Genomic DNA, 55,950 nt, shown 5'->3' on the forward strand with positions numbered 1-55,950 from the left:
ATAATGGTACTAGACTGAAAATTATAACAGTTTATAGTCTTGTTGATGTGAAATGCATTCTGGGATTCTTGGTTGTCCCAAACGGTCCAGCCGCTGGATCCTCCGAATACAGGAGAATAAGGACGGTTGCATTTGAAGCAGGGCAGACCCAGACATTGCAATCATTTTGGGCTTAAGGGGGTCAGGGGAATGCCCCCCCAGAGAGATTTACAGCAGCTATATGCATTATTTTTCAAGACATATGAAATAATAGAATGTCTAAAAATATCTACATCATTTGGGAATAAAGTGATAGTTTAGAAAAGAATCATCCTGTGGAGCATACATCCAATTTTCTATGTGTAATTGTTCTCCAACTGCTTTCATCATTCTTTCATTTTGAAACAAATGATGAGGATGACACATTTTCACTCCAGCTACATAAAAAGAGGCAAAAAATGGTCTGATATTACAAGTTTTAACTTCCTAAAAGAAGACAGGGTAAGACTAGTGTAGCATAAACAGCATTACTAATCTTGAAACCTATTTTTGTTGTACTATGCAGGAGTCGAGTTGACAGAATGAATGTTTAGCTGACAAACATTCCTGTCACATTTGAATCCATGCCACCATAATCTGGGCTGCTCTAAATACAAATCAAGGATCTCCAACCATGCCAAGCACAGCAGCCACAAAGTATCTGCTACCACATCTAAATGAGTTGCATGCATATTTTCAAATTGTCTGCTAAATATCTGCAGAACGCCTCGACAGTATTAGAAATGTGTCTCCTGAGGAACAGATGCAAGGCTTGTGAAACCTTTCTGACGTTGGAAATGAGATGTGATGGAGCAGTGGTGCAACTGTATCCACTGTATCCAGAAGACATGCATTTTCAATCTTAGACCTGTAGGTTTGTTGCCCTTCTTTAGTGTTTGCAATAAACTAAGCTAAACATGGCGTGAACTTACGATGAATCCAATGCACAGAGATGAAATTTACATCAGTTTTATTACCTGGCTCAGTGTTAGGCCGTATAAGTCAGACTAGTAGTTTATATTTGACAATTTTGAAGCCAAAAGCTTTGTTTGAAGTTGATATCGTCGTCTAAACAGACTCTCTCCTTTTTTTAGGTCATGTACTCTGAAACATTTCAACATTACAACATGTATTAAATCACCAGCCAGTAATACTAATAATAACGTGACATGCTACAGTACTGTATAAACATTAGTTTAGATTCAGCTTCTCATAGACAGGACAGATATTGATTATTTCTATAGTAAATAAACAGTGAGATCAATGCAACTACAACTAGTGACCTACACTGACCCACTGACAGTGGAAACATTATACATATTATGAATGGTGAATGACCGTTTGCTAATGTAAATGTTAGTTTCTCTCTCTCTCTCCAAACACACACACACACAAACGCACTCAGTGACCTATATGGCTTCATTAACACATTCATAACACTTCAAAGGATCTTTTCACCTTTTTCTGAGATGAAATGTTCAAAAAAGATTTTACACCTTCGCTTCAGTTTACTGATGCAGCATCCTTTCTTTTCCAACTAAACAGTGTGTGTGTGTGTTTGTGTGTGTGTGTGTGTGTGTGTGTGTGTGTGTGTGTGTGTGTGGTGGGATAATAGCACATCACAGGATGCTAACAGGAAGTCTGTATAGGTGATTGCCTCAGTATCCCACAGCTGGGAGAAACAGACAATTAGTACATCATTTACTGACATTTATCAATCTGTTGAGGACAGATTATAATTACAGATACAAATTACAACCCCCCCACAGCCCCCTAGTAGTGAAAACTGGGCACAGCAAGTGAACAGAAGGGATACCCGGGGAAAGACGGTAACACTGACCCAGATAGACGGTTATATAGACAGATAAACAGACGGCATGTCACACTACGATTTACCAACTCTCCAAGTTAGTGTGGTTGTGAATAAGCTCGTCTGTCTTTGCCAATGCACTCTAAACACACACATATAAACACACACACACACACACTCACACACACACAAATATACTCATGCCCAAAGACAGAGAACAGCAGGAGCAATATCCAGCATCGTCTGTCTGTGTCCAAGCAAGGAAATGTTTGTCTAATCTGGTACCTGCTGAAGTTATGTGGAAAAACACGAGATTGGAAGCACGGGATCCAAAAATATCCACGGTATGATGTTTCCAGAGAGACTGTTTCCCTGCTGGATAACAAAATTGAATACAGTGTTGTACTAGATACTCAATGCCACAATATCCCCGACATTATCCGAGCACGAAATAAAGCCTGTGTATTGTTACGGCTGAACATAATATTGGACCCAACACCAGGAGGAGTTTAATGCATGCGAGTTAATTGAAGCAAATAAATGAATAAATGGAGACCAGATAGTTGAACAAAATCAGCACAGGTGCCAGCAATCAGGTGATCAACATAGAGCAGTGGACTCCAACCCTGCTACTGGAGAGCTACCCTGCATGTTTTAGTGTATCTCCCCACTCTAACACACCTTTTCTAATTATAAGCTCGTTATCAAGCAGCTGAAGCTCGTCAACAGGCTTGATAACAAGTTAATTATTAGAATCAGTTGCTTTAGAGTGGGAGATACCTAAAACATGCAGGGCAGTAGCTCTCCAGGAGCAGGGTGGGAGACCATTGTCATAGAGGGATCACAACAGGAACTACCAAAATAAAACAGGATGTAACAGTATCTGTGATGAATGAATGTATGCCCTAATTAAATAAGAGTCTACAGACCTGTTAGTAGCTCTGTGAAGCTGCACACCATAAACTGTATATAAGAAATGGATGTAACATCCGTGACGTCACACATTGGTTTGTGGACTGCTGCTCGGAGGTCAATAGTATCGGATCTGAGCAGCGCCATCTTGAAAATTTCAGGTGCATGCCGGGAAAAATAAAAACATGGATTCTACTTATATGGGCATCAGGAGGAGCATGAGGCGCCCTCCTGAACCTGTGAACCAATCAACCTGTCAATCACGACGTAGCCACGCCCTAATGCATACCCTGCTTTATCGTCAAATATAAAATCAGGGAGGCCGAAATTTCCCAAATGAACATCATACTGCATTGAAGAAGGCTTTAAACTAGAGATTGAGACCATAAACACATTTTGAAAACGTTTACTGAGGTTAGAAATCAAGTGAGAAGTTGGTGAATTCTCCATTGACTTGTATAGAGAAGGAAGTCCTTTTGACACCAAAACGGTCGCCCTCTGGTGGCCTTTTGATAGAATGCAGTTTTAAGTTACTTCCACATTGGCATCATTTCAGAGGACAGGAACTCCCCGCCTGCTGCACACACACAGCAGGCTTTGATTTAAATGTTCACATTAGCACACTATCCTGCATGTTTACCATCTTAGTTTAACATGTTAGCTCACAAACATTTGCTAATTTGCATTTAACCATGAACCTAGTATTGGACAAAATAAAATGTTGATCTAATTATGACAGTAAATGAAAGGTCATGGGATCAAATTACTCTGATTCGTCCTCTAGGGATCATGGATGGCTGTACCAAACTTCTATACCACAACAATCCATCCAATATTTGTCATAATATTTTGATAAAAACAAAAAAACTTCCTGGTGGTGGCAGACTGTATCCTCTTGGAAACATGAAAATTCTTGGAACACTTATTTGGTGATAGTTGAGATATTTCACTCTGGACCAAAGCGTTGGACTGACCAACAGACCAACACTGCCCCCCCTGTCAGAGCTGCTATCATGTCTAAAAATAAACACAGAAATTAGGCTCTGTTGAAGCTTGAGAGTTAAATTTAGAAATAGATTACACTATCAGCACATACTCTGACATTACATAAGTGCCAAGATCATCCATCATTATGTCTGTCAAAGGCTCGCCGCTATATAATTAAAAGGAATATTCAGTTGTCAGATCATATTGCAATTTATAGCCGTATGCCTTTGAAGGTGGGACAGAGGTTGTTTATTTTGGGGGATGGAACTGGAAAATTATTTAGTCAACTTCCACTTTTGAAAATTAAAACAGAAAAAAAAACAATCTCAAAAATACACTACAGAAAATGAAATGTTATATTAGTAATTGCCTGTTGCCTGCTAACATCTGTCCCACTGTCTCCATCAAAAGTATATGTGTCCCAGCTGTCATTTAGAAAATGACAGTCATCTTCTTGAACCCCCGCCTCCTCTGAAAGCAGACGATACCAACAATGCCAACACCTGGACAACGGGCGCACATCTCTGCCAAACCACATGTAACAATACATACACACGTCAATTATCTCATTCTTTTGCAAAATGCAGTATCACAGAAACAAACTAATAAAACAGCCTGGCTATGTTATGTCTGTCCAACATGGTTGTTAGGTCTCCAAAATTAATCTGGGGGATGAGGAGGGTAACATAAAATCAACCAGGGGAAAGGAAATTAAGAATTTATTAACAACTTAAAGAACATATACAAAAAAAACCCACAAAAAACTACTTAAAACTACTTTCTCTACTAGTAAAAGCAGTAATAAGGCCGTATTTTAACTAAACTAAGATTAAACACAACACAAAAAAAAAGGGAGCCAAAGTTAACGACCCTGGCAAACCACAGCTCGAGTTCAGCAGGAAGCAATAACCAACACGTGGCCTGAAAGCTGCCAACTGGCCCACTGACACTGTCTCCAAGCCCTGATGAACAAGTGAGCGCAGCTGTACTCGCTTATACAATCACTGCTGCAGTAAGGAGGGGGGAAGGGAGGGAGGGAGGAGTCTGGGGAGAGACACAGGTGAGCACAAGGAAAGAAAAACACTACAACACTACGTATGTAACCATGAACATCAGCCAACATGCTCCTTAAGTTCTAATTATGAGAGTTAATGAACTGGAACTTTTTATTCTCCTGTTTATATACGTCTTACTCTATTTAAGCTTAATTTTATTTCCAATTTAACACTTTTAATTGTGTTTAAATGTCCTTTTTTATTTGCCATGTGCTGCTTTTACATTCTGTCCTGTTGCTTTTTGTGGTTTACGTAAAGCACTTTGAACTGCCTTGTTGTTTAAATGTGCTATACAAATAAATGTGCCTTGCCTTAACTCTCAGATCTCACAGTATCCCATCATAGTTAGACTCTATACATCATTTCAGAACCACAAATCATCAATATCCATCTCGTCAGTCATTCATAAATTGGTGATGAATCCTTAATGAAGTTTTCAGAGAGCAGAGAGAGTTAAATCTTTTAGTTTTTATGCTTTTTATTGAATGGTGGTTTCTGAATTCCTGAATAAATATGAGTCAAACGCTTAACAAAATGTGTATCAGTTGCACTAAAACAGTTTTAGAAAGTTGAAATATTTCCTTTTTTGTATATTCTAAGTCACATAATATGATAAGTCATTACATTTCTGGCTAAAAGACAAGGTTTTAAGGTGTTTTTTCTTCTTTCAAATGTAAATAATGGGTCAAATTAGACCCTGAACTGTATGTAATGGTTAAGTTATTAAAACAGAAAGTTACATTTTGGTTCACTCAATGTCAGAGCAGGACTTAGAGCTATGGGAATAAGCAAATAGGTAAATAATATAGTTAGGTAGTTTGCAGATATTTGCCAGCAGGCTTGATATAAAAGAGCTCCCTGCTTAAATCCACTGGCTAGGTGGTTTTAAAAAAAGTACTCACTGCTACTGTAAGGACAATATATCACCAATAAAAGTGCTATGATATACTATTGCTTTATTTTTCTACACATACTCAACACAGTGTGCTATAATGAGTGGGTGTTATGAAAAAAAGCGCTCTAGTAACACAATACAGCACAGAGATTATATATTTGATGAAAATGTACTTAGCGTATAGTGTTTTGTAAGCATAGTTTCATAACATAAGACGTCAATAAAGTGCCAGCGAGTCTGGGTTCCAGTGACTTTCCAGAGTCTCACACACAGGTTAATCCATCAAAGGGAAGGTGTATTATACTTAAACATGTGAAACGACATATCCCACATGTAGTCTACAATCCACAACAACAGTAAAACATGTTATGTTCCCATCGACCGGCTCAGGTTGCCAGACATATAATTAGCAGGTGGAGAACATATTTGAACAATGAGAATAACAGGCTACAGGTGTTGTGAGGCTTATAGGTTACAGGCTGCACCTCCAACACCTCACGTAGAAGCTCACAGTTATGAAATGTAAAAAAAATAAGGAGGCATATGTGTTTCCGTGTGGTATACTCAGCAGATTTTGGCAGTGCACACAGTAAAACATGGATAGTTTCCAGCTGTCATGTTTACATTTTTAGTGGGTTTTGCTGACACCAATAAATAAAGTGACTTACAGTAAGTGCAACTGTAAGCTTTATATCCTAGATGGGAATACAATGATATGGAGTTAATACTGCAGGTCTGAGGTTGCAGCACTTTGGCAGACTGTTAAACAAAATCTAACACCTCTCCAGCGACTGTCATAGACAAAATAGGCTGAGCAATGAATGCACAGAGGAATTTTTAGCAGGAATTAATTCGTATAACTCAACCTGACAAAGCAGGTGCCCATCGTGTGATATTTCCTTGTTTTGCCATGGATTTAGCAGATGAAAAAAAAAAGTCTTTACACTAAATTGTTGAGTCAATATTGCAGCGCTGCTTCCCATGGACTCTGATTAGATCACCTCTCCTCTATCAGACTCAGCACTGTTTGGGTTTTGGTTGAAATCCTTTATGTTGGCTGCTTACACTGTCAACAGTTTTGGTGTTTAGTGACAGAGTGTAAGTCTGTTGACATGTAAGCCTTATTACAACCACAGCGGCGGCAGCTTTGCATGCCGTCACATTTGGTTAAATAGACTTTTTTTTGGTTCATTCATTCATTATTTTGAGCAAACATCGGCACAAAATGTTACTTTTATGATTGAAAAGAAGAAGGGACAAGAAAACCAGCAGAGCGTCTTATGAAACATACAAATAAAACATGTTTTTGTGTTTTATAACAACATATGTCATTAAATACCCATGTGTACAGTAAGGGACGCTGTGTTGATACGGGTCTACGTACAAGCATGTGATGTTTTCATTTACAAAACAGTGCTTACAAGGTTGAGTAACATTTAATATTTCAAGTTCATATTTCAAGATAGTTTTCCAAACTGTAAATATGACTCAAGTGTTTTAAAACCAACAAAAGCTTTTTAAAGTGGTATTAGTCATAGTAATAGTTGTTTTAAGATGTATTTCTATTGTTTTAATAGATCTGAATTTGTATTTATATTTACTTTTAAATGTCGCTTTTGGACGATGGAAAGCACTTTAAATTACTTTTGTGTATGAATTGGTTTGAACTACACTTTGTTCATCTGTTTTTGTAAAATCTGAGTTTTCAAATTGCATTTTTGTGCATTTTTCATTTTGTAGAAATCACTAAAATACTACAAAAAGATCTGAGCATGTGTTTGTTGTTAATCTGTGTTTGCAAATGACACAGTGCATCTGTCAGCGTGAGCTAAGGTGCTTGTATCTATTTCCATCTGTGTGGGGTTGCATACCTTTGTGCATTGATGTCTGTGTGTGTGTGTGTGTGTGTTTGTCTGTGTGTGTGTGTGTGTGTGTCCGTGTGTCCGTGTGTGTGTGTGTATCCAGTCTGGCCGGCACCCAGCGGAAGCATGTGGCAAAGGCTCGTTCCAGGAAGCCCACTGTAAGGAGCGGGCTTAGTTTTATACACTTTGAGATCCTAGTTCAGGAATTACAGTCATGCTCTAACAGCAGTTTACAGCTCCATCACCATCACAGCCAATAAACAAATTCCTCATTGGAAACTCAGACGCTCGAGCGGGACAGGAGGGGTGAGAGTGAGAGTGAGGACTATCTGTTCATTGTAAGGTTATAAAAGGGATCTTTCGTAACTATCTGGGGAGAAAGAAAGAAAGAAAGAAAGAAAGAAAGAAAGAAAGAAAGAAAGAAAGAAAGAAAGCTCAATTTTCTTTTGCCATTGTTGTTTTGCTGAGTAGGATTTTATCTGGGAAGGTGTGACTTTATTCATGTATAAGCAGAACGAATATGCTGACACACTGTCTGTGCCCACAGCCCCCAATCTGATAAAAAATTCTTAAAAGGGTGCAATGAGTTTAAAGAGGACGGTTAAAACCACATTAGGCTCTGAATATCCACCTGTCTCATCAAGATAAACCATCACAGAGGAATTCTCCATCTGTGGATTTAAATTATTTGCCCCTAAATGAAATTCTGATGTAAAGTATGATCAGTTTTCAATTATCATAGTATGACAAAGGTACTTTATCCATTTCATCCTTTTTATGTCCTACAGTATACTTAAAGCATCACAGACTTTCCTGTTTCTATCTAGTTTGGATTCACCAAACAACAAAGTTTTACAAGTCTCATGTTTCTGTGGTTTACTGTGTTTACACATAAAACAGGAAGTCGTGCAGAGGCATGTGAACCCTTAGAGGGACTTGAATTGAAGATTTGAATGACTGAGGAAGAGGTGACTGGAATGAATCACCATAAAACTTTAAAGCATACTCTCATTTAATGGATTTTTTTTATTGTAATTGCACCGCTTGAGAGCAAAAATTAAATCAGCAAAAGCATCGTGTCGCCTAACAGGAAGAGAATATGGTGCTTTGATATAAAAATACAAGAAAATACTTTTTTTTTTTAAACTTATATTTATTATGTAAAGATACACCAAAGGCCACAACATAAAGGAAATGCTTTTATGCAAATGTCTATACAGTAATCCCAAAGTCTGCAAATGCTTAATTTGATTTTCAGTATGTACCATGATGAATCAGCATCTCTAGGGATAAACTATATTCCATGCAATGCCTTGCTCAGTGAGATTTTTGTTTTTGTTTATTCAGTGTTTTTATTGTCTACATCATGATGCATTTCAAGGAGCTTTATGAGGAATAACACCTGCTCTGCCTGTGATGCTGAACTTGCATCAAACTTATGGGGCTCCTCTTCAGCTGAGCTCTTGACTTATTTTGTTTTGTAACATTTTACTCATGGCCGTCTTCTCTATTCTCTCCTTGTCCTTATTCCTCTATGTCTTTTCAAAGTAGTACAGGCATCTAAAGATCCTTCAGCTGCTTTTTCTCTGTGTTAAAAAGCGCGATAAAAATAAAGCTTTATTATTACTCAGTACACTGGGCACTTAACAGCTACGCCGATGCGGTCTGGGATTTCATGTCTGGTTCAAGGACATCTCAACAATAGACGCTGACTGCAGGAAGGAAGTGTTGCTCCTGTCTGACCTTCGTTTTCACCGCGGCGGACCCTCGCAGCCGTATAATCACTTCCCCCACACTCTAGCCTACAGTTATTTACTGATAACACAAAGATTTTCTATCATGTATACTAGGCGAGTTTGTACTAACGGAGCAACAAGACGTCTTAGCAAACATTGCTGCAGGTCCAGTATGTGAGTATATTATCGGGGGCGTTGGCCTCCTGGGAACAAGGCCAAAATAAACCCCACACATAAAGCAGGAGGTGACTGGTGGCCGTAAAGAGCAACGAAGGGGATCCTAAAATGGTGTGAATGCAACTACTATGACTGTTTGCTCACCTCTTGACCCTCAGCTTCCTCCACACCTACTATCTGCACCCCTGCATGCACACGAGCATGCACGTACGCATACCAGCGCGCAGATAAATGCACCCTCACACACACACACATGCAAAGTGCTGTGTGATCCCCCCCTGTGTGATCTTTACACTTGACATCTTTTTCATGGCAGCAGCATTCTTCATGTGTCAGGCCTCTTATGGACTCAACCTTCAACTGTTTATCAACCTTGAATGACCAGCATACCAGTTGGCTGGCTAACTGGTATGCTGGCCTCTTGCCTGGGAGGGGTGATTATGTCGCTGGTTGACTGGTTTTCTGGTTGGTAAACTGGCTGGGAGGGACAATCGGTGACTAGACAGGTGCTTAGTTGGCTCTCTGCTTGGCTGGGTGACATCTGGCTGGATTTAATGTTAGTTAGCGTGCTGTCTACCTTCCTGGCCTGCTACACAGTAACCAAAGCAGTGCCTGAATACTTGGCACTGAACTGGCTGATGACTACCTGTATCTAACTGGCTCTTTTGCTGATAAGCAGGGGAGGCAGATGGTTGGCAGGAAGCTGATTATATTACTTTTAAATTTCTCTACTCATGGAATAATCTGCAATGTCACCTAGAAATCAACACTCTCATACCTTTCTGTATCTTTAAAACCATTCTCAATAAGTGTCTCCTGTCTGCCTGATTGCTTTTACTGAGCCTGCACTCTATCTTGTTTATTGTCAGTTTTTTTTTTTTGTTATTGAGTCTGTTCTTGTTATTCTTTTTCTATTATACTTCTAAACTGCTAAGCGGACGTTTCTGGAGAAGCACTGTCTGCTCAGACAACCTTTCCTGTATAAAGGTTTAATGGAAATAAATAAAAAGAGGGCTGTAACTGTCCCCCAGACGTTAACCTTTTTGGTCGAGAGGACTCAGTGGGTTTGACAAATTAAGGCAAGGTTTGGCCACATATTCAGGTACCTTCCAGCTTGACATATTTTGCCTATGTCAACAAGAAACGACAGGAAACACATTGCCCATTACTGCACCCTCTTCGACTGAACAGCACAGAAATATCTGTGATAATAGAGCTTTTATCTGCTCAGAGTTAAGCTGTTTTTTTCTGCTGAAGTTGCTCAGGGTGCTCATCCACAAAATGCAAGATACAACATGACTTTCCTGGAGTGAAAACTCTCCAAATTCAATTAAATTAACCAGAAAAAGTACCAAGAACATGTAGCTAGATTGTCGTGTCAGGTGAATTTATAGTTTCAATATCTGTTTAGCCATGAGGTCAGTTGCTTATGTTAAGAAGTGATCACCTGGACAACGACTGCCTGAGCTACAAGTGCATCAACAGCTTCGTCTATACTGCTTGTTGTCCTTTTTGGGTAAAACTTGCTTGTCATTTTTGGTACTTCTTATTAACTACTCTCAGTCATTTCTTACTTTAACCCTTTCACGCATAGTGGTCACTACAGTGGACAGCTATTCAAAAGCTATTTTCTTATTTATGCATGATGATGGATTTTGATGGCATAGTTGCACTTTCAGTCACCACAATAGACATTAGTGCGTCATCCCATACACTACCACTTCATCTGCAGTAACTTTTTTGGTTGTACATCAGTTGATTTATGTTATTACAATGTAATGGATGGGAAAAAAAGAAGTTAAAACATTTTTCAATACCTTTTTCATGGCTAAAGAAAAATAAAAACAACCCTTACTGAGGTTATCATAATTCATGCATGAAAGGGTTAATATATTTAAACAAAATAAAAGTCTGGCGTTTTGTGTCATTTTGGAGAAAATAATCTGCCAAATGTAAAAAACTGCCGTCATCCTGGCTAGTTGCCTGATGATTTAGCTGGTTGGATATTTGGCAGTCTAGCTAAATAGCACATTATGAAGAGATCAACTGACTGGTTATTGGCTAGCTGAGTAGATAGTGAACTGCCTGGCTGTTTGTTGGTTTGTTGACTGTATTTAATAATCCGAGTGGAGATGAGGTTAGTTGGCTTGTCGACTGGTTTCCATGTTTGCCAGCTGATGTCATGGCTCATTGGCAAGCTGGGTAGCTACATATGTGTGTGGTTGGCAGGTTGCTTGGCTTTCTGTGTAAGTAAACGGGTGGGTGGGTGTCGGGGCTGTCAGTCTGATGTTTGCCGTTTTTGTGGTTGACCAACTGGTTGACTAGATGTGTGGATGATTCGACAGCTGGCCGTGATGGTAGAAGTAATCAGGGAGAGAGACTGAGAGGCAGGGAGGGAGGGAGGGAGGGAGGGAGGGATGCATGAAATGTTCATAATTGCAGTGATGCAGTTTGACATGTGGAACACTAAGTGTATTAATCCAGCGCACTGCAGCCCTGTCACCATGCATCTGTCTACTCGGCTGACACCGGCTGTGTGTGTGTGTGTGTGTGTGTGTGTGTGTGTTCGTGTTTGTGTGGGTGAATAGTGCTTTTGTATAAATGTGTGCACTTTTGTGTTGGCCTGTGTGAGTGTACATTTGCAGATGCATATGTGTGTGTGTGTTCCACCACAAGCTACTCTAGTTTGTAATGTACACCATGTACTCTGAGCAATCTCAGAAATAATGTGAAAGCAGGGCAGGGTTTTTTGGCACAACTTCACTCGCTTCAAAAGTGCATGGAGAAGTACAAAAAAAAAAAAGTCCAAAAAGGTTGAAACTCCAGCAACCCTTGTATAAAGAACAACTTTATTGTGAGATCAACATGTTTCGGCTGGTGGCCTTCATCAGAGTCATTATGAAACACATTACAAACAACATTTAAATAGGGATGAAGCAGAAAAAGGGTAAAAACACATAAAAGACAAGCAATCCTATACATCCACACACATATCAGCCAATGGGGCACCTACAAAGACAGATGGGTTGGGTATACGGTCATGTGGCTTCAGGCCAGTCATTGTCCTAGAGTGGCAGAGGGGTAAGTGGAGGGTGCAATTAAGGAAATTGGTGACACAATATTTGGTCCATAAACTAAAGAAGTGCACCTAGGGGTGATACTTGAGTTGAGGCTTTAACCCAAAGTGTGCCTATTTGATGTGGAAAGGGTGTTATGGTGTTGATTTAACAATAAAGTCGTTCTATATAGTCCAAGTGTTGCCGGAGCTTTGACTTCTTCAATCTCAAAAAATAAAACAGACACACTCTCTCTTCTTCTGTCACACACAAACACACACTCACCAAATTACTATATGCTTTCAGTGTCATTGTCCCAGCCTCTGTTTTATGTATGTACTGCATGAGTCACACACACTATATATTCCAGCTGCCAATTCTATGTGACGTACAAGGTATACTGTAGCCTGCTTGTATTTGCATTCCTATATAACAAGGGATTTATATACATAACATAATGATGAAACATAATCTAATTAGAGGCTTGACTGCATGTGGCTGCTTTTAGTTGCCAGTAAAAACAATCACAAAAGCAACGAAAAAAAGACCCAAGTTGTAATAAACTTGAATTATCTTGTTAGAGCATATGGCTGGCAATATATATGGCAATATATATTTGTCTTATTGTCAACAATTCTCATGTGTAGAGGCAGACCAACAAAAACTCATCCCACTTACAAGTATTGTGTGTGTATACGAAGCTTGATATCTTATTATTTTGTGCCGTAGATCTCAGCTGTTGTCCAAAAAACTATTAAAAACACATCAATGAGCCACATCGCTGCACTGGGTACATGTTCCTTCATTATGAAGATTTTAGCCACCATAGTTTGTTAAGAAATGGCTCAAAAGACCAATGACAATGATCATGTTTTCAGTCTCCGGAGAGTAGTTCAGTGTAAGGCCGATTTACAGAGCTTCGTTGGCTTGTTGTGCTATTGATCACAACCTCTTTACTTTGTACTAGATTGTAAATTTATCCAAAAACGTGAGAACAAACTCTTTTTCGTTAACCCTCACATACTGTTCAGTGTCGAATTTGACCAATTTTTTCATTTGAGAGCCGTAAAAACACCCTATACACATTTCTTTTAGCTGGGCTTTTCCCAATGTAACATGAATATACCAAAACAATGCATCTTTTTTTTTTGTGTGCAGCTAATACACATTTTTATATGCAAATGTCCAAATTTGACCTGTGTTATTTTAAAAACTAAAAAAAAATCATCATATTCTATCAAATGTTCTCCTGGACCATAATTTAGTGGTTGTGAATGTCTCTTTTTTCCATAGATAAACACTGTTTGCTCTCTGACAGCTTCATTAAGGTTTTTATTATTTTTACATACCCACAAAGGTCTACTACACAGAATAATAAGATATATCAAACGTTGGAACACATCATAATTGTAAGTAGGATCAGTTCATACATGCATGTGAGGAACTGATCCTTTTATTTGATGCATCTGCTCCTCTTACATCAACCGGTAAGAACATTTCTTTTGTTTGTGGAAAGGAAGAAAAAAACATAACAATAATAAGAGGTGTCTGAATGAAAATGGACAATAAACATAACAAAAAAAAGGAATCGTGGACTGTGAGTGTTGTTTAAGGTACGAACCAAAAGGACCATAGGAAACTAATACACAGATTGAAATTTTCACTTTAACCGGCTCCGTTTTTGATTTACTGGGTGATCATTTACAGGGTAGAAATATATTTTCTAATCACTCGGAGGAACAGCCCTGCACATATGTCCATTACAGATATACAGACATAAAGGTGGAATGGGAGTCACTGGTTTTTATATGTAGTGAAATGGTTTGACCTCCTCCCTTTTACTGGTGAAACGTGTCATTTATCTCCTGCTGGTTAAGGGATAAAAAATGATCTCAGCAGGAGTCACAGAGAGGCAGCTGTGAGTCAAGGCCAACAGAAGAACATCTTATTGACAAGATCACTTAAACCCCCTCCCACTCTCTCTCCCTCTCTTTCTCCCTCTCTCTCTCCTTTTCATATTGATATACTTGAATCCTTTACTGAGCTCCTCTGCCCTTTCTTCTCCCCTCACCCATCCTATTACCTCTCTTTTTCTCTCTCTTCCTTTCCCTGCCTGTCTTTACATTGACAGGGTCTTTATGGGTTTAATGATAAATGCAACCTCCTCTTTCTCCCTTTTCTTTCTCCTCCATGGTCTTCTTTATCATCTGCTTTCCTTTTATTTTCTCCTCTTGGAACCTTGTTTTACTCGATTTCCCTCTTTTGACCATTTTGTCCTTCAACTCACTGCTTGTACCTCATCTTCCTCCTCCCCCTTTTTCCCACCCCTCCTTCCCTTCCTCCCCTTCCTCTCCTTACATCTTCTCCTACCCATTACCCTCTTCTTCTACCTTCCTTCTCTTTTCTCCCTGTTGGCTTTTCTCATAATATTTTCAAAGCATCTTCACTTCTACACCAAATTCTTCTCTCTACTCCACCCCCATTTCCTTCATCTTCCCATCCTCCACTTCCTCTAAGACAGATAGCCACTTATCCTTTTTTTTATTTCAGTTGTTTTACAGCTCAGCGAGGTGGAGCTCGGGGGTCAATCGAGCAGAGCAAGGTCACAGCAGGATTTAGCTCTTTCTAGAAAATGAGGAGGCGAGAGATTGAGAAAAAAAGAGACAGAGAAGAGAGAGGGTTTCGACCTCTGGTTATTGCATTGTTTCCTCTCTGCTGCCTCAAATGTCCAGGTTACAAGGAACAAATCATCTGAGACTGTCTGCACGCCTAAGACAACAGCACTGGTCCTTTGTTCAAATGTGTTGGGTTTTTTTTACTGAAAATCAACCTTTGGTGACTGTCCTCTTTCAGTAGCAACAATGGAGGTTGCATTATTATTTATAGGCACCTTACAAAGCATGCAAGGACACTTTACAAACACACATAAAATACAAGCCAAACCAGAGTTTAGATGGATTTATATATAGATATGACAGATGCAATTATTTTACAGTATAATACAACAATGAGGAAGCCAAGGGTCAGAGGTCATTGGAAATATTCTTGTGACCCAGAAATGATAGAAATGTGCCAAAAGGTAATAAAAAAAACTGTAGAGATAAGAATAGGAAGAAAAGAGGATGGTTTGTCATAGAAAAGAGAATTTAAGAGTGATGTGAAATAGATGCAGGTTGAACCAGATGACACACAGAGCGAACGCTACTCTGACATACTATTAAGTGTCAAGATACGTCTGTTCCACAAATCAGATTTGTGCCAGAAGTTAATCGGGTTTTCACGACCCTGTGACCAAACCTTTCTGCAAGATTGCTAAAAATCCACAGAGAAGTTTGTGAGATTTTCTGCTGGAAGGCACAGACAGAAATAGTTAAAAAACATGATCTTCATCAACTCTATTGAACCAGCATTAGTCAGCTGATTTGGTTTGTACTGATATCAAGTTGTTTGTTCTGATGTGATTCATATAATAAAGAGGCATATTTAGGCTTTAGGTATTGAGCTGTTTCTCTTATAGAGTAAGAAGGAACAGATTTATAAAAGGATAAAATCAAAGTGCATTCACTAAACCATTTCTTACATTGGTACTTTTCAGTGCATGATGGCTGCAGTTTTCACCGTTTTCAGTCACTGTGTGTTTCTATCTTTCAACTTTATTTTTCCACCTCTCAGTCAATTTATCGGCCACTTATTTCACTTTATTTTGTGGCTTGGTGGACTAAAAGCCTAAAGAAAGCAGGCCTGCACCTTTCATAATACACATGTTGAACTGAAACATCTGCTGTGGATAAATGGACAGATTTGGAAACATACTAAACTACAATAGAGACAGTATATTAATTGCCAATGCTGTTTGTTTGTTTTATATTATTCATTTATTTAATTTTTCTTCATTATTGTTTTCCAATCATAGTCAAGTATTGTCAACATTTCTTCCTATTATAAATGTTATTATTTTATTTATATCCTTATTTATTTCCCTCCTTTTCATCTGTTTGATGTGCTGTACAGCTGTGTGGGGTTGGGGGCATTGTATGTTGTTATGTTTATTTAAGCTCAATAAAAAAATATTTAAAAAAAAAAAAGTCAATGCCATGATCACAAATGTTACAAGCATAAAAAAATACAAAGGTAGAAAATAAATGATGAAAACAAAGTGAAATTGAAAGTAAAATACATTAATGATGCAAATTAAAGCCTCTTCATGAAATCTTACATCAGTCTTCAAAACAGACTTTTCTGAATTGAGCTAAAAGTAAACAATGCATCAATTTTAAATGGATAAATACTAAAGACTGGCTTACTGCTGTTATTTTGAATATGCATTCATTGATATCACGTAACATAACATAACTGCATTGAGCTCAGACTGTATTTAGTTTCCTCCGTATTTCAAAGGGGCTGCCGCTCAGCTGTGCTCGGTCTCTGTATAATGTAACACACGGTAAGACAGCTAACGAAGAGTGACAGTTCAGGCTGTAAGATGAGAATGATAAGTGTGTATGTATGTGTTTGTGTGTCTGTGTGTGTGTGTTTGTTTGTTTTTGCAGAGCTGAAAGTAGAGAGTTTATATTTGTGGTGTGGTGTGTGTGTATTTGTGTGCCCAAATTTAATGACAACAATCACCTGATATGTGTGAGAGCATGAGGGCTTAAATATAGACTGCACCACATGTAATGTTTTCTTCGGTGTGTGTGTGTGTGTGTGTGTGTGTGTGTGTGTGTGTGTGTGTGTGTGTGTGTGTGTGTGTTTGGTAAAATATGTGTGGCTCGGTTTACTGAGAATGTGAGAATGACATAAAATATGACACACTGCCCTTTTTTTTTTTTTTAAGTCATCTGGTCTCTCAAATTCAGTGCGGAGCCGACTCTTTTGATCATTTGAGTCCTAGCTACAGTAGAGGGATGAGTTTCTGCAGTGTTTTTACTACAGTGGTCTGTAGTAACTGAGAATTCACATCTTGATATCCTTCATTTCACATACACGCTGTAGGAGTCTCCTAGGTAATCTATTTTTAGGTTTATGGTGTGGCCATTAGTTTTAAATTCTGAGGAAATTATGCCGCTTAGATATGGTCAGTAGATTTAAATACTACAATATCAATGAGACTTGGCCATGGTTGCTATGGAGAAAAAGTCAGTCAAAGGTCAGATTCAGGGCTATGACAATTCAGAGCATATCGATGTTACAATTGCAACCAAAACCTTCAACATGATTACAAAATGTATTTAAGATTGACCCAGAATCCCACAGTGAACTTATCTAGACTGCTGAATGTTTGGTGTGACCCAGTGGCCTACTAGTTAAGACGCTACGTAACCGCAACGTCACACAGTTCAAATCCAAGAGCAGACCTTTGAGGTATGTCACAACCGTGCCCTTCTCCCTTCATTTACAGTCACCTACCTCATTTACAGTTACCAAGTCCATTGTTTACTCTTTTAAGTTTGATTATTCGATGTTTCCGTATGATCCTTGGGAGTTTTAGTTTACTTCCTTTCTCAAGATTTTATGTCCATAAGCTTGTATTTAAGACTTTTTATCAAATAATCAGTCATTTTCCAACACACCTAATCAAATTTTACACTGATTATTCAACCATGAGAGTTTTATACTCACACAAATCCATGATCCATGGAAAAATGTACAGATCAATACAAAGAGTATCAATACTTACCCACCTCAGTCTTTGTTAAAAATAATAATGGTAATAATAAAATATATACTTATAGTTTACAAGAGCAACAGAGCAGAGCTTCAACATGTGTGTGACAGTGTTTATATTTGTGTATGTTTATATATGATTGTCTGCGTGTGTGTGTGTGTACTGTTCACACACACACACACACACACACACACACACACACACACACACACACACACACACATACAGAGATACAGTGGAGGTTACAGACACTGACCTAATTTGACTCCCATTTATAAAGGGAGCATGTTGACTCCCATTTATAAAGGCAGGGTGTTGATGTCACTCTTGAATATGACACCACCCACCTGGCGTCCACTCAGTAGCAAAACAAACTCACTACAACAGCTACATGTAAAAGTATAGAGCTGAGATGATTAATGCTGTAATTGACTTTAACGATAGCTCTACACTAATGGAGCAAATTTAGACAAAACCCCCATATATAGATACCAGTTATTTTGGTAAAAGCACTACTGTAATAGATAAATGAATGGTTTCTCCACACAGTATTATTCAGAGTCAAAGAGGAGATCAGCTGTCATGCATACAATACCTTCCTTTGATGTCCCATTTCAAAATTAAACCAAAGAAAAATCACTCCAAAATTAGTCAGATATTACTTGCAGCAAAATGCTTTAAAAAAAAATATTGCAATTTGCCTCGAATCATTACACATTATTAATGAGCCATTTAGAGTACAATTTCATGATAGCTGGGTTATAAATAGGAAAAACAAAAGTATGCAACTAATGAGTTTGAGCTGCCAGTGATGACTGTGCAAACACACACACAGAAGGGCAAAAACATCATTTAGAGCTGGCAAACAGCAGATAAAACATGACGCATTTGTCAAGAATCCACACACACACACACACACACACACACACACACACACACACACACACACACACACACACACACACACACACACACACACACACACACACACACACACACACACACACACACACACACAAACAGTCACACACAGTGGCCGCAAAGCAGAGCTTGGGGGGATACATGTATGTGAGAGTGTTAAAATGTATGTCTGTTTATATATATTTGTCTGCACAGTACACGCACACGCAAATACAGTAGAGGTTAAAGCAACTGACCTAATTTGACTCCCATTTGTAAAGGGAGGGTGTTGATGTCACTTTTCAACATGAAACCACCCCCCTGGCATCCACTGAGTGGCAAAACAAACTCACAACAGCAGCTAAATGTAAAAGTATAGAGCTGAGATGATTGAAAGAAAACAAACCAACACTGTAATTAGCAATAGCTCCTCACTAGTGAAGCAAATCTAAACTAAACTGACTACTAAAGTGAAAGTAGGTATGATAAAGCACCACAGTAATAGATAATCTAATGCTTTCTCCATTTCAGTGTCTCTGTAAAGCCAGCGAGCCAATATGCATAATATCAGGACCTTAGGATGGGTAAAACTAAATGAAATGTGGCCATAATTAAAGTTATTGGAGTTAGAGTATTGTAAGTTGGTGTGTACAGTACAGACCAGTTCGACACAGCTGGCTCTGTTTCATTGTAAATGAGATTGTGGGCATTAATGATATTCATTGCACCTGTGCTGTTCTAACTTTGACAAGTCAAAATGTCTGGCTATTTTTCAGGTGCCCAAATGAACAATGAAAAAGGTTTTGCTTGCTTGTAATTCCTCCTATTCATACCGACCATCATAGGATCCCAATTATCATTTAAATAGCCTCCTGTGCAAAAATATATTCAATATTTTATCTGAGGTCAATATTGGGCTTCAGCAGTCTGAGTTTGAGTCAATCTTTCAAAGTTCCCTCGTTTTATTACAAACCCTCCACTACAGCTCAACAGTGAAAAACTGTCCGGTGAAGCGTAACGAGGGGATTTTATACTAAAAACACTGTAACATAGGAACATATCTACTTGGTTTAACTAATTCAGACTGCTGAAGCCTCATATTAGCTTCAGATAAAGATAATTTGGAAAAAAAGAACGAAGACTTCTTACATTGAAAGCATAACTGGGAAGGCATCTCTTAATGGTCGGCATGAACAGGAGGAATCACTACAGCAAGCACCTAAGTACTGTTTAAACCCTTATACAGGCAGGAGTGGAAAATGAGACAAATTATTCTTTTTATATACTTTTTATTTACTTTGATGTTACTAGTTATCTCATTTCCACAAATAATTTTAAAAATATTTTGTATATTTTGGATTTTATGAATTGTATCTCCACCATGATACGTTGCCCCTATTACGGTAAAAAAAAAAAAAAAAAAAAGTATATGTATGTATCTCCTGGTGCACGTTGCCTGTTTAAGGGTAAAGACAGAAAACGTGAATCTATCCTTTAATATCTCTGTTTGCAGTTTGGGTCTGTGACAACATAATGCTCACTGATACAACTGAGCAATCAGCTGGTACAACTCTACCTGCTCCTGATGATGGTTTATTTCATCTGTCTGCAGTGAAAAAGGTTAAAGGTCAAAGTATTTGTCATTAAGTAAATCACAAAAACTCACAAGGACATTCTGCTTGTCTGAACAGGTTTGTAAAAAAAATATGCTGTTAATTCACTTGCTCTTGGTTATTTACACGGTATTTCTTAATGTTGCTTCTCTTCTGATTAACTGTCAGGAGTCTAAAACGTTACGCCTGTTTTCTTTATGAATCTGTCTGTGCAGCTGATTACAACAGATCCTTTATCACACACTAAATTTAGACTTGACAAACACAGGTGTAAGTAACAATAAGTAAACAGCATTAATGAATAATGACTACATTATGTTTATGTGTCAAGTATTGTACCTGCTTGCTGAATAACGGTTGCAGAGTCGTCGTTAATGTTCTTAGTTACACCTGCGCACTTCCAGGTGCGGTAGGTTCAAATGTGCTGAGACAAAGGTCTGTGATGGCTAAGAGGAAAAGAAAGCAAAAAAAAAAGAAAGGAGCAGTGGAAGTTAAACTAACAGGAGACTCACACAGCTGTCAATCATCACAGTGTTGAGTGTTGAGGAGTCTAATCAGCCAGTCTGCACTGTGCATGTGTGTGTCTAATGACTTTAAACTGAGTCAACACTGGGTGACAGAGACATGCACGCAGGCTTTCAGGTGTCAGCCCTGTCACCAAATTAAAATACTGGTATAGTACGTCTCTGTAAGCATGCATACTAAAAATATATATGTTTAAATACATAATATATCAGCTTTTCTATAATACACATCATAGGGAAAGTATGTGATATGTGTGCAAGTGACCTAGTTGAGATGACATCTATATGAACTGATTTCAATGTTAAGAGAAAGTTGGTTGCATGGCAGGAAATTGCAAAAGCATGAAAGCAGCAGAGACCACGGCTCACTTAATTATATTATAATAATATTAAGTAAGATGTCAAGACATTTGCAGCCATTTTTCTGGCGTCAAAACCATATTTAACCCAACTCATGATATTTCCCTAAACCTAACCAAATGGCTTTGGTCCCTAAACCCAACCAGACCTTAACCACAGAGTTGTAGTCATGTCATAAAACATAATTACTCATCTGATAATGGCTATTTAATGTGGTGTTGAATGAAGCTTCAAATATTAGAAAAGAAGGTCACATTTCTGGGCTCATTTGGAGGCCTCAAATGTCTTCATGCCCCATAATGATACAATAACACCAATGAATCAAATCTTTTGAAAGATGCAGCCCATGAAATCTGTCTTTCTGATTCCTGTTATATGAATACACACATCCTCTCACAACTTATAGTAAGCTGAGTTGATTCATCTTAAAAATAAACAGCAATATAAACCTTTAAAAAGTCCTATAATCTGGCAGCTATTTCATGTATGACAGCTGAGATGTTTTGGGAAGGTGAGATCAAGGTGTTCTGTATGAATGTGGAAGTCACGAGTCTGAAATGAATGATGATGCAGGCTTTGTGAAGAAATAACACCAACGTGGCGCTTCTGTCCAACCTCCACACTCTCTGTGTTAAAGTATGTGGAATAACTTGGCTAATTAAACCCAGCAGGGATTACTTGTTAGCTTATGATTTAATTCACATCCATGCTTTTTTGCATTTTAATCAGAATGAAAGCATAATTTAGGATTAAAAAAAACAAAAACAAAACATGAAACACATGAATTTTGACTAGAAAACATACAAAGCTAGCCAGAGATCAGTATGGTGGCAGCTCTTTAAAAGTACCGTACCTGCTTGATCACAATACGACTGAAACATGAGGATTTAATGAAGATATATGAAAGTAAAATTGATTTCATGGAGCAGAGTCTTTTGATTTATACTTCCCATTTTTCCAAAGTGTCAGCGGATAACAGAAACTGGGCTAAATGTTGCTGAAAAACTTAAATAGAGATTATAACTGTATTTTAATGGCGTATGAAGACTATATATTGAGTATGACTGCTTTTACGAGATCTCTTGGACATATTTCATGGCAAAAATGTCCAAACACTGAGACCATTTTACATAAATTGTCAGTGTTATCTGCAGCTTTACAAGTGAGGTGTCACGGCAGTAATGACGACTGAGCTACTTCTGCCTTCAAACTGGATTTATCTGTACTTACAATACAGTAAATTAATGATTAAATGCTTTATAAAGCATCCTTATATTCCCAGTGACTCAGATGTAGAAAAGTTATTAATATTTTACCTTATGTGTGTGTGTGTGTGTGTGTGTGTGTGTACGTGTGTGTGTGTGTGTGTGTGTGTGTGTGTGTGTGTGTGTGTGTGTGTGTGTGTGTGTGTGTGTGTGACATGTCAGCTCAGCCCAGCACCTCTCCATCTCCTCAGGGGGACTTGACTTTGGCTGCTCCTAATTTCAGACATCAGCTGTCACCCCAAGCACACACACACACACACACACACACACACACACACACACACACACACACACACACATACATGCACGCTTTACACCTCATCTCTCACAAGTGTGTTGTGATGTTGCAACGAAGTTGACTGCAACGTCAGAGCCAATCCAGTCTGTGTGTGTGTGTGTGTGTGTGTGTGTGTTCTCTCTCTCTCTCTTGCTTTCCTCTTCTTTGACTATAAATCATGACATTCAGGATCAGCTGTAAATAAGGCAGCGACCATGGCAGAGGCGCAGATGGCTTGCTCTCACCCTGAGGCTGCCATTAACAACATGAACAGTTTACCGTTGTTGTACACACACACACACACACACACACACACACACACTGGAGAGTAGACACAACATGCTGGTGGAATGAAGATTACAACACACTTAAAGGTGCAGTGTGTAGTATTTAGTGACATCTAGCAGTGAGTTTGTCAATTGCAACCAACTGAATATCCCCCCCTCTGCCTCACACTCACTTTGAATCATGCAAACCTACGGTGGCCATGAAGCACATGAAAGGCCCTCTCTAGAGCCGGTGTTTGATTTGTCTATTTTGGGCAAGCATGGTGGTGCAACATGGAAGGACCCAATCCCTATGTAGATATAAGGGCTCATTATAAGGTCACATAAACAATGATTCTGATTTTCAAGTGATTATACACCAATCAAAACATACTCATACATATTATATAGGTTTTTTCATTATTATGTGTGTCAAATATTCTGTACACAACAAAACATAAACAGGTCTCATTCAGAGAGAGAAACAAATGACCATAATGAAAAGGAAGCTGTGAATAAAGATTAGTTTGTCAGGTGATCTGTGGTGATAATGTGACTTATAACAGAGCAATCATTTCCAAATCGATCACGAGCACACTTTATTATTAGAGGGCCTGAATGTAGCGATTGACACCATAAAAAATGACTGACTTAGTATTGGTATTGCACTTTAAAGTATTCTGCATTGGTTTCAGGTTCAAGTCGTGCTAGTTGCTGCTTAGAATACCATAATTTACAGTATAAATATCCCTGACCTCTGGGACCATGGTGGCTTAGGAGTTAAGGCGCCATCCATGAAGGCTCAGACCGGGACACCTGTTGAACAACACACGGAACAACCTTAGGATCAGGAAGTAGAGGCAACTTTGCAAATGAGGCATTCATAGCAGGTGGAAGCCTGTTTGGGTTTTGACTTACAAGGAGCATTTTTACATGTGTTCACCTCAAGTTTTGGGTATTTGACCATGTTTAACATATACATCCAACATCATAAACTAAACTCACAAGCTTATAAATGACTAAAGCATATTTTCTGTGATGTAATGCTACAATGTCATAGTTCAGTAGTCTGATGGATGATTATCAGCCATTTATCTGAAACCAAAAAAATCTACTTATTTTTTCTTTTCTTTTTCTTTTTAGACCCCAGTGACTATTCGAGACCTCAGTGACAAAGTTTCAAAGATAAACTGAATGAGTCAGTATAACTCTGGCTAAATGACCACTGAATCAGCTGTGTTGAAGTGCTAGAGGGCCCAAATGTACATTTAGTTATTTGCTGCTCCACCTACCTCAGTCTCTCACATCTTCATTTTTCCCCCCTTTCAATCTTTCCTGGTGAATCATCTTTCAAGCCCCAGAGAAGACAGAGACTGGAAGCTGTAGGTCATGACTGCACAGAAAAACAACAGCAACGCACACAAACACACACACACACACACACACACACACACACACACACACACACACACACACACACACACACACACACACACACACACACACACACACACACACACACACACAGTTTGCTGAGATGTCAGACTCGGGCGCAGTTCCTCTGTTGTCCTCCAGGCAGCAGTGTGAGCTGTGAATCTATTTTTAGCTCACCATCAGCTAGAGGACAAGATATTTTTAGCATGAGATCTGTTCACTGTTACACTTCTGAGGCTCAGCCACACACGCACACACACACACACAGGCATGTGTATCCTCCCACACACACTGGGAGGCATATCCTTTGCACACACTGCCACCATGACCAATTCATGAACACACACTCTTGCATGCAGTCATTCAGAGGCTATCAGATGCCTCGAGATATTCTTCAGCACCAAACTGCTGCTGACAGGAAAACGGTTAGCTGACACAAGCATTAATGAGCACGATATATATACACACATGTTCGTGCCACTGTTAAAACTGAAGAAACACGCATGAATGAGGACATATGTGAGAGAAGATGTGAACACACTATCCCCAACAGTAGAAGCACTAATATATATGTACACAACCAGAATGTATTCATACATGCATATGTCCACTTTTTACACGGATACACACAGAACTAGTCGTCTGAGCGTCGCCACATTCATGCAAGCATGCACACAGCACGTCTTGATGTGCCTCCACACAAACACAGAAGCGGCGTTTGTTCACTAAGTGCCACTCTAAAAGCCCCCAAACCAGCTCTCCAGTTCACACTCCAGTGCCCGATGGAGCCAGCTAATGCTCCCTGTGGAGACACTCGGCACACACACACACACACTCATCTGCTCAGATTCAACGGGCAGCTCCAATCTTGAACACAGCAGACAAAATATGCTCAGTGGACATGATGCAGCTGTGGTCAGCATGCGGCAGCGCACAGTGCCAAAACACACTGAGGTTTAGCCATTAAAATACCACAGAGATAAATCATCTATTGGATATATTTCAATCATTTAAAATATTTATATGATGAGAATCACAGGACAAATTACACACTGCAGGCTGCCACCAGGTTTACCACCACCATGTTCAGACCAGTATATCCACTGTTAAAAAAAGAAAAAGCTTTTTGGCTAAACCTACTGCAGCTTTTTAAGAGCTGCAGTGCCCAAGAGGATCAGGTCATGGTGAAACACTCCCTTTCACTGCTGCCTGAGCTGCGGCTCACTACTGAGTCAAATACAGAAAGAAAAATGTACAAAAGAAAAATCTCAGACAGCAGCAACAGCAGAAAAGTCAAGTGAATACTGGTGTTTTATTTTTGAAAAGCAAATCTCTGAAGAACATCTGAGTGATTGCTTGATTAATCAAATTATTATTTAAACCGCTACTCTGTTTCCTGACCACTAATGACAGTATGAAGTAATGATTTAATCAGCTGGTTTGTATTTGGTGCTCTGCAAACATAAGTATAATGCACTTGAGCATGTATCTGATGCAATACATTCCTACTGACTGCAGAGGGTGCTGTTTCACCGGATTCAGAATACAGCCTAGATTGAAGCAAAGTACGTATGAATTATACTTTACAATGCAGCTAAGTACATGCCATGTCACTTCTGATGTTATTAACATGTACTTGAGGAAATCAGAGATAAGCGAATGTAACTACTTTCTTCTATACAATAATAATAATTATTTTATTTTAAAAATAGAGCAGTGCGTGGCGCTAAAACCTGCACAGCTACCAAGCAGAGGGTCTTTTTCTGCACAATGTAAAGGCCCCTTCACACTGCGATTTTAGCCGGTCTGAGAGGAAAGCTGAAAATCTTGAGAGAAACTTGTTAAATATTTCGTCGTCAATCCAAAAAAGGTGCACATAGATTGTACTATGAGACACACACAGGCACTGACAACTAATTAGGACCTTTGAAAACTAAAGACGCAGATCTAACAGAATACACTGGCTCGCACAACATTTTGTAAGATTAATTTTAGAGAGAAAACACACTTCTCTTTAATACGTTCTTATTACACAAAAATTAAAAAAAATGATGGCGAATGATGGTGAAGTGAATAAGAAGTTTTATTTGACTTTGCTGCATTTTCAAAACACTGCAGATGGATGACACAAGCTGATGAAGTGTCTCTGCTTCCATATACTGTTTTTTTTTCCTATTTACATCATATCGCTTCGATTCAGCGCATCTGACACCTCATTTTGAAATTGTGCAGTCTGACACAGATTACAATAAAGATTATATCACAGCCATCTCATACAAAATGATATGTAGCCTAATAAACTTCAAACACAATCCTTGTTGAGGCACCTTTAGAATAGCCGGAAATGTGCCAGGAAAAGGCGGGAATGAAGAAGAAAAAGAGTGTTAGCTGATATAAATATGGATGACAAGCAGTAGCGTGCGGTGGTGTTTCAGTCAGGGCCAGCACCAAAATCCAACACCCCCGCCCCGGCCCCAAAAGAAAGTATTGTATGCCGATACAGCCAACAGAGCAGCCGCACACATATAGGCCTATGTCCTACAGTACATACACATTGCGAATCCAATGTAAGGCCACTATTATGCAACAGTACTTAATCGACACCAACATGACAGCTGATCAACATCCGCAAGGCATCAAGACACCAATGTGCAGCATCGCCATCAGATTATCTTCCCTTAGGTCACTGCCCACTTTACAATGCACATACCATGTGACACAACATCAACAACAGCACATACTGCCCGACTGCTCTCTGCACCCTTAGAGGAAACTTCTAAATCACTTCACAAATAAAATCAATTTCTATAACAGACACAAACATGCTCCAAAAACGGTTCTAAATTTACTTCACAAAGAGAGAGAGAGAGAGAGAAAGATATTAGCCCAACAGCAGCGCCAATCTGGTCCAGAGAAAGTAAAAAAAAAAAAAAAAACTAGCACTCACCGATTACTTGTAGATGAAATCCATCCTGCGATGCCTTTTTCCATGATGAAAAAGGCACCCGAAGCAGGTCCGCAATCATATCTTTATCTACCGATCTTGCTGTTAAATCAACCGCCATCACCTTTCCAGAATAACAGACAGTGCGTCATCACGCACCTGCCCATGGGCCAATCAGCAGAGCTCATTTGAATGACGACGCCCAGCACTAGAAACTCTGCTTGACTTAGGGCGTTCTGTAAATAACACATCAACATTTGATTGGCTGATGATACGGTCACTCAACGTTATGCACCCAATAGCAGCGTCCAGCTCGATTAGAGGCTAGCAAAGCAATTTAAAGGAGCTGTGATGCGTTTATAGGACATAGGAGATTTGAGCTGCACAAAATATAACCATTCGTTTTCTGGATAAAGTTGCATACTGAACAAGTAATTGACTCCAGATACATTTCAGAATGACCTTTTAATTATGGAAAAAAAATGAAAAAATACATTTTTGACAGGGCAAGCAGATCTAGCCTTGCTGCCCCTGACTGAACACCACTGATGACAAGTTAAGAGTTAACAATGCAGGGCTTAAAATCTGTTTTGCAAATGTTTGGGTTTGCATTCAACGTATATGTGGGTCTCTAGGATACACAAAAATAAGTTAATTCACTTTCTTGTCAGTTTCAGGCCTGTGTTTAAAGTGGAGCAGGAGTTAGGAGATTAGTTTAGCTTTCTATAAAGACTGCAGACAGGGGGAGACAGCCTTGCTCTGTCCATCACACCTTAAACTCACCAATTAACACATTCCATCTAATTTACTTAGTTTGTACACAATTGGAAAAGTAAAATATCACCTTTAATGTCTACAGTCCAAACCAATTTGTGTATTTGTCATTGAAAACCTCTTTTTTTGCAGATTTACCCAAACGTCTGGAAATCTAGCTGGTTCCAAAACCCCTCTGAAGCAGCTCACAGAGGCAAACTGCTGGTTTCTTCTTATATCTTTGTCTCTATGTTATTCATATTTGTCAGCTTTTTTTAAAAAACACTCTCTTTATCAATAATATAATTAAAGCGCAGCCTAAATGTCAACTAATATGATGCTAACAACAGACAAATAAAAACCCATAAAGGCACCTGTGGCTGCGGGTTTGCCGTCAGTCTCTTCATGATGCTCTTTAGCATTACAAAGTGAGCTGTCTGATGACGGCTGAGAGAACAAAACAGGTGAAAGCTGAACCCGCCAAAAGCATCTGACAAGGAGGGAAAAACACAAAATAGTAGTTTAGGTTCGTATGTGGGGAATATATGAAGAAAAAAATGCAGTCACAACATTTTTTTTTATTCCCACTTTTATGTCTCTGGGAGAGATTTGCTGCTGAGCTACTTTACATTCATTCAGCAGGTGAACAGTACAATGAAGGCAACGCTGAAGTCTCCTGAAAAAGAAAGACAGCTGAACACAGCACAGCATATAAATGTGTGTGTGTGTGTGTGTGTGTGTGTGTGTGTGTGTGTGTGTGTGTGTGTGTGTGTGTGTGTGTGTGTGTGTGTGTGTAGCTTTCTATTGTGCATTCATTTTGCACTCTACAGCACTGAAGGTGTATGAAGATGAAAGAACTACTTGTACATGAAAAAAAAAAAATCTCACGACAGCTGTGGTGGAAAAAGTCCAATGACTAAGCAGCCTCAAGAAAATTAAGAGATAATAATTATTTTAAATACTGTGCTGCTGAAGAATAAGAAAAGAAGAGGGCAAGAAATGACTGACGTTGGACGGATAAATCAATCCTGGGGGCAAGTTGGACAGTTGGGGACACACAAAGTCAATAACGGGACGAGAGGAGAAACACAACTAAACCCAATATTTGAGATGAAGTGCCGATGATGGAGCGACAGGTGGTGTGTAAAGAATCGGACTTAGTTTGGGCTGCAGGCCTGGTCACACCGCCGAGTCCGAAAACTGCGAGGAGCTTTGTGTACTCTGTAAACATGTTCAGTCTGTAAGAATCTGCCTGAACTAGTTTCTAACTGCTCAGCTGACACAATGCTTCATCTAGGAGTCTCCCCTCCCAGTGGAGCAGTTTGGGTTTGTTGTGCCTTGCTGAAGGGCAGAATGGCGACGACTGGTTGCCCGCTTCAGCTTCGTGTTTGTAGAAGTTTGTCTAGGATGGCCACGGGGATTATACACAAGTTATTGGATAAGGAATGAAATATTATCTTCCATTTCTGCCAAGTCAGCTCTACACACTGCACCTTTAAAAGGCTGAGGTTTATACAAATTTGATGGATGGTATTTTGAAAAATGAGGTGACTAATTAATCATTAATTTGCTGATTTGCCAGTCAAGAAAACTGAGTTAAATTTGGCTGGAAAGTTATAGTTTCCAAGTCATGTGGTTACATTCAGTTAGCACCTGGTTTATACTGTAGTATAGTCAAGTTATATGAACCTTTACATACCCAATAACCTAATTTTAACCTAGATATTTACACATATTTTAAACTCTAAATCACAATATCAGCATTTACTGAGAGGTTTGTAGTGGATTAGTGGATTAATAGATTGGGTGCTGGATATAATATCAACAACAATTGTGTTTTTCAATTAATTTCATCATTCTAGCTCCTAAAATGTGAAGATTGTTTTGCTTTATTTTGTCATTTACTGTTTATTCCATTGTACATTGAATATATTTGGGTTTCAAGGCATTTAAAGATGTCATGTGGGGATATTGTGACGTCAATATTTCAATATTATCCACACATTGTATAAACCAACATGGGTTTGGAAACTGTTTTTATCAATAAATGCATCATATATGATATGAAAACTATGGACCTTAATCCTCCTTATTTTTTGTTGCTAGGTGCTCATTTCACACTGGTTTTCAATGTCGGTGAAGTCAGCCGAATAAACTTCTTCAGTACATTCATCACCTGCATGTTTTTGTGGAATATTATTCAGGTATGAAATGACACAACGACACTGAACTGGTTTCTGTTTAGTTTTATTGGAACCACACAGCCGATTCACAGCTGCACATGTAGACATTACTGCTGCACTGCAGAAACTCCCATCTACTGTGTGAGTGTGTGTGTGTGTGTGTGTGTGTTTGTGTGTGAATGTATCTGTGTGTGTGGGAATGTATCTGTTTGTGTGTGTGTGTGTGTGTGTGTGTGTGTGTGTGTGTGTGTGTGTGTGTGTGTGTGTGTGTGTGTGTGTGTGTGAGAGAAACATCATAACTTTGGCAAAAAAAAGCTCAAAGCCTTCATGATTCATTTCATGTCAAATAATAAGTTACAACAACAAAATGGCTAAACACAAGTTTAAAAACAATAAATTATGGACAGATTAAGCTGTACACGCTGTAAAACCAGATCATCAGCAGGTTAAACATGTTAAACAACATTGGGTTAAAAAAATAAGTCACAGGTCAACTGAACAATATTAACAAAATATACATGAGTATGTTTTGGCTTGGCTGCGATCTCAGGCAAGCACTAATACTAACAAATGTGAGGATGGAGGTCACACTTACTCACACACACACACATACACACACACTCTCTCTCTCTCTCTCTTTCTCTCTCTCTCTCTCTCTCTATCCAGTTACACAGTGAAATATGAGGTCTCTCTTATCAAACACATCCAAAAAAGGTCTCTTAACTCCCTCTAGTGGTGAAAAGGTAAAAAATCAAATGTCCTTTTGGTACACACACATACACACACACGCACCCAGACATACACACACACACAATCCTGTAACGACATCACCATACCTGTGATCATGCCCAAATTACTCAAATTAACCCAAAGGTTATCCAGTTTCTGATCAGAAGATGAGATTGTCATGGTAATATCCACACTCTGCTACTTAGAAATGGTCATATATTATCACCATGTGGTTCTTTTTTTAAGGAGTGTGCAATGAGGGGATTAAGTAAAATGTTTGTGGTAAATAGATTCATGTTCTATATTTTTGGTGTTCAAAGGGAGTATGGATTCAGAGGAGCAGGAAGAATCGCTAACAGCAGATTCACACACTTGTTAAGCGTGATCAAAATAAATTTAACAGTTGAATGGATCCTAAAACGCATCATTTAATGGCCTTTTGAAGAGGTAAAAGGCAGAGAAATGTTGTCAAGGTTTGGGGTGTTTTCTTCATATTTTCCTTCATCTCACTAACCTTGAGGACATTTGGTATTTTGGCATATATGTAGCAGCATGCACACACACACACACACACAGTTCCTCCTGCTGCTATGCTCTGTCCTGACATTCAGACTGATGGGAACAGCTAAGCTCCAGCTGAGCAGCTCTGAATCGCAGCCTCCCACCCTCCGCTTCATATCAGCAGCTGATAAAGCACAATTCAAACGAGCGAGGACTCAAAATCAAATGCAAAACATGCTCGCGTGACAAGAAGTCCAGTTTCAGGAATGTCATTAATAGTTACTGACGAGGACGCTCCATCATGCTAAGAGTGATTGCTAAAAACGTTAATGCTTCTTCTTCTTCCTCAAAAAATGTCCAATTTGATTGTGGGATCAAGATCAACTGTATTAATCAGCGTTTTTGGACAATTTTCTTGGTTTAAATTCAACAATAAGCTAAAAAACATTATGGAATAGTCAAGTTGATAAAGCTAATGTTTTATAAAATTATTGCCTGGTTACACAAGTGCGGTATTCACTCATTTTGAGGGGGATATCTGGCTCTTTAGATGCTTTAAAATGCTCCACTATGTTCACCAGCTAGAAGCAAACCGGTGTGTGTTTGCTGTTTGTTGCCGAGCAGATCGTGTACAGTGGGTTTATCAGAGCTTTGTCTCTAAGAGAAGCCGCCTGCTGCTGCTGCTGCTGCTGCTGCTGCTGCTGCTGCTGCTGCTGCTGAGTTTGATGTTTGATGCATTCAAACTAAACCACAACAGTTAAAGATGCAGAGAAGCTCCACTGAGCTGCAGATTTGGTGAGAACTGTGGATGTGATACTACGTGTGACTCCTTTCACATCACACCTAGTGATTTGAGCCATCGTTAATATAAAAAATATTTAGTGCAGCTTTACAATTCTAGTCATAAAATCAGGGAAATTATCAATTGAATGGTTTGATTGTTTAGTATATATATATAAATATATACCTTTTACATAAATAAAAAGTCTAATGTACAGGACGGTGTCTTTATGTAATTATCTGGTAGTGGTTCAGTCTTGATTATAATAATTATTATGATTATTATAATTATCTCTTAGACCAGGGGTGGCAAACATACGGCCCGTGGGCTAGAACCGGCCTGCCAAAGGGTCCAATCCGGCCCACTGGATAACTTTGCAGAGAGTAAAAGTTGCAGAAAAATAAGTCAAATTTTTCAGTAACATTCGCTGTTATTCTTGCTTATTTTAACTCACATTAACAATCAGTCAAAGCTTCTGATCTGCCCAAAGATGTCCAACTTGATATAATTGATTTTTGTGAATAAGCTTTTTTTGTGTCAAGCATCATTAAAACAAAACTATGTTCGAAACTGAGATATAATATTGTTGAACTCATTTTTCTTAAGGCACATGATTAGATGGTTTATTATGGTAAAGTTATAATATATATTGTATATATTATTTATAGGTTATTATGCAATGGTTTTACTGGTCCGGCCCACATGTGATCAAATTGGGCTGTATGTGACACCCCTGTCTACAAATCTTGCGCTAACGAATGACTGTCGTTGATATTCTGGACGTCTAGATCTTTTCCCTTATTTTAGGGGAAAAGCTTTAAATACATTCATAACAAATTACAGGAGATGAAGACTTGACTTCAAATCCATAAGGCATGTTTGCAGGGTCAGAGGAAGTATTTACTTTCTAAAAGGATCATGGGAAACACCAAGGTTTCTTTTTTCTTGGAGTAAACAATATAAAATAAACATAGAGATAAAATATAAATCAGAAGCATTCACTCTGCCTCCGTGTTAAATATGGAGGAGGAATCTATCAGCTCAGCTCATTGTCTGCTTACTTCATGATAAGAAGATGCTGAAAACCTTCTAGCAAACCTTCACTAAAAACACAAGCTAAACATTTTCAAAGTCGAATTATAAAGAAATGCAACTGAGACGCACAACCTGCACTAATAATATACACTGAACCAAACCTATCAAACATCGCCCAACACACACACAACATATACACTAAACTGCAGCAGCCACTTTCTGTCTTTATGACTGATTTTGCACCATTTCTAGACTCTATTCTGTGTGTAACCATCCTGTATATTCACTAAATTATCATTTTTATTATCCCTACATAGCACACAGCACCGATCCCGTATTGTAAAGAGACCTTATTTACTGAAAACACCATAAAAATACACAGTGCAGTATGCAGGGGAAGGATTATTATTAGACTCAAACATGAGATGACTGTAGCCAACCAGTGTATATCTGTTTCTATATGGGGCAATATTTTGCTCCCATGTATGTCGAGTGTATACTACAGAGGTAACAATAAAGAACTTGAATTTAAATCAGCTTACAGGCAGCAAAGGGCAAAGGAAGGAGGCTGAGAGGGAAATAGAATCAAACTAACAGGATAACTTTGTACTGTCGTCTCCTTCCTGCCTGCTACTCCTCCTCCTCCTCCTCTTCTTCTTCGCTGTCCTTTTCCAATTTTCCCTCCAACTCTTTTCAGTTCTTCTCCGTCATGAATTCCTTCCTCTCTCTCTTTAACATCTCCACCTCCTACTCTTTCCTCTCTCTCTCTCTTTCTCTTTCTTCCTCTATCTTTTCGCGGTCTCTCTCCTACTCGGCCCCGGAGACATTTTGCATTTACATCACATTACACAGTCTGAGATGATGAGAGCGCTGTGTACCTGTCAGTCTCGATACAGTACTGCTCCTGCCTTCAGGTGAGGAGGAGGAGACTCCACACACACACTTACACACACATGCACACACACTCACCTGTCAGCCCAATTTCATATCCAACAGATGCACTCACACACACGCCCACTTTTTTGATCTGTGTCGCAGTTAGCTCGATAGCACACAGACACTTAAACAAGAGCATGCAGTCGGTAGATTTCAATACAAGTGTCCGTCTCTTCCGCTGAGGATCACGGGATACGAGTCTTTATATCCGAACTTTCCTCTTCAGATGATTCCCCCCTTTTTCCTCACTGTCTCTGATGCTTTGTAACACTGGCCAAAAAAAAAAAGAGTGCAGTGCACCTTTAAAAATGATCGTTCAGCCCGAAGACGTTGAATTAAATTCCTCAGAGCAAGTCCAGAGCTGCTACTTCCTTCATTTTCTCCAGTGTGTCGTTTGGATATTTAAACTACTTCAACTGGAGGATTTTCTGGGGCCGAAGCCAGAATTGAACAAAAAAAAAAGTCCCCAGGTTTTCCACCCGCACTAGAGTTTTTTAAAAAGATTGTTTTACTGGTTTGCCGTCTTTAATTAAACGTCACAACAATGGTGGATGTGTGCCACGAGCCTTATTTCTTCACTATGGAAAGCAATATCAAGAGGATGAATTTTTGGTGATTTAAAAAGCAGATTTAGATCGATATTAATCTGAGTCAGTGCAGAAATGGCCTTAAAAGCAAGCCTTTACTTCTAAAACTTATGCGGACTTTGTTCAACTTTGCTTTCCTTGTCATTTTGAAAATCTTTAAAAATTAAAAGCAGGTGTCGTCACTAAATTACAAATAGCAAACTAGCAGAAATTGGCCTTTCTAGTGCTCGGGGTTAGAGTTAGGGTTAGTCGGCTCATGCTACGGTTTGAGAAGCAGGTGCAGCTTCATTGCAAAAATACTGCTGTAGGCCTTCAAATGTATTGGTGAAGCTTTTGTCTCTCTGTTATGCGCTGATACTGTTCACCCGTCCCTCCTAGCAGTAGGGCTGGTAGGCGCCGGGCAGCGCCGTCGCCATAGGGACGATGGCGAGATAGTTGGAGGGCACGTAGCCTCTCTGCCCGCTTCTCGCCTCCACCAGGCTCCACTCACGGCTCCCTCTCTTGTCGTGAGGCTCCAGGACGCGAACCGGCTCACCAGCACGTATAGAAACTTCGTGGCTTCCTCTCGCCATGAAGTCATAAGCCGCAAAAACCTGAAAAAAAAAGAGGATGCAAAGTCAAAACAAAAGTAAAAGCAAACTTGTGAGGATGTTATGATCATGACATAGAAGAAAACAAGATTCTGAGATACAAGATGACAATATGGAGGCATGTTTGTGATCTTTACAACCAGCAGGGGGGAAAAATATCTGAAATATGGCTTGAAGGTGCTGTGACAGGAAATGTCAAGTTGTCACATGAATCCAAAGACATCTTCAGCTCAGCTTTGTAAGACTCTGCTCAACTTTGAAACATATTAGCACGTTAGCTTGCCCTGAGTTATGTTATTATGGGATGTTAACAATGTAAAAATCGAATATAACACACATAGCATTTTAACATTGTGTACACTGTGTAGAGTGTTAAAGCTGGGCAATAAACCCAATATGATGATTTATTGACTTGTATCATTATATGAGTTTCTGTTGATCAAATTAATGATTTAAGACAAATTAAAAACTAACACACATATTGTAATTTTACATCTTTGTTGTACACATAAGAAGAGTTTGGAGTCATGGAGGCTTGAACAGTGGAAACGGTCGCATGTTTTCAGCTTCATTTTCATTCATTTAGTATTTTAGTGTTAACATAATAATGTTTAACATCTAATCATACTATGTTAGCATTAATGTGGAGGTACAGTTGAAGCTGTTGGGCAGAACTGATCTTTTGTAAAAAAAAAAAAAAATTAAAAAAAATCACAACACACGACTTCATAAAATGAGGTACAGGTAACACACACACACACACACACACACACACACACACACACACACACACACACACACACACACACACACACACACACACACACACACACACACACACACACACACACACACACACACACACACACACACACACACACACACACACACACACACACACGACACAAATACGACACAAATAGGACAGCAAATCATTGTAATATTCTTTGAAAAGGTTAAGCCCACTAGTTAGGTCTTGACAAATCCCATCTCATCACACGCATGCACACACACACACACACACACACACACACACACACACACACACACACACACACACACACACAGACACACACAGACACACACAGACACACACAGACACACAGACACACACAGACACACACGCAGAATGAAGGCATCCTAATGAGCCCTGTGTTGCTATGACAGAGTGCTTCAGCACTGCTAATAGCTGAGTTTAGCCGGCTGCTCAGTGTCATTAACAAACCCTTCACCTCAGCTCACCTCTCAGCTATGACATTAGCTCGGCCCTGACAGTCTACACTAATTAGCATATAATTAGCGTTTTGCCAAGCAGAGAAATGGAGGGGAAATAAAAAAATAAAAAAAAGATTTAAAAGAAGCGTGACCATGGCTGTCGGCTGCGGAGTGATTCATGTTGCTGAAGCAAGGCGAATATTTGCTGCAGCGAAGTTTCTGATGGAAATGAAGCAGTGGAGTGTGGAGTGGAGTGTAGATAATCAGTGCCTCTTTGTGGTGGAATATGGTCATGACCGCACGATGGGGCCGCAAGCGTCTGAGTCTACCTGCATTAAATGTCAGAGCAGAGGGTGGTGTCTGACAGACTGAAGCTCTAAAGCCAGAACTAGAATGTGTCAACTATACTTTCCGCTATGTTGAGAAGCTTTAAAAACAACTTTCTCAGGATTTTGAACATAAATAGGAGCCAGGAGATGAGTATCGTTTAGACCAACATACCCAACATATGAAATAGTGGCAAATAAAGTCATCACATGCTAAGGATTACAGTGGAAACAGCCTATATACACTATTAAAATGAGATGCCGTTAAGACAGATATAGCTCGATCCTCTGCTTTCTATTGCCAAACTCCATTCTGGTAGCTCAGACTTTCAATGACCTCTTATTTTGGCATCTCTCTGGTGTTATTGTCACATAGGCTACCGGTAATTTGTGGGCTGCTGCACAGAGACACTGAAATTACTGTTATTCACACACAAAGCGTCTGACAGCATTAACACAAAATAGGTCAGCGACAGGACAGGACTGTTATATCATCATCTGCCACAGACACCAAATAGGTGACAGAGAAATAAATCAAGAGAACTTAAAAGGAGCCCAACCGATAAAGTAACATATTCTGCACATTTACAGGTTTCTATTTATATTCTGGGGTACTACTGGAATATCTCTGCACCATTTACAGGTAAAAAAAAACCTCCTTATTTATCTTGTACTGAGCCTCTCTGCAGCCCCTCAGTTCAGCCTCTATCTGAAACAAGCCGTTTTAGCTTCTGTCTCTTTAATAAACCCCTGGGAATATCTAGAAAATTGATCTACCAATTTGGTATTTGGTATCATTCATATTTAATAGCTAGGAAACACTGTGTTAGTTAATGGTAGCTTACTTCACTAAAGCACTAAAGCTAAATATAAGCTTCATTCTCATCAGCTACAAACACAAAACCAGCATCTAAGGGTTATTTGGAAGCGTGTTTTTTCTCTGGTGATAAACAGAAGCTCTGTGAGGACGGAGTGACAAGCATTTATTTCAAATTTATCCGAGTTAGTGTGGACTCGCCCTGAGTTTGTGTATGTTTTGTATATGAGCAGGCTCAGGGTCATGTGGGATGGAAATGGGGAGGAAGGGGGCGTGAAAAACTGCCTGTATAAGGTCACCGGAGCAATCAGTCACTTTAACAGGCAGTATAGAGTATAGAGGCATCTCTCACACACACACACACACACGCACACACACGATGCCTAATGCAATCCTGCTTTCTCACTCACCTAAATCTCGCTGGCTCTCTCTCTCATGTACACAACCACATAAACCATCACAAATTTACAAGCCATGACAGTCCCCTCTCACACTCACATGTGTCGCTAATGTAAATCAATCTCACACACACACACACACACACACACACACACACACACACACACTCTCTCTCTATCTATGCCCGCAGTGCTGCTTGGCATAAATTAACTCTCAACCTTTCATACAGTAACCCACTTACAAGGTTAAACAGCTAATTATGGACCTTTCCATTAATAACGCACACATTCACACACTATCTATCCTACACACACACACACACACACACACACACACACACACACACACACACACACACACACACACACACACACACACACACACACACACACACACACACACACACACACACACACACACACACACACACACACACACACACACACAGGATGCCCTCTTACAGATATGGACACACACATGAATGCACTTACACATCACTGGTTATCTATTGATTTTTTTCTCTTTTTTGCAGACTCACACTCATGCACACACACACACACACCCACGTCGACCCATGTGACTGAACGTTTAATTTAGGAACTTACACACACACACACACTCATGCACACACTCACACTGTGGAGACAGATGTCAGATAAATTACAGATCATTTAGACCCACTGCAGCAAGCTGAGGGCAATGTCACAGCCTCATGTATGGCTCTTCAAAGTCAGTATAAACAAGCAGCCCTTGAGCTCCATAGCAACATATTAAAACATTAATGAGGCCTTAAGATAAGATGACTGATGCATTAGTGGAGCATAATATTTATGTCAACATATTTCATTTCATATAACATTTGAGTGTTGCTAATTTGAACTGTGCATCTTACAGCATTAGAGAGCTGTGTGATAGCTTTAAGCTTTAAATCACTATCTAACTCATTAATATGCAAATGTTTGCAGCGAGGTGCTTCAACATCTAATCAGATTATCTACAGAGAGTACATAAAAGCCTGCATGCAGTTAGTGTTAAGCCTCCATCGTGTATTAGTTTTAATTTTGTTTGTTGGTTGCTAAAAGACAGAAGTGGTCGAGTTTGTCCATCAATCATTAAATCAGTCAATCACCTGGAAGCAAGGCTGACTCATGACCGCCATCGGCCGGCTCTCCGGGGTGTAAGAGTGTCTCCTGATTGGCATCACGTCCTCAGGGAGGGTCAGGTGTGGCGAAGGAGGCGGGTCCTCCGTCGGCTGATGATAACGAATCAGCTTTGAGGAAGGAGCGTAACCTCTTCTGCCTGCATGTAAGAAACACACAGATACAGGATGTTGTTGTTAAGGCTGTATTCAGTTTTAATGTATGAAAAGTATTCTGCAAATATAACATTTAATTTTCTTTCAGGATTTATGGTTTTAACATTTAATCAGTAACCAATGAGCTGTGTTTTGGAGAAGCTACACTGGCAGTAGGAAATGTTATCGACTGCATCTTTCATTCCTCTCTGCTTCACCACAGATAGCAATTAGATAGAGTCGGTAATGGTTCTCAACAATGCATGACTGTAAATACAGAAAGTCAGTGGCTTTTAATCCATTTCCATTAAATATACAGTAACACAGCCAGCCAAGAAAACACCACAACATCCCATTTGCTTATAATAACTATCGCTCTCTTCCTCCCTACTCGAAGGCTCCCTATAAATTATGTTCCTATGAATTTATCTGCATGTTTCACTTTGTTATTTTCATTAACGGAATCACAGAAGTATATCGTTGAATTAATAATAACAGTGTGTTTGTCTGTTGTGGGGTGAGATAACAGAAGCAGCTTCTTCACGTTGGTGAGGTTGCATTAGATTTATGCAACTTCAATTGCGTGAATGTAGTTACAAAACAGTTTAAACTAGACTTCATGCAACTTCTGCATTAATAAAAATGATGCAACGTGTAACTGTTGGTTGCATTCAAATTTCAGAGGCAATGCCGACAAATTTTGAGTAAATACAAGAAGCCCTCGGCAGTTGTTTGCATGAGCAGCCAGTCAGCAGTAAAGAAGAGCGATAATCAGATAAATACACTTTACTTTCACAGTACAGCAAACAATATCTGAGTGACAGCACAGAACGTGACAAAAGTAATAAAGATTGACACGAAACAAACAAACAGAGCTCTCATTGGTTAATATTTTAACCAGTTAACCCAGTACGACGTCGTTCTTACCTCCTGCGTCGACCAGCCATCTCCGTTTGTCTCCGCGGGTATCGGCCTCACTGATGATGGCCACCAGCTCCCCTTTGGCCAGGTTCAGGTCCAGGTCTCGGCTGGCCACCACCGTGCCGATCACCTGGTAGATCTTTCCAGAACCGTGTTTATCGGTCAGCTGCTTCAGACGGCGCTGAAAAGATGGGCTCAGAGGCTGAAAGAAAAAACACACGAGAGTTAGAAGAGAGTGGAGAGGATAGACAGAATATGGATATATGTGGGAACTCTGAAGTGAGAAATGTGTGAAAACTAACCTCTGTGAATTTAAGCTTTTTACAATAGAGCCTGATCGATATATTGGTCAACAGATATTAATATACAGCTATATCATATCAGTGTTTATACAGTCTCATATGTGCCGATATATAAGCAGCATTTTATATATATTTTGATCATTTTTCATAATTAAATTTTAACATATACATATTAAACTCCTAGTGAAGTTTACTGTTTCAGAGCACGGAAGTTTATTCTTAAACTGTAAAACATCACAGCTTCCATTACATATATACTGTTTAGTAACCACATTTGGGGGGAAAAAGTGTGTCTATGTACATATTCTGTGTATATAAGATTATCATAATTTATTATTCCCTAATACTGGTATAGAGCACTAGTTTACGAGCATCAAAAATGTTAAATTGCACAGGCTTGGCTAACTCACACTACTACTACTACTACTGTATCTGGTATGCTGAATTACTTAAAACTGTAATGTATAGATCATTTTAAAATCATATAAACTAAAAATGAATCATTTGGGATCTTGACTGTGATTTTTCATGGCAGGCTTAATGATGAAGTTTTATTCAGAATGACAGCTCAGCTACTTAACAGTCAAACATTCATTTCAAGGCGACCTTTTCCTCACTATAGTTACACATATTACAGAGACTGTTTGTTGTGTTCGACACAGTGTCAGCACAGCAGTGTCTATGTTTAGTCTGCCGTCATGGTCGAGTGTCTCCTGTAACATTTTGTCCTTCACCCTCTGCGTTGTTAGTTAAATGTTTTGTCCTCAACGCGTCAATGCCAATTAAACAGCTCAAATTTCTTGTGCACCTGTTGTACTCAGTGAACAAATGAGATCAGGTGGCGTCTTGTTTTCTTGGTGGTATTATTAACTTAAAGTCTGTTTATCACCATGTGTTTTTGTCTCATATGACAACACCTGGATTTTAAAGGGTTAAACTTTAAATGATCTCTCAGCATTCATATTCAACAACCTGACGAAACACAACCTGACACGATGCTATTTTAGCTCCATCTGCACTAACCTGAACGACCGGTGCATTGAGCGTGTCCTCCACACTTCGACACAAAGTCTCCAGTCTGTTGGCGCCTGCCAGCACTGTGGACTCCGCCCATTCCCAAAATGCACCTGGGTCCAGAGAGCTGTGAGGAAGCTGGGAGGGAAAAAAGCAGAAAGTAGTAGGAGTAAGATAATATAATTTAACCACTAAAATTCTAAAAAAAATGCATGTTTATATTGATTATTGTTGCAAAGTAGCTACCATATGTTTGTTATTTAACTGTTCACTCACTGATATACACTCACTTTATTAGGTACAGCTGTGTAATCTATTTCAATCCAATACAACAGCTCTGCTTTAAATTCTACATTTATGAAGCTTATGCATTATCAGTTTTTGTTAACATTGTCAAGAAGGTGATAATTCTACTTTATGTTCATTATTGAGGTCATATTGGGTGCAGTAGGGTGCATTATATTGAATGGCGTCCACTCCATTAGCATACAGGGGAGGGTTTGGGAACACCATTTAATATAATGCACCATAGTACGCCACCATCACCCACTACTACCTTAATAAGGAATATAAATTAAAATGATCACATTCCTGACAATGTCAACTATAGCAGAGTTGTTATATTGGATTGAATCAGATTGCACAGGTGTACCTAATGAAGTGGCCTAAGCTATGCATACCTAGAAGTCTCAGCATCATTATGAATAAAATCCCACACTAATAACAACTTATTGCCAAATTGCTTAATTTCTGCTGCAGTTATTGAATGTTGGGGCCCAATATTCCTACTGGATAAAAACAACATAGTAACTACTTGACTTGTTACCTGTTGTGCAAAGCTCTGGAAGAGCTGCTCCATGTCTGAGGCGAGGTCTTTATGCAGACAGCTGAACGTCCCCAACATGCTCCAGATCATCTGCAGAGCCAAACCGTTAAACTGAGGAAGCTCGTTAAGGAGCAACGTGTTCATCGTCCTGAGAGGAGAAGAGAGGAGGAGAGAAGAGAGGAGAAGAGAGGAGGAAAGGAGAAGAGAGGAGGAGAGAAGAGAGGAGAAGAGAGGAGGAGAGAGGAGAGGAGAGGGGAGAAGAGAGGAGAAGAGAGGAGAAGAGAGGAGAAGAGAGGAGGTGAGAGAAGAGAAGAGAGGAGAAAAGAGGAGAATAGAGGAGGAGAGAGGAGAAGAGAGGAGGAGAAAATAGGAGAGGAGAAGATAACAGAGGAGAAGATAGGGAAAAGAGAGAAGAGAGGAGAAGAGAAGAGAGGAGAAGAGAGGAGAAGGGAAGAGAAGAGAAGAGAAGAGAAGAGAAGAGAAGAGAAGAGAAGAGAAGAGAAGAGAAGAGAAGAGAAGAGAAGAGAAGAGAAGAGAAGAGAAGAGAAGAGAGGAGAAGAGAAGAGAAGAGGAGAGAGGAGAAGAGAGGAGGGGAGAAGAGAGAAGAGAGGAGAGAGGAGAAGAGAGGAGAAGAGAGGGGAAAGAGGAGAAGAGAAGAGAAGAGGAGAGAGGAGGAGAGAGGAGAAGAGAGGAGAAGAGAGGAGGGGAGAGGAGAAGAGAGGAGAAGAGAGGAGAAAAGAGGAGAATAAAGGAGGAGAGAGGAGAAGAGAGGAGAGGAGAAGAGAGGAGAAGAGAAGAGGAGAGAGGAGAAGAGAGGAGGGGAGAAGAGAAGAGAAGAGAGGAGAGAGGAGAAGAGAGGAGAAGAGAGGGGAAAGAGGAGAAGAGAAGAGAAGAGGAGAGAGGAGGAGAGAGGAGAAGAGAGGAGAAGAGAGGAGGGGAGAAGAGAAGAGAGGAGAAGAGAGGAGAAGAGAGGGGAAAGAGAGGAGAAGAGAAGAGAGGTGAGGAGAGGAGAAGAGAGAAGAAGAGAAGAGGAGAGAGGAGAAGAGAGGAGAAAGAGGAGAAGAGAAGAGAGGAGAAGAGAGGAGAAGAGAAGAGAGGAGAGGAGCGGAGAAGAGAGGAGAGGAGCGGAGAAGAGAGGAGAAGAGAGGAGAAGAGAGAAGAGAGGAGAGGAGAAGAGAGGAGAGGAGAGGAGAGGAGTGGAGAGGAGAGGAGAGGAGTGGAGAGGAGAAGAGAGGAGAGGAGCGGAGAAGAGAGGAGAAGAGAGGAGAAGAGAGAAGAGAGGAGAGGAGAAGAGAGGAGAGGAGAGGAGAGGAGTGGAGAGGAGAGGAGAGGAGTGGAGAGGAGAAGAGAGGAGAAGAGAGGAGAAGAAAGAAGAGCTTTACATGATAGCTGGAGCCACTAACTATAACTAAGTTTTATATATAATGTTGACTCCGATGCAAAAAACAGAATTTCATTTAGCGTTTCACTAACGTACAATCCTGACACAGATAGATGAGTTCTGCAAAGCTTAAATTCAATTTTATGATGATTCAAACGAGGCTGTGGTAAAAACAGAGGCGCGGTCAGGCTTCATTACTTCTGAATGAGTCTACTCTCACAGCGGAGGAGTGCAAGAAGTCAAACAACTGAAAACAGTCAACAGCATTAAACAGGTCATTACATCTTCAAGTGGATTTTTACACTTTTGCTTACAAATCAAAATCTAACTTTTAAATGATGCTACAAAACTTTGTGATGGTATAAAAGTCAAAAGCCTTGTATTGTGTTGTGAGTTGCTGCTTCACCAATTTCCATTAGAGCAGCTTATTATATACATTTAAAAAATGTCTCTTGGTCATTTTAATTAACCCTCCTGTTGTCCTCGAGTCAAGGAAGGAAGGGAGGAAGAAGGAAGAAGGAAGGGAGGGAGGAAGAAAGAAGGAAAGGAAGGAGGAAGGAAGGAAGGAAGGGAGGAAGGGAGGAAGAAGGAAGGAAAGGAGGAAGAAGGAAGTAAGGGAGGAAGGAAGGATGGAGGAAAGAAGGAAGGAAGGAAGGAAGGGAGGAGGGAAGGGAAGGGAGGAAAGGAAAGAAGAAAGAGAGGAAGGAAGGACGGAGGAAAGAAGGAAGGAAGGGAGAAGGGAGGGAGGAAAGACGGAAGGAGGGAGGGAGAAAGAGAAAAGAGGAAGGAAGGAAAGGAAGAAGGACAGAGGAAAGAAGGAAGGAGGGAGGGAGGGAGAAAGGAAAAGAGGAAGGAAGGAAGGAAGAACAGAAGGAAAGAAGGAACAGTCAAAAGAGACGGGGTCAATTTGACCCGGGAGGACGACAGGAGGGTTAAGCACTTTGTCCTGTTGACAGATCCACACAACTAGTTTCAGCCTGTAACTTCTAACTATCTCTCCGTCTACCTGTACGTGTTGGCCGCAGCTTGTTCCTCGTAGCTCAGATTAGATTTGGCCTCTAACACTTCGAAGTCGAGCAGCTTGTCTAGCCTCTTCCTGATCAGGTTCCTCGGGCCCACCAGGAGGTCACGGAGCGCACAGAGAGGCTTGTGGATCAACGTCCTCAGTCTCTTTTCCTGTATGGACGGAGCAGTGATGGTCAACATTAGGAAACATGCTGTGATGCATGTTTGTAATATTGGTTAGACTGATTCTATTTGTACAAGGTTTTATTTGTGTCCATGTGGTTTAGTCAAATTTAAAGGAGTTAAAATGTGAAAATAAACGTATGAATAACTTGCACACATTCTTTTTTTGTGGACTCAGCATCAAATTTCTGCTTTTAATCCATTTTGAGAGAATATATTAGAGGATTATGGCAAAAATGTCTAAGTGGTGTAACCATAAAAACTTTGTACCAAATAATTCAACTTACTTAAAAACAGTAAATTCTCAATAAAACACCATATCAACTAGTTTGGCATGATCTTACATTATAACTTTTTATATTAAATAAAGTTAATGGAATACAATTGTTCTAAATATTACATTTAATCTGGGGAATCATGGAGATCAGGATTAAATGAAGTAATTATTTGTATAAGTACACTTAATATTAATCATTCTTTTGTGGTTACACCATTTGACATTTTCAGGAGCATTCAGTCTTACTTTTGGTTAAAAAAAATGGTGCAAATGTCATTTCAAATTATATAAAACCAACAAAAATACAAAATATACATTTTAACAAACCTGATGCTGCTTTTAAGACAATTTTTAAGATATGTTTGAATTGCTCATCTTGCCAATCCTTATTTGTCACTAACTCGTATACATATTTAAAACATCTGGTATCTAAATGAGGATGTTAAGTTGGCTCACAAATGTAGGAAGGATCCACTGTCTGAGTGCGGTGGTGATCTCTTTGTAGCAAATAGGCGCCTTCTCTCCATCCATGTCCAGGTCGAACTCCTCGGTTTTACAGGACAGGAAAGCCTGCAGAGCAACAAATAAGAAGGTGCAGATTGTGGGATTACAGATTCAGTTTTTAAGTTTAAAACAATAATTTCTGTCTAAACTAGAAGGTTGTTAGTGATGATGTTTTGTGACCATACAAGAAGATGGAAATAAGGATGGAAAGAAAACACAAAGTAGGAAAAATATGACTGGACATTTGGAGCTGAAATCAATGAACAAGGTCAATTAATTAACAAAAATATAAGGATTTTGATAATCAATTAACAGTTTCAGTAATTATTCAACCAAACAGTTGCAGCTCCTCAAATACGACAAGTTGCTGATATCATTGCAAATTGAGTTTTGGATTGTCGGTCGGACACACAAACAAAACGAAAGACAAAAATAACTGCTGTTTTTGTCAGTAGGAAAATGTAAAAAAAAAAAAAAAAAAAAAAAAAAAAAAGGGAGGATAAAGAGGATACAGTACTGATCGTTGTTGAGAGCAGACAGTTTTGTTTTTTTTGGTGGGGAGAGAAGGAAAAACTGCTTCAACAGAGGATCAGTTTAGAGCAGAAAGGCAAACAGTAACTCATGTGTTGGACCTCAGGCGACTCATGGAGCCTCTGAGTGTACACACTGTGACACATAAACATTTGACTACCTTCTCAAAAAAATACATTTTCCAGTTATATTTCACTTCCCCCGCAGTTAACTGGTGACTGAAGAGACACTAGTCTAGCCTCAAATGAGAAAATAAGAACAGATAAAGAGACAAGTAGGTGATATTTTTGGTGTGTGGTGAGAAATAAGCGAGAGGAGCAGTCGTCCGGAGACAAAGAAAGTGTCTTCGGTTATTACTTTGTCTCTCTTTGAAGTACCTCAGCTTTCACATTTAGCTCTAAATAGATATGAACGCTCGGGTCAGACATGAGCACTTTAGAGCAGACAGTATGATGGAGGTGTGAAAATAAACAAAGAAAAGCACATTTATGACCACAGCTTCCTGTTGGCCTGTGAAGCAATCAACGGTGGTATAATCTAAGGGTTTGGTGCCTTGCTCAAGGTAAACAACACTTCCTGACAGATAAGAGGATGTTTATTATGTCTTCATGTGTATTATATCCTTCTCCGTCGACCTATAACATGACCAGCTTATTCTAAACATCCTTTGACAAGGTTACCAAGCCCATGTTTTTATCTTTTATTTTGTCTACTTTATTTTAAACTATTTTATTATTATCATTCTATAGTTTTATCTTCTTATTAGTTTTATTTGTTTAGTTCTTTTGTCTTTTAATCTCTTTCTTAACCTTGTTTTAGTCCAGCTTTTATTGAACTTCATCTTTTATTTTACTTTTATTTTTCTCTTTTTAATCTATTTAACCTAGTTTTTTTACTCTTAACTTTTAACAAACCTTTTCTCTTATTCTCACTTATTTTACACATTTTTTTTTTATTCAAATTTTAAAACATTTGTATAATTTTCCTGCGCGCATTGGTTTGAATTTATATCTTAAATTTATTCTTTGTTTTTTTTTTCCATTTTTAATTTATTTATCTATTTATTTATTTTGTCTATTGTTCTGTCTTATTATCAGCTTGTCAATCAACTAAACTTAAAGCACTTTGAACTACGCTAGTCTAGTAGTATGAAAGGTGCTATATAAATAAAGTTTGATTGATTGATGATTGTGTGAAGTGTTACGTTCCTCTGGCACCTAGCAGTAATCTTTAAATTTAATTAAAACCATAGAAACAGATCACATAAACAGCTAAATGTAAAAGAAAGAAGTGATTTGCAGTCTACCTGTAAGTGGAGCAGGTACATCTCTACGTTCTCAAGGAGCTGCAAGATGCCGTCCTCCAAAACGTTAAAGAAACCCTCCAAGGCGTCAAACTCCTCGTCCACCAGCTGCATCGATACACAGAGAGAGAAAGAGAGAGAGATGTGTGTTTACTGCCAATACAATGAGCTAAAAAAGATGGATTATTAGCCTGTATGTTTTGATGTGTGGGTTATAAATACAGGAGCACATATACTGTTTTTTAAACTTAGTATTTCCTCCCACGCCTTTGATTCCATTTGGTTTTCTAAGTCAGAGGAATACACTTAAGGCTCATATTTTGCAGGTGCATTAAATCACTCAAAACATGTTGGCTAAAATACTTAAAATAGTGCAAACAGAAAACAGTTTTTAAATGCTTTGGTTGCAGGATGTCAGCTTTCTTTATTTAGCCGACGGATCAGCACCTGTGGGATGATGTTATACAAAGTTTAAGAACCTACGATTTGAAATAATTACTATAATCACAATTCTTAGACTCCCTGTAAACACTGGTTCCTGTGTGCAGTACGTAACAGACTGTCTGCAAATCAGAGCATTTTGTCAGCTACTCCCCCCTTTTCCCTTCTGAGCTTTACTATTGCTCGACAAAGTCCTACGACACTCATCATTCGGTGTTAATCATAACCACAGATTAAAAGGAGCCACCTGTCTATTCTGTGTCTTCTTAAGCAGAGATTACACTTATTTAAAACACACCTAACGCTTTAAATAGCAGGTGAATGTGCAGAAAATTGAGTCATTTTCTTTATATTCTATGTAGAAGTTATCAAACTGCAGCCTACACATGAGAAATGCTTTAAAAAATAACTCAATAACTCATCTAAACACAATGCAACAGCTAAACTAAAGCCAAAGGAGACATGAGGGGATGCTCGTGGATGCTGACTCTGATAAAACCTGATAAAACTTAAATAGACTGACGTGGTGTGGCAGGTTCAATAACAAGTCATATCATACATTTTCCCTGCAGGTTTATCACTCTTCTGGTTAATCATTAACTACTGAAGTGCAGTTAAAGGGCGTGTGTGTGTGTGTGTGTGTGTGTGTGTGTGTGTGTGTATGTGTGTGTGTGTGTGTGTGTGTGTGTGTGTGTACTGAGAGATTATTTATGGCTCAAAAGGCCTGGAAGAGTTACCTAGAAGATTAGCATCCTAATGTGTTGCTTCATTTATTCTAACGGGCGCAGGGCTCGCCTCTCTTAATGCCTTACTGCAAATATAAGGAGGTGATTGTTCGGGGTCATTTACAGAACAACATTCAGGAGGATGGAGGATTGGGGAAGGGATCCTGCGAGTTGCTCAAGGATGCTTAAGAAGAGTAGAGGAGAGAGGGTGATAGTTTAAACTGGGGGCCATTAAACGTCTGTGTTACCTACCCTGGCAGCTATTCCGGTTTCGTGTTTGAAGTGCTGGCTGAGCCTCGCCGTCTTCTTGGCGATGCTGTGGCTGTTGAGGCGGTTGATCTTGTCCTTGATGGTCAGCGTTTCTGTCTTCTTGTATTTGTCAGCTGCAAAATATGAGTTAGACTTAATTTAGAGAGACAAGAGTGGACAAACTCTGGGCTCTGCTTCAGCACAGAGACAAAAACATCACCCAGAAGTCTGATATTAGGAGTTTAAATGATAGCAGCGGGCAGTTAGCACATCTCACCGACTTCTCTGAAGCGTTTGTACTCGTTGATGCGACAGTTCAAGGCGATGGAGGTGTGAGCCGTCTGCTCAAGGAGTGAGTACGCCGGGTGGGATTTGTCAGTGTGTTTCTGGATGGTCTGCAGGAGGAGGGGGTAGCGGGCTATTCGCTGCACCGGCATCACCAGGAAGAACGTCACAGAGGTGGCGTTTACGTCAGGCCTGCAGAGACAAATAGTAACACCAACATTTATTTTAAAATATTTAGTGCAGTTAGTCCCAGTGGGAATCAAATGTTAACTACATAAACTTACGCTGAGGCCTTTATGACTCTGACGATATCGTTCCAGAGCGACTCCTTCTGCTTGTAGTTGTTCTCCGCCACTGTTACGTGGTTGTAGTTGGCCAAGTATTCCTTATAGGCTGCCTCGATGTCTGAAGACAGGCTGAGGAATGAATCACCTGTCAGGAAGGTAAGAATACCAGTATTTATTTGAATAATCAATAGTAACAAAGAAGAAGAATACGTATAAGAGGAATGTCTATACATGTTTTGACTGACAGGAAAACAAATTCAGTACATACTACAAATGCAAAAAGTACATTTTGGCCCAGAGAGCAGCTCTAAAAACAGTATAGCAGACATTTTAACTAATCAGCATCTCCTCCAATAGCGATGCTGAGACCTCAGATTCTCACATGAATGTGAAAAACCACATCTGATTACCAGAGGTGTGAAGATTCAGTTTGCTTCCTGTCAACAAGTGTGATCAGAGCAATTGATTTACAAAAGAAAGTAGACCTGCCCTCACCACTTCCTGGCAAAAGACTGAATAAGCTGAATGTTACCAGCTAATAAAAGACAACTCCAGTCAATAAGGTGAGAGTTTTGGGGCTAACACTACTAGAAAAGTGAAGTAGTATCCCTTACAGAGCGTCTCCAGGTAGAGAGGGTCTCCAGGCTGAACCTGCTTCTGGTCCAGCAGGCTGAGGAGTCGACTCGACACGTCAATCACCTCCTCGATGTAGAGAAACATGCTGTCCAGGTTGACTAGAGGAGGCTGATGGACAGACAGAAACACATACTTTAATTTTCTGTATGTAGAGAAATGCACTCAATTCAATTATAGTCTAGACTGAGATTGTGCAGATCTGATACAATCATCAAACTCGTTGGTGTTTCGGGATTGGAAACATGATTTTCTTTCATTTCCATATAATATCATCATTTTTGTGCTCTTCTATAACTCTGTTCTTCCACTTCATTAAGTCTGATTCTATTATGTTTTATGAAACCTGACATTTCTTATATACCAGAGCATCAGAGAGTGAGTTTTGTAATTTTCTTTCATTTCCTTTAATCATAATCCCACATATTTCATTTGATGAGATTTATTGTTATCTTGTGGATCTACCACACACACACACACACACACACACACACACACACACACACACACACACACACACACACACACACACACACACACACACACACACACACACACACACACACACACACACACACACACACACACACACACACACACACACCTAACTGAAGTGATGATACATTTAAACGAGAAGGACGTTAAAGGACAGATACAATAGATGGAACATAAAATTAAACAAAAAAGTAAATTACATAAATGTAGAGCTGCAAAATATTTAGTGGTTGCATCTTCTCAAATGTGAGAATGTGTAATTTTTGGAAATGCAACATAAAAACACACAATGCTGACTACATAAATACACATTATTAGAGTAAACATTACAATCTTTCAAATTTCAGGTTTTTGGCTGAACTGCTGTGTTAGTACTTTATTAAATCCAAACTTAAGGGTTAATATCTCACACTGCAACGTTTTTCTTCTCCTGTTTTACATGTTTTATTCTATTTTAGCTTAATTTTACTTCCAATTTAACACTTTGAATCACATATAAATGTCTTTTTATGTTACCATGCGCTGCTTTTATATCCTGTGTTGACACATTTTATGTTTTATGGAAAGCACTTTGAATTGCCTTGTTGTTTAAATGTGCTATACCAATAAATGTGCCTTGCTTTGCATTGTAAAAACATAATTTAAAAGTAAGATCTACATACATATTCTAATGAAATGTCAAGCTTGTTCATAAATCCAGCATAGACTGCAAAGACATGCACCTCTATGTGTGTCTGCTTGTTTTACATGCAAGAAAAATGTGAATGCACAGCTGATAAAGACGCACTTTGTTTTTCTCCATTTTATTCTAATGAGAGAATAGTGGGCACACTCACTGCTGGAAGACTGAACAATCTGCACATTACCACTGAAACACAAACAAGCAACTTTCCTGTCTAACAATGGCACCATTCATTCACATATTTATTCTGTTTCCTTCGTCCATCCCTCCTCCACTCTGCTGCTGTCCTCTGTGTCCTTCCTCCATCCATCCATATTATTTACCGTTGTTTTTAAAAGCTTTTTTCACCTCCATCTTTCATTTTATTCCCCACACACATTTAATTTAGTCTCTCAATATTACAACAGACAAATGCCATGTATGTAACAATGACAAATCCTCTCCTCTATTCGCCACTTTCTCTCTGTCTCTTAATAAATGAGGAAGCAATAATTCAGCCCTGCCTCTCCTCCTTCTTATTTTCATTTTATTTTCTTCTTCCTCCTCATATCACCGTTACCTCGGTGCGATATCGTTTTCATGCTCATCCACCGCTCGGCCCCTTCCGTCCCATAAAGCCTGATTCCATTATGTTTTACGAGGCCTCATTTCATTACTGCCGCAATGAGAAATGATTATTTAGAAGTAATAAGCAATACCTCAGACGTATAATGAAAAGCTGACGTTAATAAAGAAAAAAGCGGCTCCCTCTGGATGCTGCTGCTCCAATCAACTAGTGATTACTTTATTATTAATTTATTTAAACGGGGCGATCAAAAAGGCTTCTCCATGATGAAAAAAACTCACAACACGGGGCTGCACCTGGTATCACTCCCAGACTGACTGACAGGTCTATTAATAGAGGGACAAACACTAGACAACAACTACATTGGGGAGGTGGAGGTGGATGTGTCAGACTTGTCAACAAACATGATGCATGCCCAGTCAATGGAAGCAATGCGAGTATGTGGGCTTTACTTTTTCTCTACTTTATTGAGGAAGTGCTTGTTTGTAGACGTCATTGACGCTTGTGTAAGACAGCAGGAGAGGCGCTAGTATGTGAACTTCCAACTAGTTGAGCTATTTTTACAGCCAAATTATGCAGACTGAATTTACACCTGCCTGAAATCCCATTACCGGTCCAGCTGATCCACTGCCATGCTGATAGTGGATGTCTCTGCATGCATTGACACAATGAACTTGCATTTTTAACCCTTGCATATAGTTCAGAGTCAAGTTTGACCCATTTATTTTTACAAATGAGAGCTGGAAAAACACACTATGCACATTTCTTTAAGCCAGACTTTTCCTAATGTGATGCACAGTATACAAAAATGGATTTAAAATGCATCATTTAAAAAAATATTGTCCAGCTGATACACATTTTTTGTATATGCAAATGTTAAATAATTCATAAAACATGTTGTTGTATTCTTCATATTCTATAAAATGTTCTCCTGGATAATAAAATAGTGATTGTGAATGTCTTTTTTTCTCCATAAATAAATAGAATACACTCTCTGACAGCTTCTTTAAGGATTAATCAAACGTTTATTTAATGACTGATGGGGGAGTTTATGAATGTGAATTGGTTTAGAGACTAATTATGAGTCAGAACATAAACAGTATGTAAGGGTTAATTATACAGGTCACATGTGAGCCAGTATGTTTCTCGAGGATGTTCGAGGGGTTATGCTTTTTTATATCAATTCTCAATTTAACTTTTATGAAACAATTGAGATCAACTGAGCAACACACACAATGTAGATTCCTCATCTGTAACTAAAACCCTTCAGAAGATGGGTTGAAGGGTTTAACATGGAATGAGTCAAAAAGTTGGAAATCCTAAGTAAGCAGGGTGGAGTTTTCTGGCACAACTTCACCTCGTTCCAAAGTGCACGGAGAAGGGAAAAAAATCTATAAAACTCAAAGCTCCAGCAACACGTCTGGTACAGAATAACTTTATTATTAGACCAACATGTTTCAGCTACCAGCCTTCATCAGGGTCATCATAAAAAAACACTAAAAACAGCATTTAAATAAAGGTAGTTAAAAAGCAAAAAGGTAAAAAGAAATATACAAGAAATAACCAATAATGTGCATCCAGACGTGTATCAGCTGATGGTGTAGCTACTAAAATGGTCACGTGACTTCAGGCCAATCTGTATCCCAGACAGGAAGAGAGGCAATATCCAATAAACGACATGGATGACATCATATCTGGTCCATAAACCAGAAAAGTAATTAAAAGGTGTGGTACTTGAGTTAGTTATTCTTTTACGCCTTATTTAAATGCTGCTTGTAAAGTGTTTAACAGTGATTCTGATGACGACCGCAAGCTGAAACACATTGGTCTAACAATAAAGTTGTTCTATACTACTAGTGTTAGTGGAGCTTTGACGCTTTTAAAACCAAATTGAAGCATTGTTTGTTAAGTGAGTTGAATTTGAAAAAAAAAAGTATCATACAGCAACTTATTTATGTATAAAATCATGGTCGGCAATCAAAATTACACATCAAATTCGCATTATCAGTTAGCAGCTTAGTGAGTTTAAGCTAAAAAAAAGAAAGAAAAGAAAGTAATGACAGTTTTATAGTTGTGCTCTAATAATTGTTCATCGAAATGTTGTATGAAAGGAAAAAAAGGCTTTCAAGAAGCTACTATTTGAGAAACACTGCAGAGAAACAAGTAAATTATTAAACAAGTACTGTTTCAGGAAGGAGTCAAACCAGTGATATGGATATATAGGGATTTGTGAGAGGCTTTCTTTGACAAAATAAACAATATATATACTGAGGTTACCCCAGAAATTGCCCTGTCTATGTGGGGAGAGGAGTCAATGTTCAGTATTGTCATACACAAGAGAAACAAGCTCTGTGATTCCTGTTTCATTGTGATTACATCTGTGAAAAAGACAAACCTTTTACTATGTTGTTTGTTGATAAATGCATATTGTATATTTATGTGTAATCATCTGTCAGTGTTAGTAATCTTCTGTTCTGCTTTAGCAATATAGATTTCTGATCTTTCATGCAAATAAAACTTATATGAATTTTAATTTGACAACATTCCCAACATTAAGTGCTCTACTTTATGGATTCATGCTCTCATACCTGTATTTTCTGCAGGTTGCTCCTGATGGTCACGGTGCTGATCTGCAGCAGTCGGAGGTAATTCCTCTCAGACTGCACCAGCTCCTGGATGGCCATCAGCTGTCTCATAGCAGCTCTCTCTTTAGCCTCCGCTTCCTCCTCCTCCTTCTTCTTTTTGACCTCTTTTGACTCCTCTGCCAACCTCTCCTCCGATTTCAAGCTCTCCCCTGAGAAACTATCCTGTGAGGAAAGTCTCACTTTTGAGTCAGCGGTGGAAATATTTTCCTCTCCGAGTTCTGAGGTCTCGTCCGGTGCTTCCACAAACACGGACACACCCGAATCCTCCTCTGGACTGAATGTCTCTTCTCCAAACTCTGAATCTTTCTCTGTGGTTCCATCGTTCTTCTCCTGGAGCTTTTCTTTCGTTGGATCTTTCTTGGTGACCTTCTCTATAGCGCCGAGGGGAGACATACCAGCGGGGGACGCTGGTTTACGAAGAGGCAGCGTGAAGGAGGACGTCTGAGGCCTCCTGGGAACCTCCATGATGGAGACCACTGTCAAAGAGAAACCCTGTTAGTGTGTGAATACATTCAAATTTACATCTCATCATGATTAATATGCTCTAGGCGTTATTTCTTATCATAATAAAGCACCTCTCCTGCATGATTTCAGTTTTATTACAGGGTTTAGTGAGATTTGAGGGAGAGAAATAGCTCTTAAATCTACTTAAACAATCAATCAAACATACATTTACTGGCATTTCCCAGCAATTAAGTAAACGTTATAGTCTGTCACAACAGCCCAATCATTTACAGTCTTTAAAATGACAGCGCAGACCTCTTATGGATGCTATCAGAGTGTTGCATTTCCTG

The 55,950-nt window shown here is 39.2% G+C and overlaps 1 protein-coding gene across 1 annotated transcript; it reads right to left on the reverse strand.

The window, feature by feature from the left end:
• Nucleotides 1-35,635: 35,635 nt before the first annotated feature.
• On the reverse strand, nucleotides 35,636-55,621 carry arhgef37 (Rho guanine nucleotide exchange factor (GEF) 37). Its single transcript, XM_062426202.1, has 13 exons — nucleotides 55,100-55,621; nucleotides 50,751-50,880; nucleotides 50,134-50,281; nucleotides 49,842-50,041; nucleotides 49,568-49,698; nucleotides 48,153-48,257; nucleotides 46,268-46,381; nucleotides 45,353-45,522; nucleotides 42,966-43,113; nucleotides 42,149-42,277; nucleotides 40,830-41,025; nucleotides 39,738-39,907; nucleotides 35,636-35,854 (listed from the first exon to the last, which is right to left on the reverse strand). The coding sequence occupies exons 1-13, from the start codon at nucleotides 55,619-55,621 to the stop codon at nucleotides 35,636-35,638; spliced, it is 2,382 nt and encodes a 793-aa protein (XP_062282186.1).
• Nucleotides 55,622-55,950: the final 329 nt, after the last annotated feature.

Source organism: Scomber scombrus, chromosome 9 (assembly GCF_963691925.1).
Source record: "Scomber scombrus chromosome 9, fScoSco1.1, whole genome shotgun sequence".
Lineage (NCBI taxonomy): Eukaryota > Metazoa > Chordata > Actinopteri > Scombriformes > Scombridae > Scomber > Scomber scombrus.

Excerpts from the sequence above, each read along its gene's own strand:
- arhgef37 (XM_062426202.1), bottom strand. The coding sequence starts at position 55,621 with ATGGAGGTTCCCAGGAGGCCTCAGACGTCCTCCTTCACGCTGCCTCTT. Across the intron at positions 50,042-50,133 it reads AGAGTCATAAAGGCCTCAGC|GCCTGACGTAAACGCCACCT; the intron begins GTAAGTTTATGT and ends TTGTCTCTGCAG. Across the intron at positions 45,523-46,267 it reads AGTGGATCCTTCCTACATTT|GAAAAGAGACTGAGGACGTT; the intron begins GTGAGCCAACTT and ends CCGTCCATACAG.